This window comes from Vanessa tameamea, chromosome 9 (assembly GCF_037043105.1).
Source record: "Vanessa tameamea isolate UH-Manoa-2023 chromosome 9, ilVanTame1 primary haplotype, whole genome shotgun sequence".
In the NCBI taxonomy this organism is placed as follows: Eukaryota; Metazoa; Arthropoda; class Insecta; order Lepidoptera; family Nymphalidae; genus Vanessa; species Vanessa tameamea.
In genome coordinates this window covers 11,365,606-11,426,553 of record NC_087317.1, presented here as the reverse complement: position 1 = coordinate 11,426,553, position 60,948 = coordinate 11,365,606, and the positions used below count along the sequence as shown (strand labels likewise).

General features: G+C 29.9%; 1 protein-coding gene across 1 annotated transcript; it reads right to left on the bottom strand.

The window, feature by feature from the left end:
- Nucleotides 1-1,978: 1,978 nt before the first annotated feature.
- LOC113396930 (protein cortex) lies at nt 1,979-9,752 on the bottom strand. The gene is made up of 9 exons (XM_064215827.1): nt 9,619-9,752; nt 6,473-6,592; nt 5,267-5,453; nt 4,085-4,245; nt 3,608-3,756; nt 3,036-3,246; nt 2,593-2,791; nt 2,341-2,484; nt 1,979-2,201 (listed from the first exon to the last, which is right to left on the bottom strand). The coding sequence occupies exons 1-9, from the start codon at nt 9,646-9,648 to the stop codon at nt 2,062-2,064; spliced, it is 1,341 nt and encodes a 446-aa protein (XP_064071897.1). The 5' UTR covers nt 9,649-9,752; the 3' UTR covers nt 1,979-2,061.
- Between the last annotated feature and the right edge of the window lie 51,196 nt (nt 9,753-60,948).

Genomic DNA, 60,948 nt, shown 5'->3' with positions numbered 1-60,948 from the left:
ATTGATTGTTTATTTTTAATGAGTTATAATAGTTCAATAAATTTATGAATTGACGTAAGAATCAAGAGAATCTTTGTTACATAATTTGTCTCTGGGAAGATCGGGTTCTACTGTTTTACAAATTTGAATCGTAAAACTCTTAAAGTGTGTTGTGTGTTTATTGTGTGTGTATAAAATTCTATATTTTATATATTTTTTTGGAAATAAGATCAATGAGATTATTAAACTTTTCAATAAATATCAGCTTTGAATATATTTTAAATGAATTATCTTATTTCGTAAAAAAAACATTCATACGTTTTTTCATGAGGCCCTCTCGTCAGATTTTTACGCAAATTACTATTTTATTGGCTCGTTCAGGATGTCAATTTACGGCCTCAGGGCCTGTCCACTGGACCAACGAGACATGATTTCAGAATTTATTATTCCAAATCAAAATATGTTTCTAAATCAAGTCCTTCGATTAAAGCAAAAAAACAACGCAATTTACCCCATCTAATGATATTTTGTTGCTGTTCCGCCGCGACAATCTATCAAGATTAAATAATTTGTTCATCTGTTTTCGTGTCGAACATAAAACAATTCAGTTGCTGAATCATCTAATGATCAGATTAAGAAATCAACCAATAAATATTGCAATAGTAAACTGGTTATCAAAATCCGAACAGTTTTATCAGTCGATCAGTTCCGATGAGTCTTTGTCTCCGACCTTCTGTTTTATGATGCTAAATTGTGGCTTTGAAGATAAGAGCGTAGCACGAGCTGTGATTATCTTAGTTGAAATTATTGGGTCATAAGGAAAACGATTACATTCAAGTTTATTGACGATTTTCAATATCTAAAACATAAATTCTCATGTCTTTTGCATTCATACATTTATTAAATCTTTGGAATGACTACGAAATGATAGCATTTCGTTATATTCATGGAATATACTCGGATCACACTTTCGAAATATGTATATATACGGGTTATTCCAAAAATAAAATATTACATATAATTCGTTTTGTCCGTATAATTTGTTTTCTTTTTATTGTATTTTAATGCAAAAGTGATAAAACAACACATGACTTATAATATATATATAAAAAAAATCACACGTAAAAGAAACATTTCAATTTTGACGTTACAATTGGAGAGATACATTAAAATTCGATTTTGGCGCTCAAGGAATTAATACTGAAGCTGAGACCTGGTTACAAGCTATGTATAAGATGAATGTAAGATGAAACTAAAAGGTTAAGAGATGCGGATATCGCTGCGGGCGATTTGCTAGCTCGCATTCAATGTTTGTACGATCATGAATGGTGTTCGGACGGGTACAATAAGTGAATAAATTAGCCAAGCGTATTGCGATGTCCGTGGCACGAGGCTCTGACGATTCAATGAAGTTACGTATCTCGAAAGTATTACCTAGAATCTAGAAAACAACGTATGTACCTTCCTATTCAATGCGATCGTGCTATAAAATGTGAAATCTTTATCTACGACATGCTGATTATAATCAGACTATGGCAGAGTCGAGAAAGTCCAGCGGCAAGAACACGTTGGGGATCTTGTCTCGGCCTAAAACCCGGACGAACACAACTCAGTTTTGCATGTGTAAAATTTGTGTTATAATTCGTATTATATGATGGTATCTCTTCTCTGAACAGTAAAATTGATTTTCATAAAAATGTGTTAATTATTGGATTGAATTCTGCACAACAAAGCTAAATACTATTTATTGTTCAAAATGTGCAAGGGGTACTTTGCCAAATTTTTACCTGCGATCTTCGGTTAAGATTCTCGTATTCCATTTACTGGACCACCTCGGCTCTTAGACTAATAAAATTTTTATACATCTTTATACCATAATTTTAACTAATCTGTATTGGGTTCTGTTTTAGGTTTATGCAATAGCAAGCCAGGAGTAAATATACATTTTAGGTAAACTTGATTATGAAAATACATTCGTGCTAATAGAAACAATATTAAAAAAATGATCAAAAATTTATTGCCAACGAAATATAATTATATCGAAGTACACCCAGTTACTTCTCGACGGTATCACATGTTTCTTCACCTGAGGGAGTAGCCCTGCATCGCCTCGTCCAAGTAAACAGGGATTGCCGAAAAACGTTTACATTTAGTCTTCGTTTTTCTTTTGTCTTCCGGGAGAAAATTCCAGATTATCAAGTCTTCATCAGATGTCGCTGTCGCTGAAACAAACGTTAAAGGAAGTTATAAACGATACGAATCACTATTACAAAATATTAACTGTGTTGGCTTTAATATTTTCAGTACTACATCATTTAAATAAGAACAATGATTCATTGGAAAATTATTGGTATGTATTACCGAGTTTTGTTCCATCCGGACTAAAAACCATAGTCCTCACTCGGTCCAATCCACTACGACCCTCTCCCCACTGGTCCACCACGGTCTCAGGGTCACTCATCACAACCAACTGGGAACATGATTTCGGATGTAGTATTGCCCTATCTGGAATGTTAATAATTTTTATTTTTTTAGCTAACTGTACAAAAGTGAAGCGTTGCAATGTCGGATTATTTGTATAATATTTTTCCAATTTATTAAAAACTGTTATACCAGAATTCCACAAGCTGAGCACTAGTTCGCCAGTTCTTTGACTGAAGAGCATAGCGTCCAGACTGTACCGCTTGGGGCCAAGGGTCGTTTCCCGGACTTTTGAAGTCGGAGCATTCCATAAAGCAATTCTCGCTTGAAGGTCTGGTGTCACCGCTCCGACACCTAGTAACGCGCTTCGCCACGGGTGCCAAGTCATTGTCTGAAAATATGGAATTTATTTTGTTATCCGTTATAAATTATTTACACACATAAATGTCGATTTTTACATTATATAAGTGTAAATAATGTCTCATTTAATTTTTGTTTTGCAAAATGATAAATGAATTTATTTCTTATTTCAAATCTTTATCGGAAGAACTAAACATACTTCAAATAGTGTAACGATATACTGAAATACCAGGATAATTCGTTCTTAACTTTTTAAGATAAAACAAATATCGAACCCGTATCGTCCAATTAGAATCGAGACTCGAATATATCTCCAACGAGGGCCACGTCAGCAGCAGCACGACGGCGGAGCTGACCGCCGTGACGGCGGCGTAGCGCGCGTCCGGCGACACGCGCACGAGCAGGATCGCGGCGCGCACCGGCCGCCGCCAGCTGCAGAGCTTCGCGTCGCGGCTGTACGACACCACGCTACCCCAAGAGCAGCCACTACGAACAAGACAAGTTTCATTAATAACCGTTTATAGATGAATGTTCATCTATAAACATTATAGAAAAAATAATAATCTAAAAGAAATATTTGAAATGTTCGTCAAATAAACCATATATCTTGTGAGTAAAATTCGAAACAATTAAGTCTTGGCTGCGGTAGTGCCTCAGTTAGGCCAAAATTAACCACGAATAGCAAAGGATGTGGAATATCATTCCATTTTTAAAACTATTCCTCAAGATATTTTAAATTGTACATTGAGTTTTCAAAGTTTGAATAATAATATGTCTTAAATTTTAAGCCTGAAGAAAGCCCATATTTTTTTCGTTTACTCTTCGTTTTTACAAATTGATAACTTACGTTACAAAGGAATTCCCTGTTGGACTCCAGTCGACCGCAGTAATGGAGCAGTAATGGGTGCTGGTGTTCAGACAAGGACAGAGATTACTTGACACTTTTTTACTCAAAGTGTTGTCGTGAATCTCCACTGTATTCATATCGGTGCCGAGCTAAAATTTAATTACAACTTAACTAGCTGCCTGTCCCGTCTTCACCCGGGGTGCAGAGGTGTCGACTTATAAATACGGATATTTGTACTCGACGAATACATATATTTAATTATCTCGTTCAGCTAGTATAATAATAAGTATAATATCAATAGCAATAGTCTATTTATATATGAATATCCATATTCTTTAATTGATGTTATTTCGATTGAATATTGACTTACAATAAAGTTGGGTTTTACATTTCAAAAATTCACAGAATATTCGTAACTGTTGAAACAAATAAATAAATTTATTTCACGAGTGAATTTTAAGCTGTATTTATACTCACGGCTAGGAGTTCGCCACGAGGGTCGAACTTACAACACTGAATTTCATATTGCGTGAAGCCCTGACTGATGAGACTTTGACTCCTCCAGCTCCATTTATGATAATTCTTACCCAGGGCCGCAACCAGGATATTGTCGTTACTCCAATCGAGGAGTTCTGGAACTTAAATGGAAATATTTAAAAATATACCTGGTAAGTGATACAATACCGTGTTATTTATAACTATAAATGTTACGTTCACTTAAGCCATAAAAAGTGTGTAAAATATTATACGATATGGATGGTAGGCTAGTTCGATGGCTGATGTGAATGCTTGATGGTAATTTAAACCAATCGTGGCCTATTTTAGAATATACTTTATAAAGCGTAAAATTATTTTGTGTAATAATTCTCGTATATATTAATAGTGGTTAAATATATTAAGACTGTCTGCCCTTACATGTCTCAGAATTTTAAATAAGCACTTCTTCACAATGGCGCATTTGCATAATATTCATGATTGAGTATTACTGAGTAGTTGTTCAAAATTCAAATAGTTTTTTCGATTAATTGTAGTATGTGTGAAGTATTTTAAATAAAACGAGTGAATTATAAATTGCAATAAATTGTCAGACATTAAATATAAATTTAGTTTAGTCGGCCTTTCATAAGACGATTTTTCTGTGGAAGAAATATTTACGTAAATGAATAATTGGTTCATTTTAAATGCAGAATGTGTTTGTCAATTAAAAATTAGCGGTGAATTTCTCCGTCTACTAGGATTAACGTGAATTAATGTAATTATAAAGTTTTTTTTATGAAATTCTTATTCAATTAAATATATATGTTTGTAATTTTAATTACTGTTCGTGATCTATTTATTGATTTGCCTTTGAATGTATTTTTCATAACAGACAATGTGTTGTTAACACACAACTTGTACATTACATTTATTATTATTACATTTCATTACGTGATATGTTAATTAGCGTTCCAATTTGGACATAAAACGTGTATGAATGTATGAACGTTGATATTTAGAACCACTACATATCGGAGATCAGAAAATTAGTGCCAAGTAAAAAAGTGATGTAATGTAAGGCAAGCATCTTATTGTTCATATTAACTTAACTAACAGAGCTAACCAACTTAATTACGGAGTCCTAAATTAGCCCTAATATGTATGATACGTTAGAATACTCACAAGTAGCGTAACTGTAAGTGGGTAAGTCTAGGATACTATCTGCAGAGGAGAGGTAGCTCTTCTTCCGCGGTATGCAAGGCCATGGTCGGATCCATTGTTTGTGAATACCGTTCGATTCCTGCGGCTCGAGATTGAGCGCGTCGTCCAAGTAAATTGCGTATTTCTTCTGTTTTAAATGTTTCCCAAACTGTAAAATATATTAGTGTATAGAGATTGGTTGCGGTTGAACCACAGGCAGTGAAAGAACTTTGGGTATGGATTTATTGGATATGCATATTTCATTGTTAGTTTGAAGGCATATGATATGTACATATATGTATATTTCATTAAATGTATGCTAGATATCATTCCGGTTAAGATGATATTAATTGTTTTTCACCATAATTTTTCGCTGAGCCGAGATGGTCCAGTGGTTACGACTGGTGATCTTAACGGATAATTACAGGTTCATACCCAGACAAGCACCACTGAATTTTCATGTGTTAAATTTTTGTTTATAATAAAATTCGTGTTCGGTGGTGCAAGAAAACATCATGTGGAGATTTCCACATGTCATATGTCAACATGATTGCATATGTCTAATTACAATGAATTTCTACCACATGTGTATCCACCAACGTGCCCATGCCCCAATGGGCAACGTGATGTTTTACCTTCAACCGTCCCCTCAAAGAGAACGAAGGCCTTAGCCCAGCAGTGGGACATTTACAGGTTGTTTCCCTATGCCTTTATTTTTTTGGAAAGCTTTTTTCGTTGGAATCATTTATCGGTAGCTATACAAGTGGTACTATGTGGATGGATGTGCTTAACAAGCGAAACCCTAAACAAGCGTAAACTAAGATTCTGAGGTGGGCTGGTTCTTTTTGACTCTACTGGAATAACAAAGCATGATATTAAATGATTACTATTCTAATCAGTATAAAAAAGTGGCTATTGTAGTTCTCACAATTTCCGTGAGATGGCATTGTGTCTGTTTATTTTAAACAAGCACGGTGCAATATTGTGGAATAGTGTTATTCAAACGGTGAAAACTCACAATTTTTTCAAAAATATTATAATACAGTCTTTTTTAGCATAATTAAAATCTCAATTATAGTCTCAAATTTTATGTTATATAAATTAAAATCTATTGAGGATTTTAAGGATACCGCTGCGTGCAAGCAAGTTTTGCATCAAGCAGTTTAAAAAAACATGATTATTGATTACCCAAACATCGCTGTTCACAGTGCTATCACAACTGGCGTGCCAAGAGCGACGCCTCCGCGCCTCACCGAAAGAGTTGCGAGGCGCTACGAATCTGTCTACGCGATTACGCTGCGTATTCAACTGAAAATATATACATGACAATTTTGTATTTTCCATTTACAAGATTAAAAGCTGTTTATAAGGAAAAAAAATGAAATGTATTATATATGACAATAAAAGTGGACGAAGACGTAGATAAATAAAGGTATAGAATTAATTTAAAGTAAAACGTATGTCTTTGATTATTTTTCCAAAGCACATACTATCCAGTTAAAAATTATATAAAAAGGATTTCAGTTTTTGAAACGATCGAAGTAGTTTCCAATTTTAATTCAATAAAGTATACTTTAATTTTAATGGAACTGACCTATGTTGGACAAAATTCCCAAAATTAAATTAATTAAATTGATTTGATTTAATAATTAGTTGTAAGCGTATAAATTATAGCTCACGATAGGTAACTTAATATATAAATAGAATATTTTACTATAAATGGAGGAGAATGTTGTTGTTGTTCATTTTTTTTTATTGAAAAATACAGTAAATTTTATAAATAAAAAATATTTAACAATATTTGTAACAAAAGTTCCCAATGCAATTATTGGAAACTTAGAAACTTTAAATATTAGTAATTGATATTATTACAAACACTTATTTACATATATTGCATAGTACGAGGCGTAGACGCCATTACTAAAATTATCAAACGTTTAAAATTAAAAGAAAGATAGATAAAGAGAGAGAAATTAACAATGAAATTAAAAACTATTAATGTATTATTCAAAATAATTAATAATACCAATTATTTGCACTGCCATTACTTAAAATATTATGAATATAACTTGTTAAACTTACGTACACCCTATTGAGTATACTTCTTTAGAAAAAAAACAATTTAGTTTTGCTTGCAGGATCATATGTTTCCGTACGTCTAGTATTTATTGGCAGAAAATGGAAAAGTATTTTAGAGAGTGGTTAAGGCGAGTCAATAAGATTATGTATAATTTTTTTATGATAGTACTTGATCTCGTTGAGGTCGGTGATATCGGTGTAACAAAATAATTTTTACTATAAGTTGATGTTGTGATAAAGCGGATATGTAAATTTTATAGATGTGATTCATATACCGAGGATTAAAGACAGAAAAAGCATACTCTAAAATAGTTGCTTAACCCTTAAGAAGTCCTCAGCACTAAATCAAGCATTCGGTTATCCTTATAGCCAGATAACGTTTTTGATGAACACTAACAATACGCTATCAAGCATGGGATTTATAATGTCATGTCTCTTGTCCTGTCATTACTCTACTTCACCCTTCGCATTGGAACACAGCAACACGAATTATTGCTTTTTGTCGTTAAAATAACTGTCATGTGTGCCACCCCACTAGACGGCACGAAATGCATACCAGTTCTTCATAGACGAATGTTTAAAACAGCACGTCTTTTGGAACTTTAATGCATTTTTGCGTTACGTAAAGCTTACCGCCTAAATATAGAAATGTGATTACAATTTCGCACGGACTGTGATACGTATAAAAATACAATGGGTACAATATTTTGTGATGGAATTTGAATATAGGTTGAATTCATAAAAACATAAAAAAAAAATGTTCCATTGTATGTTTTATTACATACGTACATCATGCCGTTTATTTATTGTAATTCAACAATATCAACATATACGTACATCTTAACTATAAATAATACGCCGCCAATGTTTATGAACGGTGGTGACCACTTACCATCAGGGGGCCCATTTGCTCGCCCACCTACCAATTGTATAAAAAATATACACATATATATATATTTAATTTTTTCTCCATAAAAACCTATTAGTGTCACAAGAAAAGTATGGTTATTTCGTATGTAATGTCATAATCAACAACACCTAGTTATTATGAACAGTAAAATTAACGTCCATACATAATTCTTAGAACGAGCATGTACAAAATATTGTCAACAACAAGTTAGAATTTTTAAATTACACAGTCATTTTATTTTATTTTCGATATCAACCATTTAACCGAGACCCATTAGCGGTGTCTCAATAACTCATTGGCAAGCACAAGTGAATTATTAACAAAAGTTGCCGGATCAATATCGTGCAAGTGCTGTCGATTTTTTCATTTTATCTGTGTATAATTAAAAAAAAAAATGGTACCTAAATGTGTAAAAAGATATACTTAAATGATTTTATTGACCAATCTACAGTATATCAGCGTGGCGTATAGCCCATAGCTCTCGTCTTTTACCGTTTGAGACGTGGCGTTTCATTTGTATGAGGTTAAAAAAATGTTAATACCATACTATGAAGTTATTTAAATAATAAATTGTATTTCACCTGTATGCTAATATATTATTAAAGCGTTAAAATAAAACAGAAGGCTAGACTAACTCACATATCATCACTCTTTATGAGAATTTAGTACGATACTGAATACAAACCCATCTGATAAGACTTCTTAAAATAAAAATGAGTATAAAATAGTCAATTCATATGTTTTACGACGCAACACTTACTTTATGTTAACTTAACAGTACATATTTTTAGTAAGACGTCAAGTACTAAAACGTCAATAATATACATATTTAGTTCGTATTCGTTTAAGTTCTTTGAACTCTTGGTTTTAAATATTAATTTAGTGCAAATAAAATGTAAAGGTAGGAATAGAGAATACCAATTTATGGTTTTTGAAATCATGTTGGAAATTATAAAATCATGAATCTTGAATATTAATTATTTTATTTCATGGAATTTCGCTTGAGCAAAAAGCTGAGGGTGTGAGTTTGGTTATACATCATGATATTACAACAATCTATGAAGTAATTTCATTCCGCTTAAAACTTTTGCTCTTGTAATTTTGTATTAACAATAATTATAATAAAAATAATCATTTGTTAAACAATATTACATTTAGGATTGTTGTTATACGACATAATCGTTTTGTATTCAATTATTTTATTTTATTTAATCCGTCTAAACGTTAGAAAGTGAATGAGTGACAAATACTGACGTATTTGAATTTTAAAATAGTTCATAATAATAATGTAACCAAGTAATTATACACCTCTTTATCTTTAAATGATTGTAATCAAGTTACTTACTGTTTTTTTACCAAATATCGTTCTATCCATCACTTATTAGTATATAAACATTTGTGTTAAACTTAAAACAATTTCAATTTCTAGATTTTTGTATAAAACGAAATTTTTCAACAGTAATAGTTTCTCATTTATTTAAAGTCCATGAAATTCTATTTCGAACTACCCTCAATGAATATTTTTATTATGTATACAGATTATTATTTACTTTAGACACATTAAGATAATTTATTTATATACATATAATGTCTTTATTTTGCATAAGTAACCCGACATTTGAGAATTTTTTACGACAAATTTACTTTGTTTCGTTTTAGTTTTTTTATGTTGATTTTATTATTATTTCACTTCCGTTTCTTATAATAGTATTATATAATATGGAGGGTATATTACGAAATCAGCAATGTGTACCCATAATATGATTCATTGGTCAAATCGCTCCTGTCACAATTAGTGACAGTTACTGATATGAAATAAAGTTAATTATCTTTTATAATTTAATATAATTAATGTAGAAGTTTCGAAACAATTCCTGTCATTGATTATACACATAGATAAATACCCTAAGGTATCTTCCTTACAAAGGTATCTGCTACGTGCTCGTGAATAGTTTTGCTATTTACTTATATAAAATTAGTTTTAAGCATTTAATCATCATCGGTTGTTCCATTTATATATATAGAAAAAATATATATTTAATTATATTTTTGAACAAAAAACAAGTCAAAACATTATTTTCTTGATAACAACACACAGGAAAAAACAAAAAATGCTACTTTACAATTAGATGTAAAAATAAACATAAAACTGTCAAGTGCGAATCGGATTCTAATGAAGTAGGTTTAGTACAGTTGCGAAAAAAAACAAATTAAAATTATATGGTATTGAGTTAGATATATTTCAAAGAAAAATACGAATAACAATATAATAGAAAAAAAATCCTATCCGGCTATTGAAATGTGTGTCTTATAATCAAATCAAAACATACTTGTATTTTACATAATAACCTTTTTTATTTTATAAGCCGAATGATGCTGTTGAATTATATTTTCATATTTTCGCCCCTCACAAGAATTTCGTTTCAAAATCCTTCAAGTGGTTTAACAGCACGAAACTCAAAAAGTTATTATTTACCATACAATATATAATATACAATATACAAAGCGTAAAAATAAGTTAGTAATTAGTAAGGGGTTCGTTAATGTAAAATGAATAGTCAGTTATAGTCATCCTTACTATTTGTGTAAATTCCGCCCCTTTACTAATTAGTTTACTATTAATTATAAAGTTTAGTTTATCGTTATGACAACGCTTCTTATGAATCATTTGAACTACAAATAACGTTTCAAATAACTGCACGTAATACATGTTGAAAGAAAATTTCGTAAAAAAATAATTAATGAGTTACATTTACATATTCGTTATAAACAAAATACCTAATATAATGTGATCGTATTTTAAATATTTTAATTATATTTTAATATGCGGAATTTTAACGCACTTAATTCAACAAGAAACAAGTAAATGCATACTAGTTTTAGAATTTGAACATAATAGTTTTAGACATTTTAATTAAACGAACGTATTCTACGATTATTTATCTATATCTATAATTATTCACAAAGTCGTCGAATAACTCCTTCTGTATCTGTAACCCATACCAGGCTATTTAAAGATTTAGACTTGATTGGTTATCTTAATTTTTTCAATGAGTTTTTATTTTAAATAATGATAAAGAGACGTACATCAAATTTACGATTTTCAGTTTGTATATATTCCTATATTTGTGCTTGAGATATTGTCTTTGGCCAAATTTCATGATTCTAGTGCAACGGGAAGTTACCTAAAGATTTTGATACCCTTTGTGTAGACTTAGAGGTTTGTTTTTTAAAGCTCCAAGGAACTGTATACCTAAGCTTTTGGTATTCATTTCAACTTTCTACCTCTACGTTACTGAGAAAAGCGGTCTTGGCGGACGGAAAGACGGACAACGACTGGGACCTTATAAGGGTTCCTTTTTCGTTTAGAGGTACGGCACTCTAAAAATCATCAATCATTTATCATATTTTATATAAACAGGAGACCAAATTTACCTTATTCTGCTAATAATATATATATGATCAAAATGGTTAACACATTTAAAATTCAGTATGCGTCGCTTGTTATAATAATTTAATAAAAGTTTAGCAGAAAACTTGCCATGAATTACAGCATTTTTAAATTACAGATTTATTAAATCAGTTCAGCCCAATCGATTTATCTAAATATTTTTACACACATTGCGTAAATTTTGTTTTAAATTTGATCACGTGAATTTTAATCGAAGATTTTGTTCAAGCCTGTGCATGCACCTCCTTATTTACATGTGCTTAATTTGTGTTTATAATTTATACGATCACGCAACACTCCCAAGCATTAAGTTGTAAAGTGTTATGTGTATATTTCACTGTAAGAATTCTAGTGATAGATATTGGTTAATAAATATGTTTGTGGGTATATATATAACGTTTTAAAATTCTTACATGAATAAATCGCTATCCGTCATTGCGCAAAGTACTCAAGTATTGGCAATTAATGGCAATAAATTCCCTTCATATTCACGCGTATTAATTACTATCAAGTGTTCTTCGGCTCACTTCACAAAAATACACGAATAATAAATAGGTAATTTCTTTAGAAAATAACTTGCTGCTGGTTTAAATTTCAAATCGTCTCAATTCCATGTATAGTTACATACGAATATATCTTGTCACGAGTGGATTTACAATGAAATCAACCGTTGCAATATATCGTTAAAGATAATTCTATTTTCGCTATTCTAGTTTCGTTTGCTACTTTCAGAAACATTGCCGTACTGTATCGCTAGTTTGAATACTTGTGTTTTTATTATTATTATTGAGTACTGTTTTATTTAATTTTATGTATTTCTAGCTAAGAAAGGGTTTCTTGCTTCGCACGGGTAGATTAATGTGACATGTCACATTTTATATTTAAGAATAGAACTAATTATGAGCGAGATGAAACAATTTAATTAAGAAAATAAGTTATTATGTCTCTTAATACATACCTAATAACTTGTTAATATGAAATTATTTTCTGTTTAAAATGTAACCTATAAGAATATAAAAATATTTTTGAATTATTTCATATATTATATTTTTCAGTTTATAAAAGTCAATCAATCTGACAATTAACACAACAGTTAATTTAACAAGGGACAACAAATCAATTACAGTTTATTAAAATTCGAAAAGGCTAATTTTCATTGAAGTTTAAGTCGTAATTTTTAATTTAGGAAAAGTGTTCATGTTGCAGCTAATATCCGGCCCAGAAATGATATTTTGTCTACAGGAAAAAGCAAAATTTTAGTCTTACATTGATTTGATACATAAGATATATTTGAGCAAGTTTTTTTGTGAACTTTTTATAAACTACTATTAAATTCAAGAGAGATGGTTCTTCCTGCTTGGCCTTTTATGAGTCAAGCCGGATGGGGGCCTCGAGGCATGCCTCCGTGTCCGGACTTGTCCTCAACGGTAATTTCCGCTACCCTGTCAATACATTCTGACCCAATGAGTTAGGGTCAAATGACCCAGTGGTACAAGTCTATACAGTGGAAGTAGTATCAGGTAATTAGTGCACCGATTACTTGATAAAGCATATGACAGTTGTGTTATCTATGCTCGTGGCGCAATCACTAATCTTTTACCTAAAATGGCGTGTAACTGACGTATAAAAATGAAATACTTGAAAATCATTTTCTTAGCTTAATAGCTTTTACTTGTTGCTAACACAGCACAGATTATTTTGCCAATGTAATGCAGAATGGAGAAGACACGAAAAAGATTGATCGGTACGGTCTACTTGTCAATGCTCTTAGTAACTCACCTTTAACAGGAGATTTGATTGCTTGTTATTGATTTTTGGCGTTAATCAGACTTTCAGAAAGCAGGAGTGCACGTTAGAAATCATAGCCAAGCATTAATTCATCACATAAATATATACACGCAATATTTTTACTATCGCCGCGCAAAATTAGTTCTTATTATATACACAGCATAGATTAAAATCCGATATATAATTAACGGGCATAACGTTATTTTAACAGTAAATAATAAAATGCACCTTATTATCTAAGCAATAACGATCACAATTATATTACAACGTTTTCTATATATTTTCTTATATCGCTAATTACTAACATATTTCCAAGTAAAACTTCGCCCCGCCCAACAGTTTGCACCGCCTATTATCATGGCGTTATTTGTGGGAGAATTGGAATATTGTACCTCTGGGAATTTCGTACTATTGTAATTGTATTGAATCAATTACGAAAATTACTGTATTGTCTTGTAATTGTCAACGTGGGAATCATTATTGCGATAGTGTATTGTTCAATAATTTATACGCAAGATTTAAAAAAATATATTTTGTAGTTTAAAAAAACAACATTTGGCGATTTATTGGGTGTTCTCCACCTAGGTAGCAGTCTTCATGTACATTATGATAAATTCTTTGGGTACATAAATATATAAAGCTATCTTATTTAAAAGTGCTCCTAATGTCGTCCTATAAAAAAGTTTATTTTTTGTTTTACGCGAACAAGTGACGCGAAGAAGTCTTATAATTATTAAAAGTCTTTAATTTTTTTGTTGTTTAATTTAATAGGGATTGCTGCAGTCTTACTTGGTAGGTTTCACTATTTAAATTTGCTTCTATCAGAAACATCACGGTCTAGTCATTTCAAATTTGAAAGTGATAATACCTTTTAGTGGACTATATCATTTGAACCTAACACAGGTTCAAATTATATAGTTTTAGAACAAAAACAGCAATAAATATAGTCGCGTTCTACTCCTGTTTTTGATTTCTTAAATTGGCTAATGAAGATACCTTAATTTTTGAAACGTAAATGTTTTTAACTTGTGAGAATAGTTTATTCATAAAATTCGTAGTTCGTCCGTTGAAGAGTTTTTTAATCATTACGTTGAGCTGGTTCAAATAATGATTGTAGCAGGTTTTTTTGCATTGTTTACATTGTGAATTTCTTTGATATACCTTAACTTATACCTCCGACTGACCTGAGTTTTAGTATAAATATGGATTTAGACAAGCTGATAGCGAATAAGGTATTAAAAAATTTTGCATTAAGGCATTCAAAAGGGCAAGTTTTATTTTCAAGAATAATAAATTTATTCATCATTCTTTTAGTTCTTGCAATAAATATTGCAGTTAGAAATAAAGTTTCCCAAGAAGTTGTAGGTAATAAAAATATAGTATTTTTTAATTCAAATCGCTGTATCGTTTTGAAAAAAATGAGATGCTTCCAAATATGTATATTTCAATCAAAAAGTTTTTATATAATATATTTAATTAACAAAAATAAATGGTTGTTTTCTTCATGATATTAACGATTAAAAAAAAAACGGAAATTAATACTTGCAATATTACACGTTGCTATTCAATTCAAAGAGCTGATCGGAACATGAATTTGTTCTCATAGACAAACTAGCGATTTCATCAGGCTTCTCACGCGTGCAGTTTGTTAATAAAGCAAATGATATTATATAAATATGTTTTATATAGCACACAGGAATAGTGTAAATTTTACCAGCGAATATTTTTTTTAATATTGGATCATAGGTTCGGAAATTAACCTTTACATACAAACAAGCAAATGCTACCTGTTTATAATATTAGTATAGATAATATACAAATTATAAACAAACAAGAAACATAATACGAGTCATTTAATTGTAAATGAAAGATGCTATCTTTCTTTAAATTATTTGTTTTCATTAATCTTTTTATTCATATTGTTTGAATAACAGGAATAATTAAAACATGCACCATTTCTTTACATTTATATTGCAAGGCATTCGTTAAAACATTGACTATTATTTGACGTGAAAAAACGAATTGCAAAATAACAGTAAAAGATGACGTAGATTGATATCCTTGGTTAATTTCAGAATGAATTATCACTGAAAGTTTAATTTATAGAATAACTGTTAAAAACAACATTTGTTTTAATGTGTTATTTACGTGATACAAAACTTATCTACTTTTTTAAAATAATATTATTTTAAAATAGATTTCTCTTCTACGTAATTAGGTGTATAAAATGATCAATATTGTTTATATAATAGTTTTAGTACTACATATATTTGATAAGTTAATGTACTAAAAAGGGCGGATATGAAGTTTATACTATATATATATGTGGACTTTAACTAAGTATCGCAGAATCAAATACCTTCTGGTAAGTACCGTGAAGTTTTTATTTTGTACTTGACGGCGATGAAAAACTTCGTCAGGATAATAAAAACCAAATCTTATAAGTTAAGAGAGGAGATTATTATTATTACTATTATTATTTTAAAGTAATTAATGTATATAAGACTCAAACGAAAGCCATTAAAATGTGTTTATTTTCGTTCAATTGATTTAATCTCTCAAACGACGTATACGAAGTGGCAAACGCACGCTAGTTTTCAATTAAACGTATTTTAAGAAATAAGACCATTAATATACGTACATCAAAAATGTAGTAATTAAAAACGATCATAAATCAACAATAACTACATTGTTGTTGAATAATTTTAATGGTCGTTTGTAGATCAAAATTTATAAGAAAAAGAAAAGAAAAACAATGTTAAGAAAAGATAACTGATGTCTTGCCAATTATGACAATATTATAATATTTGTTACTTTCACTTCACTAGACTGCATTTTACCACATTAGCATAAAGATAGATAGATAGAAAGATAGACAGATAAACTAAAATTTAAAATCTTGACAATAGGTTTTTTTAAAACGTTTTAGTTTCAGGTTCTTTACCTTTTTCTTGAATAATTGACATAGTTTCAAAAACTGATATTTCTTCACATCGTACATATATTTCTATAAATATATTGTTGGACTTAGTGGTTAGACTTTCGCGGTCTTAGGTTTGAATCCATTTTTTGGACGCGTTGCGCCCCTCCCATTTCACCCCCCCTTTCACATGAGGCGGGGGTAATAAACTAACTATGCTAACGTGATGCCCAGATGGTCGGACAGCCTATGTGGCCCTCCAATCCTAGGGATACTGGGAAACCCCCTAGTTCCTACACACTGCGGCGCCTATATGGGCAGGAGGAGAAGGTTATAGCACTTCTTCGGCGGAGTGGGTTTGGAGCGCATCTCTGACTAGCACGCCTCGCTACCGAGTATAAGGTTTGAATTATGGCTCGAGCCAATACAAAGTTATTGAGTCTTCCTGGAGTTGGGTAACGGCCGTATTACACTCGGAAAGTACGAAAAGCGTTGCCTCTGCACCTGATCACTTTCTGTAAGGTTGAATTGTTATTCCATTTTAAATTGAAAGTGAGATTGAGCAAACAAAACAAAAAGTGTATAAGTAAAATATTAAAATTGATTGTCACTCATAGTAACCGTAAAGTTTACGGTGCCTACGATTTCTTAAGTAGAAGCTCAAATTAGTATCAACTTTTGCCGGGAAAACTTTTGTACGATACGCAAATTATTTATTAAAAATTTGACTAACCTAACCTTTAAGGATACTGATAGTGTAATAGCGTGCTTTCGGTAGTCAAAAATAAATGATGAAATTTGATAAAAATTAAAATATATGTAGAAATATACTTGAATATTCTGATTTTGGATCATAAAAGCTCATTATTGTTTTATTATATTAAAATTAAAAGTCAAAATTTTTAAGCTATATATCACGTGACCTTAGTGCGTAGAACACGAGTCGGCATGATGTAACGTCATATAGGCAAAAGCTGTCATTTCAATATCATCTGGCACTTTGATAAAAAAATCAAAATTCTGGAGTTTTAATGCTAGTATTTGTACACTACACACCAACGATTGTAATTCATTATTTTCCCATTATTTTTTTGTTTTTACCAATATTACGTCACCAAAACGACTGACAGTGTTCTTGTGGGAATAAAAAAGGTTTAAAATTTAATTATTATTTTTTAAATTAGTAGCATAATTATAAATTGCTACTAAATTATGAGTACATAAGTGCATACAATACATTAAAAACTAAGGTAAGTTAAAGTACCTAATAAATGTGGTTCCTGCTTTTGAACAAACAATAATATAAAATACAATTGAATTGAGATCCTTTTATTTAAGTCGGTTAAAATTTACTGTCGTTAGAATTTTTTTTTATAGTTGGCATAATTTATTATAGTTAAAATAAATACAAAAATAATTCCGATCAAAACTGCTTAGCCGCGCTATACCTGTACCAAGAGGCAGTTTACAGTACAGGCAGTGTGGCACGCGAAGACTAGTGATAGGTCCTTTTCATCATAATTTGAATAAACAAATAATAATTCAGTAATTAAAGACTTAAACTTTATAATTGCATAAGTATTTATTCGGTAATTATTATTATTATTATATATATACATAGTTTTGTAGAGATATCTTCAAGTTTGAAGTTTAATACTGTGCATTCAGCATGGTTTTTAATAAGTTTTTTTTTTCAAAAGTCATATAGTAATACATTTTTTTTATCAATACATTCTAAAGAAGGCAATCCGCTCGATTATGTAGTATTTACAGAAATAACTAACTCATTTTTATAGATGATACAGCGTTCAATTTACACTGAAATGTAGAAATATTTGAAAATATGCATTTTTAACAAATAATAATTTGTCAATATTAGTAATATTTATTAGGATATTTTTTTATAGATTCTATTAAAAATAGATTAAACTTTTATATAGTTTTTTTTGTTTAAGTAACTGATAAGTATTTGGTTCACATCCCTTTAAAGTCTCGTGAAAACAGCTAATCCGGCATAAACGCTCTTAACTGTTATGTCGTTGATGCTCAGTTGTTCAGAGTCAGCTGCCAGTTTTCAGTCTAAGATATTTTGTAGATGTTTAAAATTTGTGCAATATGAGTTACAGTAAGCAAGTTACATAAATTGAATTTGTGACAAAATTGCCCGAATACCGGCAAAGCTACAAAGTTCGTGCAAAATGTTTTTGTAAATTATACACACTTTACAGACCATAATAATTCGTTCTGTTTTATTATTATAGTACCTAATTTAAATTTACATCCTCTGATTTTCCTAATAACTAAGGTATAAGGTACACGTATTATGCCATATTATATTCAAAATATATTCCTAAATAATCTAACCACTGTAAATATTTTATTATGTCGCCCAAAAATCAGGAGCAGATCACCATTCCATTCCACCCCATTCTATTCATTCAGACCGCTGGTTGAATGGTGCCGTTTAAAAAAGTGGCTAACCCTATAATTAAAAAGTCTAATTTAACTAGATGTATGCGACAAAAACAGAGTGATAGCAACTATATAAATTATGAATAAAAAATATACAGGTTTTTTAATTCAATTGTCGTGCAACAGAATATTAATTCTTATAAAAATATGTATAACGGAACCGTTAAGCGAAATAGCGTAGGGCGTGCGGTACGACGTATTCCCGCTAGTCGATAGCCGACTGAATATGGGCGATAGAAATGTTTAGTGCAGAAGTATTTTAATTGATTTCTTATAAAATAACTTCGTCATAAAGTATAATCGATGTTGCAACAGATAACAATTTAATTTATTAAAAACACAATACAGTTAAAATAGAAGAAACCATATATTTTTCATAAATATATTATAATAGAAACATTATAAAAATCCATTAATCTTGAGATTTATTCTAAAATACATGTCGATGAAAATAAGTATTTTATGTATAATATGAAACAATGTAATTATTTTCTCCGCACAAATTAAATTATAAACAAGAAATACTTGCCTTTTAAGCGCAGGCGCAGGTTAGAAGCTATCAGTCAAGTTGCGTGCGCTTGGTAACTAAAGTCAGGATTCAGCCATCTGAGATGTGCAGCCAGATACACTTTTGTATTATTCGTAATTAATTACTTTTGTTATACGCATCATAATGAGAATTAATAACACTAAGTTATTTTTCATATATAATAATTAAGAAGTCTGTTAGGAATAAAAAAATAAATAAATCAGTTGGGTTCCGTATTGAAATGCATGGTCCTTTTTATTAATAAGATATATATTAGTAATCAGGTGATAAAATTAATTATAAATAAACTACTGATATACTGTTCTGTATTTAAACGGTCACTTGTTATCACTAACGATTCGTAATGAAAATGAGTATGATATTTAAAGCGCAATTTAATAATTTCTACGTTTTAAGAGGTCGTATTGTTTTAAGATAAATATATGTGTATACTTGTGTCAATTAATTTTCGTGTGAGTTAATTTCAAAATCCTTTCATACTTTGAATAAAACTGATATTGGGATCAATTTTGTTATACTAAATTATTATGATATTCCAAATGTCCAAAAACACTATATTTTTTGCATTGTGTTAGTTTAAAAATTCCAGATTAAATTATGTATAACAGTCTCTAATTATATTTGCCAAATATTTGTATAATAAACCCCTGGTGAACTTTTTCATTTTCATCACCATAATACATTTTCTTCTGAATTTCATAATTCATTATCGATGGAAGTTTAATAAGGATATGATCGATGAGATAAGAATTTGGTTATAATGCTATGATATATAATATGAAATGCATAACGTTTATAACTTATGTGAATCAGAAGACATCAACGAGCTAATATTTAAATGAAAGACATCAACGCGTTGCAGAGCTGTTTGTCGTTCTTTGATAATTAAAAATTTTATTCCATGCCACATTATAACGCGATCGATATATATATTATCATTTTGTATTTATAAAATTAATTGTTGCTTTGAGTTTCTTAATCGTTAATATGCATACCGCGCTCCGTAATTATTATTGTGTTCAAAAATATGTTCCCTTCGTCATTGTTTCCGTTAGTTTTAAGAGGTTAACTGTTAACTTATAAGACCTGATTTTATACGTGCAATTTATTTCAAATATTTAATAATAATATGACAGATATTTGAAAGATGACTAAATGTATAAGAGTCTTTGAAAAAAAGGGACAACATCTCCAATCAACTTTTAAACAAAATCCGACAAGACGCGGTCAAGTTACAACGTGATTAATTAATATTAATTCCGTGTCGAACCGATAGCCCCACTTCCTGACGCCCACCAATGTATTAGAAACCCACACTTGCGCGCGCGCAGAAAAGGATTAGAGAAAAGATGTTTGAAATAGTTCTAAGACTCCTCATTCGTCGCGTAGATCGCGAGAGGCGCGCGCGCGTTCTCAACACAAATTCAAATACATTTACGGTCCGCCTGTTTCGAGTGCAACGACCTAGCCGCCATTTTTTTTCCAACGAACGTCCTTGCCAAATATGGTAAACAGCTGATGCACGAATTTTTAATCTGTGTAATTTCGAGTGCCTCTTCTACATCTAAGCAGATTTTTATTAATTTGCTGTCAAAAATCGAGTGTTTTTAAAACATTACAATTCGTAATAAAGGTATCGTAATAGTGACAGATTGGCTTAGTGTTGTGATTTTTTTTTAATTTGATAAGTGATGATGTGATTGTGGGAGAGGCAAATGTGTCAGCTCAGAGCTGGTATGTTTATTTTTTTTTATAAACCTTTATGTCAAATTATTTCGTATTTTCTTTATTCTTTACTAACCATAATTGTATATGAGGCCAATAACAAATTACACAATCAGTAAAGTTATTTAACTAGTAATTAAAAAAGACGTAAATGAAATGAAAGCTTATTTTTTTTAAATAACAATCCTATGTAGTATGGAGAAATATTTAAATTTAGGAGAAATATGTACGATATCTCTTAACTTTATTTAAAAGATTCTTTTCTAAGACATATAAATATACTATAAGTTAAACATTTATTATTACAATCAAATAAATAATAATAGCAAATATATCTATTTAGAGAGCCTTGTTTATTTACGCTACTCAATGAGACATTTTTCCGGCGGTTCATTTGCGGAATGAGTTTTAACGCGTCGGTCTATTAATTGCTGTAAGGTCGATAAATTACGGTTAAGTGCTTATAAATTCTAAATAATTTTGTGACATCACTTTTAAAATAAAATAGTAAGTATTCAATTATTAAAGAAATGTTTATTGTGTTATACATATATAATATACATATTTTATTTAAGCAGGCTCTTTTAAAAAGCACTTTCAAATCTAAATTTACCAGAAAATTGTGTCTACAACACAAACATTAGAATATTATGTTTTACATTGTCTATTAAGGACTTCGTTACAAATTTTAAGAATGATCAATATTATAATGTCATTAAACATTATCAGACTAATATTACATTTGCGACGCTAACTCTATTTATTATCTATTTGTTTGTTTGTTACTTCACTACGAACAAGTTGCTGAATGGATCATAATGAAATATTACAATAAGTTACAAGCCATATAATTAATATTGTAAATAAAATTAAAAATAGTATAGAATACTTGCTTAGACGTTTGCTAAATTCTTCTGATCCTTTATGTACATACATATAAACGTCTTTTAAAATGACCGAAACAACAAAGCTAAATTACAAATATATTATAAATAAAAAACAAATTTGGGTACGGCTTTATAATGATAATGATAAACTTTAATATTTATTATTTAAACATTGAACCGTTCTATTAGTCTATACTAACATTATGTTGCTAGACCATTAATTCAGCATATTCCTGTTCGATACGTGTGTAGACATTCAATAATAATCATAATCATCATAAGTCGCATTCCTTTAGAGCATTTATTTCGGGTCGCACAGAATGTTACAGATTGTAAGAAATAGCATTAGTTAGTCTTTTAATATTTTTTATTATTCTATAAACTTATGCGTCCGTGCCTTTTGAGATTCTATATTTTGTTATATATGGATCTTTTATATTTCTATTACATTCTTAGTATTAATCAAATTATTATATTGTTAAGAGAATAAGAAATATTGTCTCCAGTGTATTTATACGATAAATGTTTTTTTTTTTGATAAATTTTGTTTCAATGGAAAGGTTAAAATTAATCGTTGTAAGGCTGCAATACTTTTTTAATATAGGTCTGCTGCGTTATAGGTATTGTAATAGGTATTGTAGGTCTTGTTCTTTTTGGTACCCCTGAAATGTATTAAAAAATATTTTTATAATTAATTGGTTGAGGATAAGTCGTCTTCGCCCATCGTAACTTGCAGAGGTAATACAAGAACTTCTCAATTAATTACTTTGTATATTTGCCGCTAATCAAGGCATTTAAGATGTCACTAACTTGTTCTGACACACACACTCCTCGAATCACCAATATCACACTATCAAAGCATATCTAGGTGGACTTACCTTAGTCCCTCTGGTTGAGTACTACTCATCACTTATTCTACTGCAAATAACAGTACTTAGTGTGTATAGTGCGTACACTATGAACACAATATACTTAACTCCTTAGTTCCCAAGGTTGCCAACCGGCCTTATTGTTATATTAAAAATAAACAGATTAATAGTACAAATTAATTACTTACTACTTAAGCTTATTTCAAACCCAGCCAAACAGGATGAAATATTAGTATCCATTACTAACATAAGGATGTTCAATATCTGCAGGTAATATACGCAAAAAAAATAATGTATGGGTAGTATTTAAACGAGCAAATATAAATTCAAATTGAAGATGTCAATACTGAATATCGCATACCGAAATAATAAGTGGGCGAATGGCTGACTGACTACAACATATGTGGAAGATGGCAACTTGAAAATACAAATTGGTATTATTAGTTATGCAAAGCATTTTTAATTCTTGTACGAATAATTATATTTTAACGTGACTAATAACATTTCGTAACAAATTCAGTACGTTTTTTGGTCTATTAAAAATTTGATTGCTAACTTAGATTGCTTGTAAGCCTTTACTATTATATTACAGCGCATTTCTATTATTATTTGTCATTTATTATTCTCGCTGGTTAAATTAATTTTTGGAATCCATAATTTAACGCCACTTAGTATCCCATTGAAAATCAATAATCACTTTTTTATTTACCCGATTATTCATTTCGTCAATAATATTTATGCAAATTCCCTGAAGTTTATTGCAACCTGTTAGGTAGTGGTTAGAAGTAGTTATAAGATTCTATCGTCTTATATTATAGAGACAGCAAGTTGTTATTTGTAAAGTGCAAAAACGAATATTGTTATTTTTTAATAACCTTTACATAAATAAACCCTGTTAACGAGATGTTATTATTATAAAGTTTGACATGACAAATAAAAAGGTATATTAAACTTTACTTGGAACTTTATTGTTTTAAGATTTCTATTTGTTTTGATATTAACCGGCCTTAATAAAATTTTAACTATTTATATTTCATAGAATTGTTCCAAATTATTGTATTGTTAATTGAATTATACACAAGCTGAGCTCGTAACATAAAAATAGAACAATTATAAAACGTGTAATAAATTGAACCGTCTAATTGAGTTAGTATAAAATATGCTTTTGATTTTATACAAACGTGTGTTTAACCCAATTGCAAAATATAATTCTGTTCAGAAATAATAGTCATACTTTTTATTTAATGTTAGTATCCTATAAATGTTGATTGCCTAGGAATATTTTTTTATAATAATGCCTTTACATTATAATAAAATTGTTTTGGGACGCTATCATGGTTTATGTTCAAGAAATCCGAATGAAAATCACTTAGATATATACAAACATAGACATAGAACATTCTTATAGTAATCTCAACGTAAAATCGAATTGTAGACCTTAAAAAGGGTCGCGTTTGTAATAACTTTAGTGAAAAAATTGATTTAGTAATAAGCACAAGAAGCAAGTCTACAAGTAAGAAATAAATTTTGTAACAAGCACAAGATACTAAATATAAATTCGTTCTATTCGGTTAAATAGAGAAAATGAGAGCATTTACTGTACTTTTGATCGCCTTGATGTTACGCTTGATACACCATAACCAATGAAATGAATGATGAACCAAGTGCGAATAATGGGGACTTAGAATAGACAATATTTAATATTTAATAAAAACGCTTTTAAACGACTTAAAATTAACTGAAAATGCACGAAAAGTAATAATAATTCTAAAGAGTTTTTTTATTGATAAGTGCACAAAGCTATTTGAAGATGGCACAAAGCCACTTATTTTTTAATAAAGGAATATAGTTATATTCATAGTAATAAATTGTATTACACTTGCGGACTTGGTATTAAATGTACAAAAGGTTTTAAAAGAGTTTTTTTAACACTTTCTGTTATATTTAAATTAGTAGTAGAGTTAATTATTTTATTTTTTTCACTTTTGTCTAAATATAGAAACAATTAGTAGTGTTTTCAAAGGAAGCTGTTTTACCCGTTATATAACCTAAGTTATAAATCAATTATTCAGGAAAACCGTATGGCATACTTAAAACCCTTCAACAGAATAGAGCTCGAATCATTTAAATCGGTCAAGCTATTTGCAATCGGTAAAAATATAAGGGTATAAGCTGCCTTATTCTTAGGTTATGTTAAGTTAGTAGCTGTTGATGAAGAGTACTTTGAATTTCTGGTGTGGGTAATAAACGTTTTTCTGTAAAGATACATATCTGCTAGGCAGAAGCAGTTTGGATACAAAAATGCCATACTCCCCGTGCCTCGACACGTACGTAATGTCTTTGGTTGTTACTTCTGTAAATGCTCATAGCACTTCATTGATATATTATAGTCCTTATTTCCTAAGCGATTGACTGGTCTCCGTTGAGAATAAACAACACGTTAATTATGAAATTAACTAAGTAGTGAGACACAATGACATCGTATCAACTACAGTGGTCTTTAAAAGTGCTCTCGTAAAGAAGAAAATCACAATTATTATAAAATCTCAATGTTCACCCATTATAAGAATATAATCAGATTCTTCACAAAGGATAAGAACACAAAATAAATTACAGATTAGTGTTAGTTGCTAAATTATACACATATATGATACTATCAATTGACGACAAACTGTTGTCGGAATTTTGGAAGTAAAATGAAAGTGGATATTAGTAGTTAAGTGTAAATAAAGTAATATTAATAATAAACTCTTAGTAGCACATAAAACATTATTATTATTACAGTCAATTCGGGTAACATTGAATACTTTTTGTGATTTATTTTATATTATCAGTAAGAGTTGTGTGTGTACACAGCGATTTTATGGTTTAATTAGTGTTCTCATTAGCTTGTTTATCACACACAATAGAAAAAAATCATAAAAAGTTCCGAAAATTTAATCTCAAATCGGGGTTCAAAGTTATCACGAATTTTGGGTAACTTTGAATCATCAATTTTTCTAGACGAAAATCCTTATTTTTATGCTTAAGGTGGATTTTTGCTGTGTTAGACACGTTTAATACGATAATAAATGTATAAGCTGTCATATATCAGCTATTTCCATCAGCTTTTTTTAATATTTTGTTTAGTGCTGCCACATTCGATTTTTCTACCGTTGTAGGGGAGAAAAAAAAATTAGAAACGAATCTGACGTATGTATTATTTTTTTACCATAGACTTGTAAACATATTATTGGTCGTTCCATTTTACGCATTCAAGAAGGAAAAATTCCAAAAAAAGCTTAGAAAATTTTTTATTAAACAGTCTGTTTCATTTCATTCAAAGTTACCCGAAATGACTGTATTAGAGTTATTATCAAATCGCATGAAATACTTAAATTTAATGTTTATTTATCTTTATTCCTACTGCGATTGGAATAGATTATATCATAAATATATATTATACTTTAACGCTGCATACAATCGCGGTTATTCGATAAAACTCCGTTACGAATTCTTTTAATCCAACACGTGACAGGCGTAAGGTTCTACGGTATTAAGTATTGGTTAAATTGTCAACGCTATTTTTTAAAGAAATGTCAGACACTTTTTACCATTAGCTGGTTATTAAAGAGACAAGATTATCCTTTTTCAAATGTCATATGACAGATGTAATACGCATTAAGCTATTTATTTACTTTCAATTGTATATTCAGTAAAGGTAATTTTTGCGTTGATGGTATTTTTATTTCTTTATGCTTTTAAAAACTAATAAAAAGGTCAACTTTTGTGATATCGTTCGTTTTTTTTTTTTTTATTATAAATAAACATGTTTACGGTTGTTTTCAATTGCTTTATAATGTAACGGGAAAAATTAAATGTTTTATATAACTTACATTGTTTTTATTGTTCATTTCAAAAATAAAAACAATGTTATGAAGTTAATTTTTTGTTTAACGGTATTATTAAATAATCATTGTGCGAGTATAGCGAGTGTACATTGATTTTTCTCTTTCTATTATTAATAATTTGACAATCGAAAGGAGAAAAACATAAGTAAGGAGATACAATGTCTTTCAAGAATTTAAAAAGAGTTTCAAATACTTTCTCACTCTCATCTTTAAATATAAGTTGTTAATCGTGTATTGATTGGTAACTCTAGCAAATATACGAAGTAGAACCATTCCGAATTTTGTCATGGCGCCTCTAATGTAGCTAATCGCGCAGGTGTTTAGTGGCCACGTGAGTATATCATCACAGGTGGACTCTTTATTTTTTTATTCTCATAATGTGACGGCAATCCGACACATCTTGAGAGATATCAGGCGGTGGGTCAATGGTTTTTCGTGCCATCCGACGCACGGTTACAATGTTAACGTTCTAATTCCCGGCTCCTTAATGTTTCTGAATTGCGAATTTCTAGACAAAAAAACTCAACACCTTTATTGTTGTTACAATCCGGGAACAACTAATAATGATATTTATTTCTTGAGTTTATAACAACAATAACAAAATAACGTGAGGAATCATATACCTATGTAGAAGTATTAAATTTAATTCTTTCTGTCGATCGTTCGGGCTCTAGAGCAGCGGATGGAGTTGGGGCCTTGTCCTTAAGGCTTTGTCCGTCACTATGACATTAACGGGTAGTTACTTACTATGTTATGTTGTTTTAATTTGTGTTGAAATGTCACAATGTAATCTTGTGTTAGTATCAATTTAATTACATGATCGATAAAGTTTTCTAGTTCGTTAGTTGGTCAATGTACTGTAGATGTTCCGATAGCAATTAAATAAAAGTAATTTTATTTGCGATTCATGGCTAACCACAATTAAAGTGAATTAAATACTTTCAAAAATACAGGTCTGTAAATAGTCTGTGTTTAAAAATCTCTTATGTGTTTAAGTATATTTGATTGTATGGGCTAGAGTTGATGCTTTACTTTACTGTTTCACTTACCCATCAAACCGGAACACAAAAATACTAAATATTACTACTAGAAATAAAAAAGTTAAGAAGAATTGATAACTTCCTTATATTTGAGGTCGGTTAAAGAGTGATAGTTCGAAGTTAATCGGATATATGTTTTTACATACAATCTGAACAAAAAAGACTACAGTATTTGATACGGGGGTAGAATGTTATTCTAAAGTAGGCGCCGTGTATGTTTTTTGTTGATTTTATTTTTGTATTACTACTATGTTACATCCACAAGTAGTAAGTTTTAATTTAATCGGAACACATACTTATTATGAATTTTCGGAGTAAGAATTTTTGAAAATTAGAATAATTTGAGTTTATTTGATCGAACTTGAACAGAAATAAAGGACATAGCATTTTGACGTGGTTGGCAGAAAATTATAGGTGTGATTCGTCATTTACACTTCTTATAATAGCAATATATCATCGGGCCGAGATGACCATGTATCATCAGGCATATTTGTTTCTTTGATTGTTATAAAAAGAATATTTCCTTAGGACCAAGCAATTTTATAAGTAATGTTTAATTAAGATCATAATAAAGAAATATATTTATTCTATGATAACAAAGTCATACATTTTTCAAACGAGCTTAAACAACCGCGGGAAACCACTTTTTTATTTCAATAAACTTCAAATGAATATACTTTTAACTTCAGCAAGCTTATTTATTTTAATAAATTAAATTAAAATTTAATGATATTTTAACTGAAATTCTTTTTCTTTCTGTTGTGAATTATTCAATAAGATTATAGCGTGAGTAGTCCCGTGTGTTCAACGAGAAAAAATGTAACAGTTGTATTTGGATGAGGAATATTTCTTTTAATGAAAATATGTTATGATAATATATGTTCACTGCGTCAGCTGTTTGTCACGCGAAAAGCTGCCAACCCGATCAGCGAATCAAGTTCACTTCGTAATTATTTAGGTCTCAGCTTTTCCTCTCCAAATATAAGCCGATTCTGAATTTATTAATTTGATTTGAATATACAATAAAACCTTACGAAAGGTTTCTTTTCACATCATTATAAACAGTGCTAATTTCAATATGTATATTTATTATTACAAATATTTGCATTTCGTCCGTGGGATTTATTATGCTATGCAATTTATGTAAAAATAATTACATTTAATTTGATAGCTTTACACTATAATGTGGCAATACAGGGTATTAATACTTATCATTACATCAAATCATGAATGTCCTACCTTTCTAGGCTTGCATACGATTTTAATACCAATGAAAAACTCTTTAGCCTAAGGAATCAGGGTTGATCAATTCTTAAATCAAATACCTTAATTACCTTTGTAAAATTATAGAGAACATATTACAAGGATAATATCGAAATGTTTATTTAAATTGCCACATTGATGTAGTAAGTAGTTGGTTCGAGTCCCGGCATCGCATGTCAGAGTACTCTGACAGGTCAGGCTTGTGATTACCGGCACGCGAACAAACGACCCAGATGTTCAATAAGTTATTTGAATGATCGGTTATTATTAAAATGTTTAACTTAAAAAATATAATTTGGCTTTGAATGAAATATATACTAACGAAGTCAAATTCCTTATTTAACTATAAAAGACAAGATATTATATTGACAGATAAAAAAAACTTCATTTTTTACATTATTTTCCATTTAATTAGAAAGAGATATCCTACAATCTGAAGGTATTTCTTTATTATTTTTGTTGAAAAAGCATTGTCCCAATTAATATTATATAAAAATTACTTACGGTGGAAAAGCTATCAGATTTATATTTATTTCTTGTATAAATATTATCTCTCGAATAAAGTATTTGAAGACAAAGTCATACAATGACCATAAAAGTTAAGTAAGAAGCTGTAAATATCTGCTTCAGAAGTTTTTAAGTCCCCGCCATGACGAGATCTAAGATGATATAATTAATATTATACTAACTCAACTTAAGATAATTTTTTTTTAATATTTAGGTTACATAATTATTATTTAATTTTTTTAAATTGAATTCTTTCAGCATAATTTTAGATACGTATGTCCATTTTCAGGAGAGTATTAAGCAAATAATCCTCTTCTTTGAATGGAAGATAGTATTGGCTGAATGTCATTCAGGCCGCTGATTGAACGGCGCCGCCTAATGAAAGGCTAGGCTGTTAATTGGCCTTACCTGCGACAAACTCGCACATATATCGGTGTTAAATTGTTTTTTAAATAGTCAAATAATATTATTTGCAAATGAATTGACCATCAACTATACCTATGCTTTTCTGAAGCACGAATAATCGATTTATTTATTTATAATCTTTAAGACCGCTAATACTCCTTATAAAGTATTCTGGGAACATAACACGTTTGAAGCAATCAATTGAATTTTTTGAAATTTTATTGATTTTAATTTGTTTTAAATCATATGTCCTGACTGACTCCCGACGTATAACTAAAACTACTACTTACTAGTCTAGAAAGTAGATATTGGTAAATAGATTAATTTTATATCATGTAAGCATCCGCTAAGAATGGGATTTTAAAAATTTTAACTTCAAGTGGCTCAGGTAAGCTTTGTATGAATTTTATCCATACGAGACGAGCATCTAATAAACAATAAAGTTAGTTTGTTTTTTACTTTCAAAGCAGAATTGCTATCATTTGGTATTTTCTTTGTGTGTGTATTTTATTGTTGATGATGTTATTGCAAGTCCGTATTGACTGAATATGCTCTCCTTAGTAAAAAATGTTTATCTTGATATTCAAGTACATGCAGTATGAGTATAGCCGTAAGCCAGTCTAATTGCAGGGAGAGACGTAAAGGACTCAAATGGCTCGATTTACCGCGCGTTGGTAATATAAAGCATTCCTGATACCTTTTATATTATTCATTCATAGAAAAGACTATTCTTATAGTCCGCTATCTTGCAATCAATAAAAATAATTTCAAGTATGGTATCTCGCAAGTGCTTTTTAAATGTTTAATATATAATTAATTTTATGGTTTAATTACCAACTATAAAATCACACTTAGAAGGATTTTTCCTTGAATAGACATTGCAAGATTAATTATTATATGTACAGCTACCATTAATTTGGAATATGGATTGTACCGAGGAGAACTTGCAATTATCGCAGCAATTTAGTTACTTTATTTTATAGACTGTAGGATAGGTAAAATAGATATTATTAATAATTAAATTCTGAATGTTTAAATAACTAGAATGAGTATTAGGACCGACTCGTAGGCGTTAATTAAATTACAATTAATATTTTTTTACTTATACAATATTTTTTTTTTGTCCATGACAAAATTCATCAGAATTCGACAGAAGGAGCCTTAGATTGATAACATAATTGGAGCATGAGTTAATATACATAAACTTTCCTATTTGAAATATTAGTAAATAGTATCTTATCTATTATGATCTTTTAAAAATAGCGCAATATAAATACTTCATATACGATGGCTGTGAATCGTGCCATTTAAGTAACAAAATTACCTCTTAAGTGGCAAACGTAGATACGTAAATACCCACGTTAGCCACAAAGTAAAAACGGTATGACAATTCAAGGTTTTAACTTGTGTATTTAATAAGCGAATAATGAGACACGAAAATTATAATGACGCTTAATAGCTTTTTTTGAATAGCTTTGAATGAAGCTTAATAGACAATTATATTGATTGCTTCTATGAATTATTTTCTATTTTCCAAATTACAAAGGCTTAGATAATTTACCGAATTATAAAATTACTGGTTATAGGGAAAACTAAAAACACCACGGATTAATAATTTCGTTCACTAAGTATTTTAAATTGTGACAATTATATTTAATTAGCTAAAAATAGCTGTCATAGTAGTTTATCCGGTTATTCGGAAAACATAATTGATATACAATAAGTTTACGCTGTTCGCATACATGAAAACTAATTAATCACTCGACATGAACCTTACACAAATATATAACTTAGAGTTTCAATACGAATAGCAATCGATTTTATATATTATTAAACCATGTGGATTATTAGGTTGAGAAGAACAAGCTGAGAATAGAGTTAGTGTTAAACGGTCGACCTGCCGAGCATTGTTACTCTACTAACATTCAAATCACAGACTGCTTCTGAGAATTTTTGTGGAAAAACCCAACAATCATGATCTCAGTACCTCAGAATCTTATAAGCTAACCACTAAATGAACGAGAAAGTTCAGCGTCGCAATATACCTATTTATAACGCGGCTAAATATAATATATCCCTATTTATATATGTATTCTATTTAGCCCCGTGTGCAGGGGGTGCAAGGAACCCGGTCGCGCCCGTTGAAGGGCGTGTCGCCGATGACGGTCAAGCTTTGGACCTTTGGATAGATGAGGCGTCATAAATATTTTTAAGAAATGTTTATGGGGAGGTGAGGTAGCCAGAAGACTGCTTACACCACTTGTTATATTTAAGATGGGATGTATTCACAATAAAGTAGATTATTGTAAAAGAAACATTAGCTAACACAACAAATATCGTATACACTGAATAAATACAAAAAATATGAACAAAATATATGAACGTCAATCAAAAATTGCGCCGATAAATATTTTTTACATTTTATTTAAATTATAAATATATAGAATAACATTTTTCGCTTCCAAAAAGTGTGTTTAATTAATAACTAAGGTTTTGTTTTAAACTCGTGATATTACTTTTAATTTTGTTAAAGTTAGCCGCGAAGCCGCAATAAACTTGGTTACTTTCAACGGTCAATATAAAATAAAATCAATTGAGTTGTTTAACCATTGTAGCATTCTGCATATTACTTTCAAATTATTACATGAATATAATGTAGATTAAATTAAAAATAAAACTGTTTTCAAGTACATTTAATCGAGAAAATAAAAATGTCAAGATTATCAAGTACTAATAACCTAAAGTTATATTATGCATGTATACATATTATACAGTTGTAACAATTTACATTCAAGTTCAGTAAAGAAAATAATAACATTATAAGCGATCTGGATACATATTTAACCGAGCTATAGATGTTCACATTAAATCCGGACCGCTACTCGTTTTTACAAACATGAGATGCCACTGTAATTACGGGATGGTTATATCACAATAAATGGACCGTTGGGCCGTGTTTTTATGATGCAACTTTTACTTTAACTTGTATATTAATCGTAGCACATTTATAAAAACGAAAAAGTTCATAATAAAATATAATATTTTAAACACAACTAGTGAATGCGGGCAGCATATTATGTTTCATTACGCATCTTTGTTAACAATTATGTGATACGACTCACGCCCCACCAATTATAATTTGTGTATGAGCTATGGGCGGTAGCGACCACTTACCATGAGGTGGCCTATTTGCAAATAGGACCTTCCTTCCGCCAAAAGATGAAATTCGTATATGTCATTAAACTCAAACTTTATACAGCTACCAGATAGACCCGCGATGCGATTCTAGCATTTGTTTTTTTTTTGCGCCACCAACCGTGGGAACTAAGGTGTTATGTCCCTTGTGCCTGTAGTTACATTGACACAGTCACTCTTCAAACTAGAACAGAAGTTTACGATTTTTCTATAGAAATGGATTATTTGCTACATTAAGTAGCCAGTTGTAAATTATTGTTAGGTACAATATTCTAATAATAAAAATAATTAGTTAATTTTTTAATTATTTTTCGTGCCTAATTTTTAAGTCGCTTTAAATATGTCGGGTCTAATCGCGAATGTCTGGATCACACTCTTCGCTTGGTTTGCTAACATAAAAAAACATGTTCTACAATGTTAAAGTGTCCAGTTGATGTGCATGCGCCTATATCGGTAATAGCCGTTTAATGTTCATGCACGCTTGTCGCGTCATAATCACAAAACCGTGATATACGATGGAAAATAGCTGTGATGAAGGTTTATGAAGTCTGATAGCACTATTGTGTCTGATGCAAGATTTTAATACTTACTTATTTAGCGTTAGTTCTGTATTTAATGTGACTTCATTAGTTAAATTTATTTCATAGGTTCCATTTGTTTATTTAGTTTAAAAAAGTTTACTTATGTATGTGTAAAGAAATATAAAAAGACAGCAAAAACAGGTTTTAAAATTGAAACAATTAATATAAACGTGTTATTATTCGACTGATATGAACAAAAATATCTACGCCTAACGGCCTTCGTAGAGTTCGAAAACTTGTAAATGCTTTATTTTATTTCAAGTAGATAATTATTTGTGCATGTAGGTATTTGTTGTTAATCTAGAAAGAGTCATGTCACTCTCGATAAATAAGATTGCGGCGCGGCGTTGAGCTAAAAAGATTGAGTAATTACTATTTTCTCAATCTTTATGGCACCTGAGCCCATTGCCAATTGCAATTGTAGACGTATATTTTTCCGCCATAAATTCAGGCTAAATATTAATAAGTAGATTGAAAATAAACTTTCAATAATTGTTACTTAATTTATAACTATTATTTAAAATTGCTGCATTAATATTTACAAGAATAAATGTACTTAATAGAATAAAATATAACAAAAATATATGTAATTTAAAATAAAGATCACATAGTTATTTTTGAATTTTTCCGACTTTACGTGTTACAACTGATTATATGAATATTATTATTCAATGATTTAAATAAATTAATATGTATAGACAGTTTCTATTGTGATCGCAACCGTTATTGTGATTATATTAAAATATAAAAACTTGTTTCGATCACAAGAACTAACACTACATATATATTTACTTAATAAATTATGATATAAATAATAATTTGAATCCGTGGTAATTTAATTGTTTATATTATTTATTTTTTTATTATTTTAACAAGTCTTTTAATTTTATCACTTTATACTACAGACTACAATTGGGGTGTGACTTTAAAAAAAGGGTATACCTAATAAAGTCCTTATATATTTTTATAATATAAAATGCAAATAAATTATATTACTGAAAATATATACAGAAAAATAAATACACAAGAAAGTATTTAAAATAAAATAAAATAAGAAGTATAAGTTTGAAATGAGTGACATTCCAATTACAAAAGAAGTTGTCAAGATACTTCTGCCATGAATCAGTTATCGATGTCAAAGACTTCGAGATTCGACTCGGAGAGCTCGTGCGTGACGCAGCATCACGTTTTTTGCAATATTATCGTTCAATTTTTTATTCGATTCACCGCATTCGATTCTATGAATCGAATATAGATTATATCCAATATTATGCATTTGAATTTTGCTGAGCGACATCTTTTTGCAACGAGTTAGCTGACACTTTTTATGTTTTGGTGCCGGTTATTTATTTTTTAGCCTATTTGTTGAGTAGACTTTGTATATTGTAATCATAAAAGATAAAAGAGAAGTCATATATATTTACTGTAGGTATTGCTGATATGTTATTATTTCAGAACTATCAAAAATTATAATGAAAATAAATAAATACATTTCTAATCGCAATGATGGTAATAAAGTAACTCAGTGGTGTGTCGTGTATTGTGATTTAACAAGATATTTTCTTTTGAGAATTATTTGGAGTGATCGGAATACACATAACTACTACACCTCATACCTCAATTACGAAGTTATAATTATTTTTAAAAGGATCTTGATGAGGATTTTATACAATCTGCGCTAAAGTGTTTTTGAATAATTATAAAATTCGTGTAGCTTCTGTAGTTAGAAATGGAGTCTATTTGATTAAAGCTACATTTTCACTACACGCTCATTAGGTCCTCACGTATTCAACAAATTTACTATCAATTAAATACGCACTAGTTCCTAACCCATCAATTGCCATTTAAATGTAATGAAAAACAGATTTATCGGTATTTAATTAGAAACCTTAAGGGATCCACTTAATTGGATCAGTTTTTCCGACGGTAAAATACAAGGATGTTGAGCAAGTAATAAGATTTTTTATCTAAAAAACTTCTCGTACAGGATTAAATGACAGTAACTTATAAAAAAGTGGACCCATGGAAATAACATTAATTGGTCTAGATATGCCATGTAAGGGAACAAAAACTTGGTTGGCGGATCAAGATGAAGATGGGTATATATCGCCTTCGTGATGAACGTAGCGGTAATAAATGTTTGGATTTTTATTGTATAGGTTTTGTACACATTAAAATCCAGTGTATAATTTTATATTGACTTAATTGAAATAAGTTATAAAATATTATTCGATTAATCTTTAACTTGTCATTGGACAACATCGCTTTACAATATGTATAGAAAGAAATCGTAGAAGATTGTCTTAACTTCACATGAGTAGCTTTTGGTAATTTACTTTTTTAGGAAAAGGAAACTGGGGTTAAAAAGAAATTCAAGAAATTTATCAAGCGCCAGTCGGACTCGTTTAAATATCATTTGTATAGTATTTCCGCACCATATTGTTATAAAACATACCTACCTACTAGCTTTAGTACATTCCACATGTATACGAAAAAACTCAATTAGTTGGTTTCGCGTTATTGTAATGATATTATCTATACTTATAAAATAACAGGTCCTGACTGAGACTGACTGATTGATCATCACCGAGCGTAAATTTTATTAAAGTTAGGGGCATGAAATTTGGTAAGTAGGATCCTTTTATTGAAAACACACCTACTAAGGAAGGAATTTTGGTATTTCTACCCCTAAGGGGTGAAATGGGGGTGGAAAGTATGTATGGAAGTTCGTCATTTTTTAAATTAGAATCATGAATCTTTATTTTTTGACTACTGATTAAAATTGAGTATATACGTATTTAAGTGTTTCTTTTCTGGATATTCTACTCCTAAGGGGTGAAATAGATACAAATATGGTATAAAAATAAGTCTTAAATTAACGTAATATTTTAAATGAATCTGAAAATATATTCAACTTCCACGCGAGCAAAGCCGCCGGCAACAGCTAGTTATTTATAAAACATTACCTTCTATTTTACAAGAAAATAATTGGCTCAATTTATTTTGCCAGTATTTTTTTATTCCACAGACTGGAAGAAAAATTCAATGAAAAATTGGTATGCATAATATATTTTACATTTTCTAAGCCTTCATTTTATCATCTATATTCAAAGAATGTTTCCCCACTGTAGTTTCTTGTTGAAAAATATATCTTTTTAACTTTTATTGAAATTTATTTAAATATTTTTGTTATATAGTTATAGTGTAAACTAAATACTTAAGTGGAATAATGATAGTTTAAACGTTGTTCCATATTTATCTATGTATTCTTTAGTAGCCTCAATGTTACACTTATCACTTTAGAAGTAACTGTACTACGCAGACGCAAAGTCATTGAAGAATCTCGACCAATCAGAATCGTGTTGTTCATTTTTTGATCGCACGCGCAATGTTTCCGTGTAAGAAAGTTTATTACTGTTTAGATTAGATAGAAATTAACAACTGTTGTTTCTTTTTTATTATTATAGATCTGTTGCAATCACTGCTTTTGTTTCTTATGATACTATACTTGAGGAACTAGCAACCCGTCCCGGCTCTGATTTGCTTTTGATATACATGTTCGCTTACTGATCTCTGCTAATTCAATGTTATGAGGTACATCGTATTAGCATGTAGTTTTCGTTGATTTTATTAGCTTTTGTTTAAACAGAATATATACATATATATTATTATATGTAAATTATATATGGAAGTTAGTTAAAAATAAATATCTTTAGTTAAAAATCTATTATCGCTTAAAAAACCAAAAATACCTTACGTTTTAAAAATATTATGAATAAAGTATTCATCAGATGGTTTTCTACTTAAATATGTTATGATTTATAGCAAAATAAATGAATTATTTATATTGTAAATTTAGTATAAAATTGTTGTTCCGGCAGTCTCAGATAGACAAAAAAATAAAAAAACAAGACAAATAACCGAACATATTTTTAGCATATCATTTTAAATATCGACTTTTTCAATTTATCTTATATTTTATAGTAATTAAATTACCACACATCATTCATAGGCTTCATGCTGTGAATTGAGGGTGACAGATAATATGTATTGCGCATTGGAAGCGTAAATGCTGTATTCTTCGATTTCTCAAATCATAAATATGATTCGACACTGAATAAACAGACTCCTTGAAATATGCCTCGTTATCTACAGCCACACGCTACATTACTTTATCAGTCTCTACTTTATGTGTGCAAAATTAATGTTTTATCCACTGTATTATTTTAAATAACTACAATTATGAAACAAAGTCTTTATGCCGCTTGCTGTATGTCTGAGCACGGAATACTTCAAAACTGTCGAATGTTTTTATACAGTTTTCACCAACTGACGGAGGGTTTCATGGATCAGATTTAGGTGTATAATCATTAATTTCGTGTGAATTGGCTCAAATATAACGATGATAGCTGGAGATTTACTGGAGTGAGCCGCGTAAACTATATACGTATTAAAATGTAAACGTTACTCGTATATGTTGACAGTTATTATACCCGTGTGAAGCAGGGATGGTTAGTTAGTATCAAATATTATAGTAACAAATATAATACAACATTTGGATAAAGTTCAATTTGAAACCTTAAAATAACTTGTTGCATGCAAATAAATAATCAATTAAGTCATTAATTACCTTATAGTTTGATAATCATTGTGTTGTGGGTATAGGTAATTTCGAGAGACGTTACTCGTAGACATACTTATTTTGTCTTTGATTCGCATACGATCGTAGAAATTAGTATGTTTTTATATAGTTGTAATAAGGTTTTCTAGCCAGGAGTACGGGGGCGAGATAACCTTCGCTCTGTTAGGAGAGACCCGAGGAGCCGAGGACGGCCAGTGGTTTTAGTGAGTTTGGATCCCACATAATACGCCTAAATAAAAATAATGTTACTTGAATATTCAAGGTAACTAATGTAAACTAGTAAAAATAGTAACTAACTGCTAAATGACCAAAATTATCGCTTAAACATATACATATAAAGTACTTTTTCATTTAGGATAAAATTTCAACTACCGAAACAAATGTATCTATTGATATCACGCTTGAAGGAATAAATTGTTTTGTGTTGTAAGTTGTATAAATTGAGTTGTAAATATTAAAATACACTTTATTCAAGTTCGTTACAAGATTTTTTCATAAAAAAAAGTTACGTGTATATCTTTCCCACAGTTACTTTTCAGAATTATATAACTTCAATTCCTTTTATACAATAATGCTTAAAAAATATATTTACTTTAAAAATATTCGCTATTTGTTGACGTTCACGTATTGATATACTCGTATTTACCGCAAAACCATTCAAAAGTCGACGCGCAAGGTATGTGAACGTATTTTTCAATGAATGTCAATAAAAACCTCATAGTTCGCGTTATAATATCATGATTCCTGCTATAGAAATTTTAGCGTCTTGTAGTCAGACCGTTAGAGGAGACACACTGGCGGATGTACCAATGAATAATGCATGTATATGTTCACGCTTTTCCTAGATCTACATCTGTATGAGTATTGCTGCCTTGAGGTATTTTTGTCTTGTTTTTAATTAAATAAAATAGTTCGTTATTAAAAAAGGTTTTATATAAGATGAGGGGTCTTATAGATATTAAAAGAAATATTATTTTTTCTTATTATACATAGTTTATACCTATATTAGTAGTTTTGAGATAAAGGTGATCTTTATATAGGATATATATATTTCATATATAGAGTATGTCGTCAGTACGAGCGTTAGATTCTTGAACGCTGACCATTTTGCCGGTTGATCATTGGATAAGTAAATTGTTGGTGCTAAAATTTTTCCTAGGCAATTCTAAAAATAATTATTGATTTAATATATTATTTTAATCGTCATAATAATGAAAATACTTAATGTCAATATCTGTATTATGTGACTATCTATATTATTTGAACTCACTTTTCACTGTTCTAACTTCAACATAGCCCAAGCCTAATGTATAGTTGTATAAGGTAAGGTTAATACTTACCCTTCACTTTTCAAGAGTTTTTCTCAAACATAAATATTCATTAGATATTATGATACTAATTTAGCGACATATTAATTTTTCAAATACTGTCGATAAATACCAAAATGGTAACTGGTATGTATCTTACGGTTTGTTTAGGTAAAAAGTGAATGCTATTATTAATTAGCATCGATTTTCTGTTTAATTATGTTAAGCACATCACCCCATTTAAGACCTTAAGTTATGTTTATAATTTCATGTAATGTACGTAAAAAGTGGCCAAGTCTGCATTCTTGTATATTTAAGGCTCCCTCGTGAGACGTTTTAGAAATGAAATTATATTATATACCATATAATATGTTTTTATGTAAATATAGTTATAATAAAAATAATATAATGATATCTTATAATTTAATAAGTTACTTTGCGTACAGTTCTACTCGTATTACCGTAATTGAAAATAATGTAACTATAATATATTGAACATAATTAAATTCATAAAATTTTAACATAAAAATAACCGACTTTAAATTTTGTCTTAAAAATTAAATGGGATTAAACCGTAAGTATTAAGCTAAAATAAAAGGAAAGAGGGAATCATATAACGGTATTTTTTATGAATTTATATACATATGTATTATATAACAATGACAATAAATTAACGACGTTTAATTCACTGTTTTTTGTAAAGCCGATAACCGCCAAACAGAAACGCCTTGTACCATTTGTGTATAATGTCCCGGTTTGAATAGTTAGTGAGCCGGTGTAATTAGAGGAAAAAGGAAGAAATGATCTTTCATAGTTTTAATTAAAGGCACATTGGCGAAGTTAGAAGTGTTTTATATTTCTTATAATGCTTATTATACTTCTTATTAAAATTTATTTGAATTGGATCATTAAAAGTGTGCGACTCAAAATTAATAATTAATTAATAATTGCTTAATGAGAATTCCATCACAATTATTGCAGCTGCATTGATTTAATTGCCTGTGAAAAATAGACGGACAGCACGTTGAAATGTTTTTTTTTTTACATAAATAAACTCGAATGACTGTTACATATCAGATAAATAATAATCAATAAAATTCGTTTGAAGCAACTGTGACAGAAAAATGATCAGCAATACGTGTTTTAAAACAATATTTGATACAAGTACCTTCATAAGTACGTAAAGTTACCAAAAATATTTCAGTGTTCCATTTTCAAACTTGATGCAGGTTAAGCGAATTAATATATTTTTATGTGAGAAGTCTGAGCGCTCAGCGTTTTAAAACCGCTGAATTAGCTTACTTTGTATAATGCAAGGCGTCGTCGGTATGCCAGCACCTAAGTAATGGGCGGGAACGCGGTCACCGCGTCCGCGTCGCGTCGTTTGAGGAGATTGAATTAGTTATATCAGTTATGTGAGGTATGACACAATGTTAAGGACAACACTCTGTAACCGTTTTTCAATCGAGACCATTTTATTACTTCCTCCCATTGGTAATGATAACTGAGATAGTCTTTTTGTTAACTTTTATTGCATGTTGCGAGTTTACACCTGTTTGAGAGTTCGTTGACATTATACTTTATTTTATGATTCGGACATAGGTTTTTTTAAAGCTGTTCTTGTTATAAAAAATATGATAAAATGTTCTAAGTCGATATTTTTGTATAGAAATATATGAACGCTTTTGGACGGGTCGACCACAAAATATTTTTACTTAATTCAAAGTTTTTTTACTGTAAGAATAATATAATGTTATTTTTTACATTATGTCGACTACTAAAACGTTAGGGAATAATATTTGTTCACGTTAATAATTGCATTTAATTTAATTAAATTATGAAAACAGATCAATTATTTTACGATATGTTGACGTTACAATTATATTAGCCTTCATATTTTATTATAAATATTTAAGCTATATATTATATAAATATATATCTTGATTAGACAGTTTTTTATTTAACCCTTATGGAAAAAATCTACTAGAAAATCAAAGTAAAATATATCAATATATCACTCACAGAAGTTACCTACAACATAATACGAAAACAAAAGGTGTCCATATTGTCTTAACCAAGGTATTTTAACAGCTCGTTGCATATAAAAAAGCATTAATTATATTTGATAAAAATTCACTATATGATGATAAGCCCTCATTAAATATCCAGTTTGTCCATCCAGATAGGGGAACGGTCCATACATTTTTAAAATGTTTACATTTTGGATTCAGTATACACAACATGAAATATGTAAAGATACGGAAATTTTACTTTTTTACTGTTCATAGATGGATAGATTAGTACATTACTTGCCTTTCAGGATTGTTTTTATAGATAAATTGTGATAATTTATGTCCGAGTATGTTGGTTCGTGACCTTAAGTCATATTCCACTGACAGCGTGCGTAAATAATAGATTAATTGTTGCCAGATGTGCCGTTCTACAATACAAGTATGTTGTCTCGCCCGATATGGCAATTTAAGAGGTGAGATGGCTCGTAAGATAAAACATCTCAAAGAAATTTACTGGTTCCGTGTCCGGTCAGACATTCAAAATTGCAATTGCAACATTCATTGATTTGTGAATGTTAATACAATAATGTCAATGTTAAAAATCACCAGAATAATGTCGAATCAATATAATTTCTATAAATAGTCTATATAAAAATTAAATTAGGCTAATTGACTATGACAGATTCTAAAAGTAGCGTGCACAAATATATAAACAAACTTTAGCTTTACAATAAAATATGATACGGACGATTTATTCGAGTTAAAAAATGGGCACGCGACCAAGCAAAGTAGACATATTTAGTTGTATCTAGTAATCACGTGTTAAGCTTCTTACACATTTGCGACTAAGTGAATATTTATAATATATACATATGTACAACAAATTATATTTAAATGTCAAAATATTATATAATAATTCTCTGAACTCTTTGTACGCCTTATTTAATTTAGCTAGTCGATATTTCATGTTTAGTATATCAATAAAATATTACGTTTTGCACGGACTAAAGTTGCGATATTTGTTTTTTTTTAATTTTTTATTTATATAAATATTGAAAATGATGTCTTAATTTAGTATTCTTTGATTCAATTTAAATTATTTCTTCCAAAGAATAGCCTATTAAAATCATGTAAAAATCCTAATATAAACGATTTTTCATTTCCCAATAACAGAAGTATCTACACAGAAAGTCCAGTCCAGACCGGTGTCGTCTCGTCGTACGATTATAAATAGTACAAACATTCGATTGTCAGTTATGGATTAAAGTGGTTTTAAACAGTTAACATTTACTCAATACGCATTATAGTCGAAGGGACTTATGTGGTACATATCATAATTACCCTGACTAAATGTGCTTATGAATATAAACTACTTTTGAACTTTTTAATGAATTTCTTATTAAAATAAATTAACACTAATAGGGATAATTCAATTGATTATTAAAACAAACTCTATGTCATCGATCAGTTTATAAGGAATAAATAAATGTTTTAATAGTTACTTTTAAATTCGTGTTGATATTTAAATAGGTATGCCTTGCCTTGCTTTGACTGATACCGATTCTAAAAATAAATGCTTATATATTCATACATACATATATCAATATAAAAATAATTCAATGTATTGTACATTCGTTGTGCTGGAGCTTAATTTGCCATAATTACTTATTACTTGCTTAACATCAGGTATTATATTATAATGTCGTGAGTTTAATACATATGTTACTTCAGCTTTTGCATCTCTTGATTTTTGATTACATTAAATATGCTACTCTTTTAGTTTATGGTTGTTATTAAATTATAAGAAATGCATGAAAAAAACCTTTCACGGAAAAACATTGACAAAAACCTGGGTATTGCTAACTTTAATGAAATTTTGCCAAAAGTTGTATCCATCAACCCGCATTGGAGCAGTCTTCTATTCAAAGATAAAGGAGGCGTTATTCTAGCAGTTGGATATTTTAAGGTTGTTTACCTTACTGCCAAATAGAATCATTGGTTTTCTCTTCCTATAACATAGTCTAAAGTTATAGTCATTCTGTATTTGATTGTACGCTTATTTGTATATTGTGACTGTTGAGGTCAAATAATATGTCATATGTTTATTGTGACCCGTGACCCGCACATTCGTGTTTTATTGATTATTTACTGAATTTCAATAACAAAAATGGAAATGATTTATCTGTTTCTGTGCAGTCCCAAAAAAAACTCCGAATTTTATTCGGGGACCTTTATCAACCTTTATCAACTAGAAAAGGTCTATTTCTTATAAGAACTAATGACCATTTAAACAGCTGCACAGTTTTTTTTCAGAAAAACAAAATCATTTCATCCGTTTAGCAGCTAAGTAGCCACAAATAGAGGAACAGATACATTTAACTTATATATTTTTGCATCGGGAATTTAAAAGGTATCACATCGATAAAGTTTAAATACATGGCTCAATATCCAAAATTTTTGTTATGTTAATTACAGAAACTTTCATCCCCAAGGCGCGGTCACGGTACCTTCAACATCAAATAAAATAATAAATATTTACACATAGCGAAAGTTTAAACTGTATATTATGTGAACGAATTTCTGTTAACATATATTGTTTTTTTATGATCTAATGCATACACGATATACATAGATATATTAAGCGATTTGTACAAAAATTATTATCAATACGAAGCAGATGATTCAAAATGAGTTCTTGTAATTTACCGTATTACATAATCGACCTTTACCTTATCTACATAAGGCGTACAGTTTGCGATAGGAATATAAATATAACTAGGGAAGATGGCATTAAGAAAATAACAGTTGGTTTTTTTATAGATAATATTTTATGAAGTTGCACTATTATCCGTTAGGAATTGACTACTCCGCTTATTTTATCCGGGTTTTATTTTATAACTATGTATGAAAAGAGGGTTGTTTTAAAAATATTATTTCTAAATAAGGTTTTAATAAGTTATGGGTCCATACAAGCATACAGGTATAGCTGTAAAAGCTAGTCAATAGACCAAGATAGATACAATATTTAGTATTGTTGTGTTCCCGTTTAAAGGGCGAGTGAGCTAGTTACAGGCACAAGGGACATAACATTTTTGTTATGGTCAGTGGCGCATTGGCGAGGTAAGGAATGGATAGCATTTATTACGGCGCCATGTCTATGGGCAGTGGTGACCACTTACCATCAGATGGCCCGTCCGACTACCATTGTTATAAAAAAATGACTGGACTTAAATAAGTAGGTATAAAAGTAACAGCCAGTTAAAGTCTCACTACTGGGCAAGGACGTCTTCTCCCTTTTGAGGATAAGGTATGACGATTTCTCCATCATGCTACTCCAATAGTTTTCACAGTTTCCTTGTTTGTTTTTCTTCACCGCCGAGCGTGAGATGAATTATAAATAGAAATTAAGCATATGAATTAAGTGGTGGTGCTTGCTGGTTTGAACTCAGAATAATCAGTTAAGATCCACGTCTTGTAGCCACTGGGCCGGCATCAAGTAGGTATGTAAGAATGAAATATAAAAATAGCTACCGCACAACTCACGACCGCGTGGAATGATGGCAAGAATGCTAATAACATTTTCCCATTACATTGATATTCTATTTGGGCGAAAAATTTACTTGGCCTCTAAAAGCTACAGATCTTTCGATTAGTATGTTCTAAAAAGCTTTTCAATTTTACAAAATAGTATACATTAAGATAATCATGGCGATAAGGCCACCTCCGTTCCTCACGGGAACTAGTGTTCAAATCACAGCGAAGCTCCCGTCGGAAACATATTTTTATGCGAAACTGCTCATCTAATATTTAATAACGAATAATAATCTAATATTTAAGTGTTCTAAGATTTTATGACGTCATCTTGTGAAACCAATGACTTGTCTCTATATTTAATAAAGATAGGTTTATCACATTTGTTAATTTTTCCATCTAACTTTGTTGTGTTACGTGAATCAATGGCATGGTGTTCTTTATTTATTGAAAACAAAGCAATATATTTTAATTTATTACTTTGTTTTCAGCAGTCGTTTATAATAACTTGGAGAATTGAAGGTCTAGCTAGATACACCCTCCATATAAAATAATCATTAGATATTTTTACAAGTAGGATACTTACGCATTTAAAAATAGTGCTCCTAAAAACGTATACCAATTATAGGATAACTATGCATGCAAATAATTTATTTAAATAACAGTTTGCGTTTAAGGAAAAACAATAATAAATTATAGTAGTAGTAGCACGCGAAACTTCACGTTTATTCAACAGATTTTTACAAATTTCGAAATCTATGACAGGTTTGTTTTGATTTAATTTCATTGTAAACTAACCACGTTTGTTCGCACGTTTTACATTTGTTTTAATAATTGATAAAATTAATTATTTGTTCAAATCGTAACAATTTATTAAATTGCAATCACGAATTATCTTTAATTTTCTGCACATCTAAGGCTGAAGCTCTTCAAAATGAGACCATAATGATCTTTTATGTGCAGCTGTCGTCCCATAATCACTGGGACAAAAATCGGCTTACGCTATTAATATATAAGATAACAGAATTTTGACATTAATTATAACGAACAAAAATGATTATAAGTGAGTAAGAATTAAAAAACATAAAAATATTATGAGAAAAAAAAATGATTAGAAAAAATAACTAAAGTATTCATTGAAATATATAAGTGTGTTTTTAGTTTGGCGGTTCGATTATATGATAGTTTGTATAATTTGTGTAATATACCAATACAACATTTTATCTGTTAGCCGTACAAGAAAAACCGATATGGACCAAAAAGCCATCTTGGTGGTTAAAACACTGAACAGCTTAACTGGTGATAGCCAGGCACAGGCACAGGCAAACACCGCTGAATGTTAATGGCCAACCACCTCAACTTAGAGCATTGTGGTGGAAAAACCTAAAAGCCTTTTCCAAAGAAAAAAGTTATAAGGACCTTTTCCAAAAGTAGGACATTGATAAGCTTTTACATCTGTTTTGATATATATCATTATATTAGGATACAATTTGTAAAGGGTCAATTAATTAAACTGCTATCAATTATATTATTAGAACATATTGTTTATTTAAACGCGCTAATATCAATCACTTTCGAATTGTTTTTTTATGAATGCCTATATATTGAGAAGAATATATTTTATATAATCCACGGGGTAAGAATTAGAGCAGAAATACGCGTCAAAACACAGGTGAACACCTCGTAGGTAGTTTTATATATTATTATTATATTATATTCGTCGATTTTAATATTCAAGGCGATGCAATTGGTATTATTATTTATTAAGCTTATTTTCATTGAATATTGAACTTCCTTTGTTGAACATTGAATATTCCTTTATTTGGGTAAATATTTAATGAATGTGATTTTACAATTTTTCAATATTTTTTTTTAATACTCATATTGTAGTAGTAATATTATCAAAATATGTTATTTTCTCTTAAAAAGGAATTACTTTAACAAAATGTTAATGATGATTATTACTTGTAACATTTTGAAATCTACGAATGTAATGTAGTTTTATGTGACTTCGCTTGCATTAAAATTTATGTTCGTAGAACACAGTTACTTAGCCATAGCTTATAATAAACCTTTCTAGTAAAAGTAATAATAAAGCAAATTTATCGTACCAATTACAAGTATTGATACCTATCAATTAGGTTTATTTAGGTTTATGTGTGTTTTTTCTTTGTGCGTAAATCACATGACAACTACTGAACGTGTCGGTATGAGACTATAACCAATTGACGCGAATCGTATGTAGATTATTATTTTTGATTAATTCGTTGATTTTTCCCCTTTTTCTATAGTCTAATGACCAAAGCAAAGCAAGCGGATAACAGCTAGTATCTTATATAATTAAAGATTAAAAATATAAGTACATATGTAAAAAAATCGCATATTCACAAAATAAAAATATTTTGCTTACTGGCTTGGCTTTATACTTTTATTGACTATCTTTTACTTGTTTTTTTTTATTTAGTTGCTGCATTACATTGAATTTACCATTTTTTGTGTAAATTTCTCATATCCCGTTATAAAATATAAAAATTGTTCCGATATAAACATACACTACTGCCTTTGTAGATATAATAATATCCCGATTGGTGGCTTTTTTTTTAAATATTATTATTTAAGAATATTAATAATATATGTATTTATATATTGTTAGAAGTAATAATATATTAGCGGTCCCAACGAAGGTACTATGAAGTTATAGGGCGGTATAGTGCGAAAGTTGAGGATTACCTTTTTTCAATTGGGCTAAATAAATACTTATTACAAGCCTTACAGGCTTATCCCTCTGCTGGGCTAAGCCCTCCTCTCCCTTTGAGGAGAAGGTTGGTAGAAAACACATGTGGCAGAATTTCGTTGAAATTAGACACATGCAGGTTTCCTCATGATGTTTTCATTCACCGCCGAGCACGTTTTTTTAATTAATATTTTTGGTGTAAAATATATTTTTTTTATTATTGTTGATGGTAGAGATTCATGCGAGCACGTCTGTACAGGTACCATCAACTCAACAGTTATTCTAACACCAAACGGTACCGACTGTATCTGTATTGTTGTGTTCCGTTTTGAACGATGAGCCAGGCAGTTCGATTATATCATAGTGTTGAATCATAAGCCAATGGGTTAGTATATATACTGGACAGTGATCTTGAAGCCTTCAACTGAAACATTTTAACGAAGTAGTCTGATGTTAAACTGGAACAATTTTATCGTTTCATTTAATTGTATATTTATGGATTTCAAAGTGTACATAAAAAATGAAGTCATCATACGTATAATGAATATGTAACTATTATCAACATTCTACAAGTTATTATCTCTGCATTTATTGTTTTTAACAAGCTAGAAATGAGTAACATTAATTATAGTGGATGGGAGCCCCACAACGTCGCTTGCACTACACGGCGTGTTAACTAGGGAATGGCCATTCCATTGATCTATTGTTATACAACGTTTGTAGAATATATTTTAAACTTGACTCAAGAATAATTACATAAGCATAAAAATAAAATATGTGAATTTCTATAAGAAAGAAGTAAGGAACACAATATGCTATGAATATAAATAAATCTTAACATATATTTAGGAACAACTAATATAAAGTAGCGCGGTCAAGTATTGTTCTATTATATAGTATAATATTTGTATAAATATACTACATCTTGCTCCTTTTTTTGTTTTTGTAACAATAAATTAATCCAGAAGATGATAATCTGATTGAAAAATATATCTATATATTATAAAAATATATAACGTATGTACAAAAAAATATAGAATTGAATTGAATAAAGTGGATATACGATTTAAATGTTTGCAAAAAAAATTATTCTTTCACTCTCCTAAGCTGATGCGGCAGTACTCGGACATGACAATCATAGCGGTAGCCCGTTTGGTGGTAGATACCACAAACTCATCACACATTCTACCGCCAAACAGCGATACTTAGTATAGTGGGCCCACCCGCAAATTTTTTTATAAAAATAAACATGATTATTAAAAAATAAAATACAAAATAATAATAAATAATTTAAACACTAATACTTTCAATACAAAAATTAGAATCCCCATAAAATTAAAGTTTCAAAATGGGCGCATAATAGTCACAACTACCATCGACATGCCTTCTTAGTTTAAATATCTAACGTAAGTCATGTATAATGTCGTAATATGTACTAATTTGGTATACAATAAATCATTCATTCATGCGTGTAAGAAGCATGGCCGTCAGCTTGATTCAAAGCATCTATGCATAAATAAATATGGTGATCATAGCATACCTTATATCGCATAGGTGTTATTTCCGATAGTGAAGTTATTTGATACAATGTACAGTATTTAAAAACAAAAAATATTTAAACGCCATTATTTTATGACTTTTTTATAATATATATTGCTACTTGCTTATTTAATAACTAACGTAACGTAAGGTATTTTAAAATTAATAATATGTTATTTTTTATAACCAATAAATCATTTATCGATTCATTCAAGCGTATTAGCATCATGGTAGCCATCTTGAGTTAAATATATAAATAAAAATGGCGATCATAGTATATGTAATATCGTAGTGTTATGGTAATATTTCAATTAATATAGTAATTTTCTTTCCCCTTTCATACGTATATGAACTCAATAATTAAAAAAAAAAATTAATATAAAAAAACAAATATTATTTTATTGTATCGTGATAAATATATTAGCCTTATAATAATCAGCCTGGTGATAGTTCACATATTGTTTCATGTAAACATCAAGATACATATAATTTATTTTTTTATATTTTGAAAGCTTCTTAATTGGCCGATCTTATCTGGGACATTTACTATCCGGGCTTCTTTGATTATAATTCGGTACTTTGTATGTTCTTCGAACCTTTGACACCTTTTTACCTAATACCAGAATGTAGAAACCAATTAGAATGAAAATATTTAGACGATTGAAATATTCTAAATGATTATATAATATCCGTATCCGCACCGTGTGAATTTCCGTACAAAATTTTGAAATTGCTTTCCATTAGCTACACAGCTGTAGTGCGAAAACTAAGAAACTATGACTTATTTTTTATATCTATATATTGATTAGTATTAACAATTCTTAAATTAACATAGCACTTATGATAATCTTAATTACACTTTTTTATACACAAGTTGAGAGAAGTATCAAAACAGCAGATGTTAGTAAGAATTTATCGCTTTAACTAGAACGACTCGACCATTTTAGCTGTAGGTAGCAATAATTAGCTTACTATATGGTTATACAGCTATGAATTATTATTTATTTTATTATTTCGTGCTAATCTACACTCAGAGGAAATATATTTACATTTGAAAATTATATAAAAATTACAAAGCAGCTGGACTTCAACCTGCAACTCCACGATCAATATGTCTCATTGATGTGTGCATAGTTATAACATTCCGAGAGTTTCAATGCTTCGGGTCTCATGAATTAGTTAGCTTAACTTCCCTATTTGGCGCAGGTTAATGCGTTCGAATTCCGGGTCGGGCCAACAAAGGCCGGAGCTGAAAAATCGGCGGTCCCAACTCCCATATCTCGGAAAGCATGTAAAGCCGTGGCTCCGTCCATAATCACTTCGTTTTCGAATGTTCGAACCATTAGTTATTAGACAGTAAGGGCACAAGTACTTGTGTAGCTGGTGGTGTTTACACACACTTGCGCACTGTAATGTATCCTGCGTAGTGTTCTTTTGCTATTGGCATCTCCGACTAAAATTCGGTCAAGAAGACTGCCTTATAAATGGTCTAATATGTTAAAGAAAATTGATTGATCTAATTAATTGAGTTTTTATATCAAATTTGTGTCTAGTCTATTTAGCAAATTAAATATTCAATATTTATAATGGAACATTACTCCAGGCTTATAATTAATTATAGCTACTAGCTTCTAATTATCGCTTACTGGAATAATGTTTGCATTTAATCAAATAAGGTGCGACTATAACCTACATTTGAGATTTGTTTTGACGTAGAGTGACTGACTAATGACGACTATATTTTATTATATAATTTCATCGTCTGTTTCTTGATCACAAATGCACTATGGTTTTTAAAATTTAAATTAATTATCATGGGCGTTATTTTTTGTGACCACTGAATGGTTAAAATGAAAATCTTTAATTTGGAAAAAACCTTTTGTTGACTATAATCGAAATTCTTATTTTCTTTACTAGACTATATATTCCACTTATACATATCTACTTTAAAATGGAAACCACTGAAGAATTTAGACTTTTAATTCAACTTGCATATTAACTAAACAAACTTGTAAAAAACTAAAAAAAAAAAACAAACGAAAAGTTGTCGCTGATTGGTCTGAATATAATTTTTACTAAAAAAACATGGATGGTCATTGCTCACCCTTCTAGAATAGACGGCAAAAAATCGAAACATATGTATACTTATGCTTGAGGTAGTGCATATAACGAGAAGTATGTATCTGATAATAAAATCATTTTACTTGTTTGGGATAGATAAAAAAGGTAGTTTTTCACATAGTAATTGTTAAACCAACATTTTATTCAAAATTTGGATTTTGGGATTTGAACAATAACATTTTAATTGTTTAATCTAAATAAGCCAGTGAAAAGCCTTTTATTGTATCGCCTAACTGAAAAAACTACTAAACCAATAAATTATTTTACTATAAAATTGAACGCGGTTTAGAGATGCTTAAAAACAGCTTAAAATTATCTCGTAGGGTTAAATGGCGGACAATATGGAAATAGGGGTCGATGTTTCGGCCTATAATAGGTCGAAGCCAATTGTAATAGCGGTTTTGTAAATCATCACATAATACTAGAATAATTTGACTAGTTCGGTAGTTAGGTCACAACTTAGAAAAAGAATGCGACTTTGCGTTCGCAATAGGGGAAGTCACTTCGAGCAAGAACTAGGCTAAATTACAAAATATCTTGATTGTAACTTAGGCACTGAACTGTTTATGTATCTAAATTTTATTTTAAATTTGTATTAAGTTAGTAAGTTAAGTAAATAAGTAAGTTTTTTTAAATTGGATATTATTTTAGATCAATTTTGTGGGAATTTTAAAGAGCGACCTTTAATACGAATTCAGTCATGTTCGAACACGAATTTCCACCAGCGTCCTTTCTGATTATTTTATTTCGGTTGCTTTGAAATTAATTCCTAGTTTTTATACATTTTCGGAAAGCTAAGTAAACGATTATGTTTTTAAAATAATCTGCAGAACAAGTTTCATAATGATATTTTTTTGTTTTTCAGGCATATTTGAGGGAAAAAAAAAATTGAAATAATATCGTTTTCCGTCTTGCATTTTTAAATTTGGACCGATAATTATTGTTTAAATATTGAAAAATATCCAGTGTTTAATCGTTTTTATAAATCAGAAGAAAAAAAAATAGATTTTAAATGATACTTTTTTTTTAATAAATTTTTGAAGTTGCATTTTTGACTTATTTTGAAAAAATCTAAAAAAGGCGGTAACTCAAAAATGGTTCATTTTTGCATTATGCATATATACGCAAATAGTCACCCCTATCACCTCCTAACGGGAATACGTCGAATTACCAACAACCCTGTATAAACTTATTTAAAATATATTAATGTGTTGTGCGTAATAGATGCCAGTATTATTAAAATAAGCCTCATTATTTCACGTATTATTATTTTTTTTTGTTAAAAATACTATTAAGAATGACATGTTTGTTAATTATTACAGATTTTAGGTATAAAAAAATGACCCTTGGCATATGGCTGAATATGTTAAACACTAAATGGAGGCCTTTAATTATCCAGTCCCTTCCAGAAATTAAAAATAATATTATTAATAATTTTCGATAACTCTATGATGATTCTAATCTATCTTTTAAAAGAAATTCATTCTGGCTGGCCTACTGGCTCCGTTATAGTTTATTTACATTAAAAATAACAAGCGTAACCAGCAACCTTTTAATTATTATTAAAAAAGGGAAATTAATAACTCGAATACACCTTTGAGTGTGTGGATTTTTTTAAACCAAGATTAATACAGAAACATTTTTTAATTGGCGCGTAAGTAAAGAAAATGCTAGTTATCGTCAATTTAATAAAAATAAGGGTTCCTTAAAAAGCGCATTCCGTAAAAGTACTTAATATAGTTTTATTTATCAGTATGTAATCTTGTTTTTGTTACTGTTAGATAACTTTTTTAATGTTACCTATTATCTGTTTTATCAAATTCTCATTTATTAATTTTAAATATTTGTATTTGATAATAATTGGCATACAGGATGTATGGCAATGATTATCCTATCCTTATCTTATGGTAAAAATATCAAATAAATAAATATATCAAAAGTGATACAATATTATTTTTTTGAATTATTATTCTTAATCATAGTCACCGAAATTTTGTATTTGCTAATAATGCTGAAAGATGTCATTAGGCGGAACCCTTGCAATTTGATTTGTTTTTTTTTTATGCTAGGTAACCAAGTATTTGATAATAATGACATTTGTTAATAAAAAAATATTCCAAATTGTGTAAGTTAATGGTAATAATTTTTAATATTATAAGTATTTTAGAATAAGAATTACTAATTATATTATATTTCAAGCCAATTACTTACTTATGTCTAATAGAATCGAATGTTCATTTTGTTATTCGTCTTATAATAGAACTATTATATAAGACTTTATTATCTGTGGAAAAACGGTACATGGTTTTGGCGGGCTTATAAAAAACATTACATTCGAAAATAATTAAAATGGCGGGATTTTTAAATTAATCACAAACATAAATTTGTATATATTAATGGATCTAATTACGATTAAATGTGTCTTTTTAATAAATTATTAAGGTAACTTCAACTATAGAAAGAAGTTTTCACCCAATTGGTTGAAATTGATATTATTTAAATAGCAAATTTCTACCCCTCAGGTCAGTATTGATACATTCTTGATTACAACATGATCATTTGTATAAAGATAAGATCAATGAGATAAAGCAATTTATTTATATTGAGATGTATATGGTAGTTACTTAATTTCTGGGAACGCATGTTTGTTTCAATATTTCTTGAAAGAGCCTTGAAAGAGCAATTTATTCTCAGTATTATAAATTCATTCTATAAATTGTGCTTGTTATTAATTGTTCTACGGCTACTATACAGTTAGTAGTATTTATTGAAGTGTAACATCTTCCCTCTCGCTTTCCTTGAATTTGGGAGTAATTTCGTGGAAAGGGACGGAAACGTGTAACAGGAAGCTGGGCAAGGTCGCTATTTTATTTGACCAAAGAGCACGCGCGGTGCTAGGGTTGACCGTCAGATAATATCAACCCGAGAGTATATATTGTTCATGTTGCTTGTTTTCAAGTTAAGACCTCAAATGTTACACGTCATATGCGACGGCGACATATCATATCTTGGTAGCTGCAGTAAGGCGGAATCGTTTTTAGTTTTATTTTGTTTTCAGGTACGTGTATCAACCGAACTAGCAAACTTAGAACTGAGTGTTAATAATAAAATTACTCACAATAGTCATTAATTATTTTACCATTTAACATCAATAATTTGTATTGATGTTACACGGTTTGAAAAATAAGTCAGCCAGTAATTGCATGTCGAATGAACACTATATTGAACCCATGGTTAGCACCACATTCACAATGTAAGAAATTAAATTATAATTATTTCTATGCTATAATGTGTATGGGAACCAGCAGGTGGTGCATTAGCCTGACTGCCTCTACCGCGTTAAAAAAAATAAAAAAATATTGCTTATTTTTTAATTTCGTTGTATAAATTTATTTTTTTTCAAAATAAAAATACAAATCATAAGATTAATTATAAATATTTTTTTTTTTACATTATAATAAATTATTATTATCTAAACAAGAATTTAGAGTGGGATTAGTTGAGATATACGTATCTCATAAATAATATAACTTGATAGTTGATAAATAATAAATAATCATTTTAACGAACATTAAGATGTCATGCATTAATCATGCTTAGAAGAATAAAATTAATTTTAATTCCGCTTAACCCATAGTTAACCGATTAAAAAGCGGATGGTTTTCAACGCGTATGAATTTTTACAACCTTTTATATTCAACATTCACAACAGCTTTCATCTGTTAGTATGGGTGGTCTAAATATACATTTGATTGAGTGTAAATTATCGCTGGTGACAACACAAACTAGTGTAAAACTATCTAATTTTATAAAATTTGTTTTTTAATTTGGCTATTGACTTAGATTTGTTAGGTGGGATAGCTAGATGTTGCGTGCGGGCCCCAGAGACATTCCCTGGCGGCGACTAGGAGCGGAGCCCTCTCGCTGCCGAGTATCGTCAACGAAATGCTCGGTAGCGAGGCGTGCTGGTCAGAGATGCGGATCTCTTCCTTCTGCGAAAACGTCATGTCGCAGAAGGAAGTCGCGGAGCGGGAGCGGGTAGATGATACCGCTGCAGACCCGCTCCACCCAAGACCGACCGGGGAGGAGGAAGAAGCGCTACGCACACCTTCTTCCCCCGCCTCAATAGGCGTCACAGGGACTAGGGGGGTTCTCAATACCCCGGGAATCCCCTCTAGGTCTTGGAAGATCGCATAGGTGAGCCGACCGGCAGGGCGTCACGGTAGCATGCGAAAGTGATCCCGTGGCGCCCATCGAAGAGAAGGAGAGGGTACCGCTGGTTTTTTAGTGGATATTCCTTTGTACCAGGGTGCACTCGGTCTACAGGGCACCAGCAAATCATACCCACCTATTCAAATTTGATAATGAAACTTGCGTCGGCTTAATCGCTTACTTTTAATAATAGGTAATAGGTAGGACAGACAAAGTTACTTACGCATTTAAAATTTATATCTAATAAATTTTTAATTTTAATTATTACTTTCATATAAAAAAAGAATGACTTTAGACAATTTAGACCAGTATTTTTTAAAGCGGTCTTTTGTATTTTTTTAAGTTTTTATATACTTGAATTAACACGTGAGAAAAACACACGTACAGCTTACGGTAAGACGTAATAGCATTGTACGTACAGGCGGGTAGATAGCTATATACCCTATTTCATCCTTCTCGTGGTCTGTTGGGTCGGCAATACACTACGACATGAGATAAGGTACAGGAACAAATGCTTTACGTGATTCCGAGTCAACCAAAACTATATTTTTTTCTGACATATACATCAAATGAATTAGGATCGAATTTCGACAACTGGATGACCACTGTTTATTCATTCTGTAAAATATACGAAGTTTTTTCATAAATAGCCATCGAAATGGATACATCAATTTCTGAGGCTTGCGAAGATAAATAGACGTTTTATAAATCTATTTAAGAATATTGATAAATTACTAACATATATTTATCACTATGTTAGATGATTAAAAGATTAATGTAATTTAATTATAATTATTAAGTATTTTTAAATGTAAAATAATAATTTGTCTCAATATAGTAACTTACGGTAAATTAATTATACGTCAGATATCTATCATATGCTGCGATCTCAAACATATTTTTATAATTATTATCAACAGTTAGGAAAATAGTTAGCGATATTAAAATTGTTATGATAAGGATCACTGTGTATGCATTAAATGTTTAATTTAGAAATTATTAGTAAGTATAAACTTATTTTTTATATGATAAGGCATCGTACTGCCTTTAATCTAAGTCGAGTCGAGTTGCATACATTTCTTTCTTCTGTATTATGGAGTTCAACAATTACATATATACAAAGTTAATAATTATAATTATGTACTTATTTTCCAATGTTCACTACAATATTGTAGCTGCCTAAAAGTTCTTACGGATTTATCTAAAAAAATAAATAATAAAAATAATATAATATTTATTCTTTATAATTTTTAAATAATGAAGGTTACCTCTCTTTGAGTAAAATATGTGGCAGAAGATCTTTGAAAATGTTTTATAATATATTTTTAAATTATAGTTAATTTTTATAATTAATAATTATTAAAATTATATTTCAGCATGCATGCAGTGTGACAGTGTGTTGGCGTGTGTGTACCTGTGTGTGTACGCCCATGTGTGTCGTGTAGTACACCTTGGTTATCAGTAAGAGATCTTCAGTTTGATCATACGATAGTGTTTTTAGCCAATTAGTAATAGTATTTTTATTTCGTATAATTTAAAGATAAAATATAAAGTAGTTTATTAATTATATTATGTAACAGACATGGCTTGTAAATCAATTGTCATTTTTCAATGACATGTCTCAATTTAAAAATGCATTTTCCCGACTATACTTTTAAACGAACTAAGATGTTATGATTTTCTAAGTGGGTGGTTACCTACCTAGGCGGACTAACACAAGGGCCTACCACTAAGTAATAAAACAAATAGGCAAATACAAAATAGTTAAGTAACTTAGTTAAATTAAAGTTAGTTTAGTAACTTTTTTTCCTTTAAATGTCGACCGTATTTCTTCTTTTTTAGTAGCTTAGAACACTAGTATGAATAAATAGAGCAGGTGGTAGCAGCTATCTCATACTATCATTTGAAGCTATTTTAAGTTATGTTCTTTACAAAGTGGATTGGTAACCATGTTCCTCTAACCATATTAAGCTCAGTTTTATATGACTACAATATTGTCTTCAAGTATATTTTAATAATTTTAGTTTTTCTAATTAACTTAAATAACATATTAAAAATATAATCCTTATCTATAATAATATATGAAAAATAATAAAGATGATTAAAATTAAAATGAATATTTTTAGGTAAATAGGATTTTTTTTTAAAAAAATCTGTATGGAAGAGTAACTACTGTGTTTTTATCAAATCATATTTTTTTAGTTTTGAAAACTAGACTTTACATTGCTCGCATGGTTGTTTTCATGATAAAGTAGTACTTATGATATTTTTCTCTGTACACTAAAAACGTAAATTTTTCAAACTTTCTGATGAGTTATTTAATTGTAATTTTGAATACTGGTAGGTAAGTTTTGGATGCTTGTAGTTAAAAAACTAAACGTGTCTGTTCATATATTAATTATCTAGCAACAGTAGAATCCGGAAAAGCCACAAGAATATTTCAAACGCAATCAATTTTCCAATGTACAAAATATCTCACATTTACTATATTGGAAGAGATGTTCAGAGCCAATCATAAAGTTAAGTAAACCTGTTATTAAACACATCCAAAAAGGTACAGTTGTCAGAAAAAGTGAATCATAATTGTTTATCATTATCATATTATTTTATTGTGATTATCATATAATCAAACCGGACCAGAACAAATCTATTTTAAAGTGACTAATTTGTGTTTGTAGTTTTTTATCTTATGCTATATTATATTAAATTTTCATCACCATTGGAGGAAAACATCGCGTCGAAACCTACATTTTCCGGAAGTAAATCTGCCACATGTGTATCTACAAACCTGCATTTGAGAAGCGCGGCGGAATCGCCACACCTTCTTCATCAAAGACAAGGACACTTTTGCTGAACAGCGGGAAATTTACAGGCTTGTCGGACTTTACTTTATAAAGGTTCAAACAAAAAATCGTTACCGCAAACATAAAAGGGAGAATCGTTAATTTTTATCAAACGAAGCAACGGGCAAGGGCTTGTAAGCATTAAATTGTCGTTCCTTATAAATATGTATGAATATATGCCACATACAACCGCAAGGGCAATGGTCATGGAGGGACATCGATTATGGACATCAAATATGCCGAGTGAATATTCCGTAATTCCGCATGCACAAGCAGGTGTTGCAGACATAGAAAAAATTTGAATTAATTCTTTTATGAATGCTCAAAAAGATATGGTGAATAGGTTTACATAAACTGCTTGAGAACTATATATATATTTGAATAAAATTAGATGCTATGTACTAACGAACAATTATCCCTGTCTGGCGACGTGAATAAAAAATACCTATAGACGGGTTAGTGTTTGCTTGTTAATTCAACCGTGCATAGCTTGAAGTGCGACTTAATGTATAAGTCGTAAGGCTAATTATATTTGCTATTTATTATTTAATCGGATATAGAGCGGAATGAAAAAAATAATATACAGTCAAAGTAATTAAATCCTAAAATGTATCTAATCAATTATAAAAAGAAGACAAAATATACGAGATAATTTGCACTGATTTTTAAAATTAAATTGATGTTTATAATTTGTCTAGTTCTTCGTGGTGAAACAGAACATCGTAAGAACACATACAATGTTTCATATCATATTTTTTCACATCCGAAAAACTCGTAGAAGGCTCATTCTAATAACCTATAAAAACTATCGGCGGCGTTTTCTTAGCAGTCGGACATCAATTTTGTGTGAATTATAAAATAAAATCCAATTATATTGTATATTGTAAACTTAAACCTTTTTTATATGACACGTCACTGCGTAGTATTATTAATAAGCCTTATATATTTTTTTCGATGAATGCGTGTTTTACGTTTTTTATTTTAAGTAGAATCATAAAAGTAGTTTATATTAATTGCGTATGGTAGTATCTATTACAGTAATAGTATCAAACGTGTTTCAACAATAATACGTTAACGTTTATATTTATGAAATAATAAGAAATGAAATTACTAATAAGCTACAACGTAAAAGGGACCGCTGTTCCGACCGATAAAGAGACCGCTGACTTTTCACGTATTTAATTTAAGTTAAAAAAAACTACGACTACAAAAACTATTCCTTATAAATAATTAAATGCTTATTGTAATTATGAATTTATAATGTTAACGGTGATGTAGCGTTTCAATGATTCAAAGTCACCGACGATTTAGCATTATCCTGTAATTAAAACCAATAGAAAATTCTAACACAACCATAAATTAGTATCGAATTAAATTCCTTTTTGCGTTTCAATAATTATGTAGAATAGATTCACTGTATATTATTGTTTATAATTTGACATCTGATGTGTAGTCGGCGTGTTTTTGTTTCAAAGATAATTAGAAAGCCGACCAAATAGACCTGTTGATTAATGCTCGTATTTTGTCAATACGCGGCTTATTTTTTTAACATTAGCAATGCTTATTTTAATTGTTTTACAAATGTTTGTTCTTTCCCTCTAACAAGTCGGCTTGCCAGTACTCTGAGGGGCTACAATCAAACGCGCGACTTGGTTGCCGGTATACCGTTTAGATATTGAATTAATTATGAGACATTTTTGGTATGTGCTTTACAATTATTTTTGTAACTGTCCCGAAGGTTTAGTGGCTACTTTGTACGGTAGTTGATCTTGAGGTTCGGGGTTTAAATTTCAAGTCCGACCAATTAAAGTTACTTGTTTATCATTCGTCGTAACAGACTTAAATTTTATATATTGTTCAGTAGGTAGGCAACAAAATGGACCACCTGACTGTAAGTGATCAACACCGCCTATAGACGTCCTTACATCACAATTATGCGTCACCAATTTTGGTAGCTAAGATGTTATGTTAATATTGCATGTAGTTACAGTTTCACTCACCTTTCAAACCGGAACAAAAAATACTAAGTATTGCTGTTTGACGGTAAAATATCTGATGAGTGGGTGGTACCTACCCAGACAGGCTTGTACAAAGCCTTACCACCAAGTGAAATTATGTTGTTTGTGTGTGAAGTATATTAGTAAGTTTGTAATTTTACAATCGGTAAAGATTTAAAAAAATTGTTTATATG

Bases quoted from the DNA above. Each gene is read 5' to 3' on its own strand.
- LOC113396930 (XM_064215827.1), bottom strand. From the start codon at position 9,648: ATGGATAGAACGATATTTGGTAAAAAAACA. The intron at 6,593-9,618 runs GTAAGTAACTTG...ATATATTTTCAG, and splicing joins CGATATTTGGTAAAAAAACA to TTGAATACGCAGCGTAATCG. The intron at 2,202-2,340 runs GTAATACATACC...CGTTTGTTTCAG, and splicing joins TCCGGATGGAACAAAACTCG to CGACAGCGACATCTGATGAA.